We start from the raw sequence: 70,955 nt of genomic DNA on the forward strand, positions 1-70,955 counted from the left end.
TCATCAATAGCAAGGCTCTTCTTAGCAATGGAGAGGCTAGATTGAAGTGATCTCATTTGTTTCAGCCACAAGTCTTCCATGGATTTCATCTTCAACTCATATTCAGACCATCTGTTCTCATATTGTTGGATACGTTGGTTAAGGATGTCATTTTCCTCATCTTTCTCTCTCAGAGCAGCTTCAGCCTTAAGTACCCGGCGCTGCAATTCGGCCAGGAAAGATGACTTGACCAGTATCTCATCCGACCCTGTTGTCTTTTGGAGTTCATGATTGTTAGTACCACAAAGATGAAGCTTCTAAAAGCAGAATATAAGAAATTTCTTATTGTACAAAAGAAGGATGGGATATTGATATTATATAGTTTCTGAACGGAAGAATACCTTCATGTCCCCGTGTTTCAAAAATCCAACCATCCCCGAATGACTGCAAAGATTAGCTCAAATAAAGTTATGAAAATTTACCAACAGTATCATTGAAAGACAGGCGTCCACAACATTCCGACAATATAATTTTGAATGCAAAACAGTTGGTACAACACCTATGCTAACTCCTCTCAAAAAAACAAAAAACAAAAACCTATGTTAACTTGTTTACATCTATCATTTGCACATTTAGGTAGGAATACAATTTTTTCTGTTTAAAGAAGTCACAGATAAGATCAAATTAACTTTTTTTTTCTCAAAAGAAGGTGACCAGCTACTCTTCACATCTCACATACATACTTTATATTGAATGTTGAAACTCTCGCTCATTAATTGTAACAAATGCAACTTATATCCCCATTTTCTCATTTATATATGTAATATGTTCATTACAACAGATGCAATTCATATCACATTTCTTCACCAATATTCAAACTTCCATCACTTTTTCTGTTTATCTATCATTTCACAGAACTGTGGTAGTAGCAAAACAAGTATGATTACATTACGGATCCTCATTGTGTATCCTGCGTTTTCTGTTTCAACACAATTGAACACACTGATCATCTTTTCTTTCTTTGTCCCATGGAGCAAAAGGTTTGGACATGGTGTGACACCAACGGAATATTGACACCAACGACTTGATATTAGTTTAGGAAAACACAACAAAGCGTGGTGGCTTCAATCCTATTATCTTTAGCAATGGCTGAAAAACAAAATAACGTGCTGAACAAGAACTATGGTGTGAATCAAGATGATGCATCTCTAGTGTGTGAATTAATCTCTAATGATTTGCATCAAAGACATCTTCGTAATGAGTCTTCTTTATCAGAAGTTGCAAAAGGTATAGTCTATATTCGTTTAGCTAATTTATTGCGTGTTCTTAAAGAATGAATAAGTGTTAGATATATATACTTGACAAAAAATGGAACTCTGAGGGAATCTATATAGTGAATGATCTACGTCAATTATCATTTCAAGGTTCGTGGCTTGATTCAATAGAAAAGTTATTTGCTAATAATCTACATAATGATGCTAAAAAAGTACGTGTGAAGTAAAAAGTAAAAACTAATACCTAACAAATGCTACAAAAGAGTTCTCCTCAACATTAAAGTGAATGATGATTCAATATGCTAGTCTCATGTACAAACAAAATTCATTTGTTAGGTTAATTCAATAATTGGTATATTTAGTCTATATTTTTGTGAAAAACAATATTTAGTCTATATTATAGACTAGATATATCATATGTTCTAATCTTTGTATGAATCATGAAGCTGTTCAAGCTGCCCAAGAAGCTACTAAGGAACTTGTTGAGAAATCAGAAGAATTTGATATAAGGAGAAGTCCCATATCAAATGCTGCAGCAGTTATATACATCATTATTCAGCTTTCAGATGATAAAAAACCTCTCAAAGATATATCAGTTGCCATAGGATTTTCAGAAGTAACCATTAGAAACTCATACAAAGATCTCTATCCCCCCATGTTTCAAAGATAATACCAACCTGGTATGGAAAGGAAGAGGATCTCAACAACCTTTGCAGTCCTGAGGAACCATTACAAACTCGCCAAAGATCTTTTAGGAATTTGAGATTAGTTTAATGTTATGGTTCACAAGTACTTTTTTGTTTTCTTTTTTATATCCTTTCTGTTTTAAACTGTGATTTCTGCTTTTTGTTGTTAGGATTGCCAGCCAAGTCAATATGAAATCTAGAGTTCTATGCTTTTTTTCTTCTATGAATCTGTTATAATAGAGGAGGAAAATCCACCAACTCGTAAAAGGAAATGTGTTTCATTGATTATATTTCATAATTACAGATTTTTACGAGATTATATTTGAATGACATGATTTTGAAAATTCAAAAGGAATCGCCTGTTTAATCTATCCTGATGTGATGTGAGATTAAGAACAACAAATACCACTAAGTCAAAATCTCTGTTCCCAATCCGGACTCTGTAGCTTTGCCTTAATTAAAATCTTTGTTTTCAGTTGTAATTGAGATAGGAATTGGTCATGATAAAAAATAATCAAAGAGCATTAGGACCGTTCATCAGAAATGAGCAATCTGAAAAAGAGAGCTTCCAACATAAAAATTTCGATTGTTCAGAAAGTTTTATATTCCATGACCGGAATAGGGGTGGATACTTGTACACCACAACCTACATGTCATTTAACTTTCGTTTAGGCCATGGCAGCCAGTGCTCCTAAAATCATAAAAGCAATGCTGCAGAAACAGAGTAAGAGTGCGTTGCTATCAATGTCTGAGCAAAAGGGGAAAATATTGTGTCACCAATTTTGTGTGTGTTTGGTTCTGAGGTGTGTAGAATTGATTCTGACAGAATTGATTTTGACAGAATTGATTCTGACAGAATTGATTTATGTTTGATGCAATAATGCAGAATTGATTAAACAGAATGATTGTTGTTTGGATAGTTTTGATCAAAATTACTTTTGAATGTATAATTACCAAAATAGACATAGTTAAATAAAAATAAATAGAAATTACTAAATTAAGATAATTAAGTGCAATATAGTCCTAAAATATAAGGTATTACAATACTAACATCATGAAAATAAAAATTACAAATAGATAATAGAATTTAAAGTACAATAGAGTATTAAAATATTATTACAAAACTAACATAATGTGTATTATAGTACTAAAATATTGATATAATAATTTAAAGTACAATACTAATTATTTTGCCTGTGCTCAATAATTTCATTGCGGATTATGTTTCGAACGCGATCCATCTCTGACGACAGAAAATAAATGTTATTCTCTTCACCAACATTTATTTTGAAAGAAAAATTCGGTTGGAGAAGGGTTAGAAAAATTAATGAGGGCAGGGATGGAATTAATAGAATTGAGGGTGTAGAATTGATTCTAGGAAAGTAAGAAGCTAGGAATTGTAGCTTCAACTAGAATTGCTTTTGGAGGATAAAAGCTATTTTGAAAAGCCAAACCAAACATGTTAAATATTGCAGAATTGCTTTTGAAATGCTCCAGAATTGATTCTGGCTTTGCAAAAGCCAAACCAAACAGAGGCTTTGCCAATGACGAGAATCTAATAAAAGACAAACACATTGACAAGAATTAATTGGGTAAATAATATCATATGAAATATAAGATTCTTTGCATTTTCTGGATATTTACTAGGTAGGATGACCGAGTATAAAATATGAAATATGAGATTCTATGGTATTTTCAAATATGTTATGGTAAAGGAGGAAACCTTCTACTAAAATAGAATTCTATGAGATGGTTTGTTTCATATTGTCATATCTTAATTCTAATTCTAAACTACGCACATTCAACAACAAAGGACAATGCGTTGGTAATTTGTAATCAATAACACGTGAAAAGAATCTTAAAAACACATCATAACCCTAATCAACATAGCATAAATAGAAAATGTTCAGCGATAGAACAAACTACCACACACACGCATCACAAATTGAATTGAGAGATAGAAACCGCAGTCGCATCATCAAAAATCATAACGAATTCAGAAAGCAATGGAGATATAAGAAAAATAGTTGCAAAGACTTCAATTGTAATTGACCAATTACATCATAAACTTGTCCTCAAAAAACTAATCATCATCCAAAATATGTCTGTTGTTAAAGATTGAACATTATAGGTTCAGAACTATACAACGCATAAAAGAAACTCAAATTCATAAAACCCTAAAATCCTTCCCAAATACTAATCCACCATAACCCTAAGCACCTTGACCATCCTAAGCACGTTCACCACGAATGCGACGAGCAAGCTGAATATCCTTTGGCATAATTGTCACCCTCTTAGCATGAATTGCACACAGATTGGTGTCCTCAAACAATCCAACCAGGTAAGCCTCAGCTGCTTCCTGAAGTGCAAGAACTGCATGGCTCTGGAATCTCAGATCCGTCTATAACAACAAGAATAGCAATATTAATCAGAAAAATATCAACATAAACAAATACTAGTGATTAAATAAACCAAAGAGGAACAAGATTTCACACAAAATCGTTTATGAAGGTAAGTAACAAAATTTACCTTGAAATCTTGAGCAATTTCACGGACAAGACGCTGAAATGGAAGCTTGCGGATCAAAAGCTCAGTACTCTTCTGGTACTTACGGATCTCACTGTAAATCATATCAATCGAAAATTAACAACAACGAAAACCTAAATTCATAAACCGAAATTTCAAAACTCCAAATTCCTATAAATTATTAATCCAAAATTCGAATTCAAAGTTTGAAAACATCAAATTCATCAATCGAATATTCAAAACAAAACGAAAACCTAAAGAAATCAATAATAGAAACTGCAAAACTCCGAAAACCTAAAAATTAGGGGAAAAGGAAATTACCGAAGAGCAACGGTTCCAGGGCGGTAACGGTGAGGTTTCTTTACTCCACCTGTAGTAGGAGCAGATTTCCTAGCAGCCTGAACGAAAAAAGCGATGAAATCAATCGAAAAATTCGAATCGAAGAAAACAAAACTCTATAATCGAGAAAACAAAAAACAAAACTGTTACGGCGGTGAACGGTGGTTACCTTGGTGGCGAGCTGCTTCCTTGGAGCCTTACCACCGGTAGACTTGCGAGCGGTTTGCTTGGTACGAGCCATGGAATCGGAGAGAGAAAGCTTAATTAGATTTAGCGAAAGCGAAGAAAGTGTAATGAGATGAGGGTTGTTGAAGAGAAGCGTGTTTATATATGCGAGGGTTAATTGTGATTAAGGAAGGTTAATTGGGGTAAAGAGAGATCGTGGACTTTGAATGCTTCAACGGTAATGATGAGTTTTTTAAGTGAAAATATTAAGTGCGATCCGTGTGGTTGTTTATTATTGGTTGGTTTATGAAGTTGCGGATTGCCAGCGTGGACAATTTGTGTTTCTTTTGTGAGTGTAAACGTTTCAGCTTATTCTCGCCTTTAACACGTCTTTCATTTTTCATTCTTTTTGACAGGAAAAATTGAAGTTCTTTTTTTTTTTTTTTGAAGAAGAAGAAGAAAATATATTGAAGTTCTTCTAATAGCGCATTTTTTGACAAAATTATTTTCTTTTTTATAATCCATATTCTTATTAAAGTTCGAATATGTATTGGACTTCTAGAATTAAGACAACATTGGACTTCATGTAGGTAATGGAAGTACATTGCAGTACTTAGGTACATCATATTACTAACATATTGCCAACTCCTCTTCTCATTGAAGATAGTGCAACTAACTAGAAAGAGCAAATAAGTTTTGATACATCATATTATTCTATGACAATCTTTAACGAACTTCATCCCTTGTTATTTCTCAAACTCAATGTCTTTGTTCAGATTATGGTGGAAAATTTCTTCAATCCATTTTTATGTCTACATTAGGGCTGGAAATAAGTCAAATCGAATCGAATCTGTCTGAGCTCAACTCGACTCGTTAAGAATTAGCTCGGTTCGAACCTCGGTTCGAGTTTGACACGAGCTTTTTTTTCAGCTCAAGTTCGGCTCGTTTAAAGTTCACGGACAATTTGGTTCGGCTCATTAGGTTCAATTCATTTGTTCAAAGCGCATAACTTTCAGTATGAAAATGAGTAAAGCCACTTAAACACGAAACTCAAAAGTCAAAAAATTTAAATTTTTGACACATAAATATAATATATTGGAATTTATATCAATTTTTAATGGACTCCATGAGGCTATTATTACACTTAGTAATTAACTTTGGTATGCAACCACCAAATCCAGTTTGCCTTCTTGTGTCATGTGTTTATCTTATTATAGATAATTGTATCCTCCAATTTTCATGCATGTTCCATAGCGGGACTATCTTAGTTTTGAAATCCTTAAAAACTACACCAACATGTTGTCTATTTATTTTAATGTAGCTCATTTCTATCCTATTATTACTAAGTATTTGTCTTAGTTTTTAAAGTATTATATATATAATTAATTATCTAATTGTGTATTTATCAATTATATATATATATATATATATATATATATATATATAATCGAGTCATCTCATGAATCAAACGAGTCGAACTACATATAGTTCAAGTTCAGCTCAATTAGTTAGCGAACTTAATTTTCAGCTCAAGTTCGGCTCATTTGGTTCATAAACCAAGTTCGACGAATCAATTATCGAATCAAATTACGAACTCTAATCGAGTTGGTTCGGTTCATTGGAACCCCTAGTCTACACCGAGGAACTTATTCATCAATTCACTAACTTCATGACTTTATCTTTAGGCCTTCGTGGAAAATGGTTAAACAATTTATCGTTGATAGGCAAGTGCAACAGTCAATGAACATCATTTAGAGCCATCTTACTACTTGTAAGATGAAATCTTTTGGTCTCCTTATGCCACATTCCTCTAAATGTTATGCATAGGCAATGATTATCTTGTACCTCTTTCACATCCTCAATGGAGTTGGCTCGCTTGTCGCTGAAGTCTTCTTAGGGATCCAAATCAACCACACTCCAAGATTCATGCTGTCTCGTTCTGATTATGGAGTCAACTAACCCTTTTTTTCTTATTCGGTCACGAAGATATCCTGATAAAAGGCCTTGCGACTTACTAATGTCCTTTCAATACTTCTACTTTCTTGTTGTTAAGGGGATACTATAATGAGATGTGTAAAGTGATAAGGTCAATGTCGCACCATGAATGTTGAACGTCAGCCGCTCTATGATGATGTTGTAGGATGAGAAAGGGGCGCTTATTATCAAGTATCCGGCGTTTATCATCTTTGTGTTTTATTATGTACCAAAAATGGTTTTAGGGTAGTGTACCAGTTAACCTCGACTTGTTATCGTGAGAAACCCCCCAGAGTGCGATTATACGGTTGAAGTTGCTTGAACGTTAGTTGTAAACATTTGAAGGCTTTGCTATATGGGATATTTTGAGCTTCCTGGACCTATTGATCCTCTCTTCACATCTGAGTTAAAAATATAGACCTATCTTACGAAGGGATCATCATCGTGCGAAGCAAGTTCTTCTTGGTCTTTGGTAAAAATTAAAATTAGGGTTTTGGGAGAGCCAAGTTTTCCATCATATGTTGAATTTGATTAATTTGTCATCAATACTTTGTGCGTAGCGTATCTTTGCCGAACTAGACTCTCATTCTCTCGAGAATCCACTAAATATTGTATTAAAGGTGTGCATGATTACCTCATTATTCTTTCGGGGACTTTTATTATTTTCTTAGGGGAGGCGGGTTAAGGAGATCTTTACATGTCATATTCTTATCAATTTATCAGTCACCGTCTTCGACCTGAAGCAATCATTTGTATTATGCCCATTTGTGCTTTCTCCTTTAGTGGATAACCTATCAACCTCATTTGCATCGCTTCCTATAAAATTTGGCTTCTTTTGATTTTCAGCTGAGTGTTTGAGATTATAACGACCTCGGTCATATCCACATCTAGTTGGATTATTTTGTTGGTACCATATGACATTTGGGTCAATAATGGTCCCTTCGCTTCAGACCTCGTTCTTTCGTATACTGGTTCCTTTTTATTTGCATTACCTTCTTCCCCTTTTATGTAGCATTTGACATGCTTCATAATATCCTTCACAATAGTAGTTGGTTTTTAGGTCAAAGATTCGTTGAAGTGTTCTACTTTCAAATTGTTTTGAAATATCCAACGAACATCTTCTGGTGTCGGTTCGAAACTCAAATAACTTTCTTTGTTAAGCAAGTTAGGTACTCCTTGAGGGGCTTTGAATGGCCTTGAAGGATGTTGAAGAGGTTGGTTGCCATAACGTTACATGTTTACTTCAAATGACAAATGAATTGGTGGATCATATTGTGGTTGAAATTATGTATCTTGCGGGGGTATCCGTGGAGGTGTATACCATCATCATAGTATATCGTATTTTAAAGTTATAGACAATAACTTGCACTTTAGGGGTTCGACCGCACCAATTATTGTCATTTGAATTCTTATGACTATCAAGGGTTTATCAAGTGTTTCAAGGGAGCCATCCTCCCATCAAACGTCGCTAGGTGAAGGAGCATAAAGTTTTCATGGACGGGAGACCCCATGTCTCTTAACACAAAAGTTGGGAGTCGTACAACTCTCCGTTATAGAGTTTATTTGTCACACTTTTTTACCGTATTAGATTCGAGTTTGCAAATTTTCATTTTAGTCACACAATTCATCTTCAATGGCTTGAATTGTGCTTTGTGACTCATTATCCTTGAGGGGATAAGTGCCTCACACCATCTTTGTCAGTTGATCTTGTGTGCCCGAGAGTTTTCTTTAGGCTTAATTGCACTTTTGGACCCATATCTTTCCAAAAGTTGCGGTTATGGACCCCTAACTAATTTAAATACAAAACAACCCCCTATGTTTTGATTCTTTGGCAGTTTTGGACCCCCAAGGCAAAAAAAAAAAAAAAAAACACGTGGCACCTCACTTAGGGTGCCACGTCAGCGTTGACCAGGTCAACAATGGACTGGGGGTCCAAAACTGCCAAAGAATCAAAACATAGGGGGCTGTTTTGTATTTAAATTAGTTATGGGTCCATAACCGCAACTTTTGAAAAGATAGGGGTCCAAAAATGCAATTAAGCCTTTTCTTTATCGCGGCCCCACTACGAGTGCTAAAGGTTTTTGTTAGAATACATTAAGGGCACCTTGTCGATAATCTACAACGGACAAGGTATCATAATGACTATTTTTAGGGTAAAAAAAGGGATGGATTCTAACTTGCTTAAGGTCGCCTTTATATAGAGAAGGTAGGTATGGAGATATATCCATTATGGTCACTATTGTAGTCGATGATCTCGGAGGCATGCAGCTGGTACTCATTTTGCCCATTTTTGTGGTGTGGCTACGTGATTGAGTAACGATAACACATATGTCGTGCTGATGTGACTTAGTATTTTGTAAGAAAACGAGCACATTCGAGTATTGAGTCATGATTTTGACAACGAGTCTGTTAATCTCGGTATTGAACCTGGACATCAGGATTATGTAAGGGTCGAATAGGTGTATAAAGAACATACCGATCCAATTTCATAATCTCATTACATAAATACATAAAAAAAAAATAAAAATAAAGAAACAATGTTTTGATAGAAAATATATAATTTAAATAAAAAAAACTGAAAATATTTGTTTATACAAAAAGAATATTCCCATTGGTGGATGTCTCTATATATATATATATATATTGGTAGATAGACGAAATGACAAAGCTATTATAAACTCACAGACACAAGTGGAGATATCAGGGTTTGAATCCCAATCATGACATCTGGCTTAACAATTTCACCATTTTACCGATTGAGCTAGAACTTGTAAATTATTTATCTTTATTTCTACTCAAAATAATAAAATTAGTGTAAATCACACACACAACTCATGAAAGTCACACAAAGTCACAACCATACCCAAGTGAGAAACAAGACAAGAAAACAACTACAGAGGTTAAAAAAAAGCGGAAAAACAAAAACTACCAAACCCAACAACATTATTAATTTTTCTGCTGCGAAGAATTAGGGTTTTCAATCTTCTTCTTCGTTTCACTTCTCGTAAGCTTCATCTCATTCATTCTACTATCTTTCTTATTGCTAACTTCAATTATTCTCTTTCGCTTGCATTTTTTTGTTTTAGCTTACTAGTTCTAATTTTGTACAATGATTGTTCAAATTTCATCGTTTGTTTTTTATATATTTTTTGCTATTTTTGTTTTTGATTGATTTCGAAAATTGGGGTTTTGACTGTGTTTGAGATCCGTGTGTTTTTGTTGTTGTCGAAATTGAGAAAATTGCGGAAATGTGTTCTCTATTCGTTGACCTTCGTACTTCGTAGTTGAAAGTACACAGAGAGAGTGTGTGTAAGATAGTACTTTGAATTTTCAATTTTTATTTTTTAATTTTTAGAATTGCTCTTTTTAGTTTTTTTTTTTTTTTGGTCTTAACCCTCTAGTTCAAAGGGAAGGGGAGCTGGTAATCCGAACTTCGGCTGCGAGGTTAGTCAAGGCTAATCAGAAATTGTTACAGCCATAATTCGAACTCGGGTTCCACTGAATTATTGCTCTCTGTAGTTATGTAAGGTTTTAAATTTACAGAAAATAGTGTTTTGTTCAAATTCTGCTACACAATAGTGCTATAGCGCCACTATAGCAACAATTTCACAGTAATTTGTACTAAGCGTATCGTGGAACAATAAAGATTTGTTAAAATTCCATTATGCAATAGCGCCACTATTGCCACTAGTTAACAACATTGGTTTGGGTGTTTAGATGTTTTTGAGATTAGCTCGTTGTTATGTACTTCATTATTGCCACAATTTGTTGGTTGATGTTTATGAGACGAAGTTTGTTGTTTTTGGTCCTTCGTTGTGCGTAAAACTTTCTAATTGCTAAGACTAGGTCAACTATCACTGACTGACTCTTAAGCTAGTTAACTTATTGACCTTGGATGGAAACCGGTAATAAGCTGCAAAATAATGTACTCGACTGTTGAAAAGAATCTCAGTCATAAAGTTGTTTATTCTCCTCATTTATTTATGCAATGTTTTGCTGGCCATTTTATGCTATCCTAATCATTTTTGGATCAAACAAGGATCCCCTTGACCTGCTAGCGCGATTGCTTTTTCTAGTATACTGTTATGCTTTCTTTCTCCCCTCTTCCTTATTGTTTGAACAGAACTTTTTGCATAGATGTTTGAATAGTCAAGATATTGTTGTGAACTCTATTTGTCTCTGTCATTGTGGGGGCAGTGCTGCAATCATGGAAAATAGCGATTTGTTCAAATTTTGATATGCTTTAGCACCGCTATTGGATAACACTTTGTATTTAATAGCCTATCACGCTTTGTTCAGATTCAGCTATGCTATATCGATATAGTGCCTCTAATCTATAGCCGATATTTGACCATACTGCTAACTGCGTCACTTTTGTGCTCCAACAAAAGTGATTGATTCTCGACAATAATTAGTAATTTTCCCTGATTTTCAAACTGCCTTTGTCTCCGTGCACAGTTAGTGGTTATCTCTTTATTTCCTTTTTGATCCATGTAGCCGACCCCAGTGGGATAAGGCTTGGTTGTTGTTGTTGTTTCTTTCATTTAAGATAGTCATTAAGCTTTTAGATTCGAGTTTTTATCATAGCTGGCATTATTTGTAATTTTAGAACATTGTTGACCAACTCGAATCAAATTTTTCTGCAGGGATTATTTTTTGAAGAGTTGATTTGGATTCAGTCACTGGGTGCATAGCCTCTATGTACAAGCATGGTATGCACCATAACCTTTTCCACCTCTATTCTTTGTTAAAGTCGTTGGTAGAAAAATTTCATCTACCCTCCAGGCCTCAAGGAACACAGGAGGAAAGTGATTCTCTATTAAGTTAATATAAAATATAATTAGTTCTTTAATTGATATTCAGGACTTTTAGCGAATTATTGCTTGATTAACCAAGTTGGATGCGGGCTTAAGAGGCTTATAGAAAATCTTTAGCTTTACTACCATTTGTTAATTCTGATGGACGACCGTGAAAATGGAAGGCACAAAGCAGATCAATATAAATCTGCTCAAGGACAGGTATGTAGAAATACGCCTCTGCTCAGAAATAAATTGAAGTTTTTTTTTGGGTTGATGAAATAAATTTCAGGTTGCATGAACATAACAGTCAATAAAAGTGCTGCATATTAAACCTAAGAAGGGTGTTTTCTCTACTAATATTGTTCTCAAAATTGCTATTGCAGTGGTTGATGCAACAACATCAGCATCAACATCCTTCCATGAAGCAGATTATGTCAATCATGGCCGAACGAGATGCAGCCATTCAAGAAAGAAATCTGGCCCTCTCTGAGAAAAAAGCAGCACTTGCAGAACGTGACATGGCATTCCTGCAGCGAGATACTGCAATTGCGGAACGGAATAATGCACTTATGGAAAGAGATAATGCAATAGCAACCCTTCAGTTTCGAGAAAATGCTTTGGCCAATGGTGGTATGTCATCATGCCCTCCAGGATGTCAAATCTCACGGGGAGTTAAGCATATACATCACCTTCCGCAACAGGTAAACCATTTGCCTAATATGGGTGATTCTTCTTACGGCACACGTGAATTGCACACAACTGATGCCCTCCCAGCAGCCCCCGTTTCTTTAGAGGTTGGGAAACCACCTAGGCGTGCCAAACGACCAAAGGAAAGCAAGTCTGATTCACCTAACAAGAAGACTCCAAAATCTAGAAAAGTCAAGAAAGAGGGTGACGATTTAAACAAGACAATGTTTGCCAACAACAAAGAACTTGAATGGAAGAGTAGTGAGGAAATTATAAATGGAGATGATGATCTTAACAAGCAGTTAGCAATCTCAAAGGCTGATTGGAAACCTCAGGACTTGGCATTGAACCAAGTTGCATACGATGATTCAACCATGCCAGCACCAGCATGCTCTTGTACTGGTGTTCTAAGACAGTGCTACAAATGGGGTAATGGAGGTTGGCAATCTGCTTGCTGTACAACCACTTTATCGGTATATCCACTTCCTGCAGTGCCAAACAAAAGGCATGCTCGAGTAGGCGGTAGAAAAATGAGTGGAAGTGCTTTCAATAAACTACTTAGCCGGCTTGCAGCCGAAGGGCATGATCTCTCACACCCAGTTGACCTTAAAGACCATTGGGCCAAACATGGTACAAATCGATACATCACAATAAAGTAGACAACAGGGCATTTTTCTCCGGATGGGCAATACATGATCAATGGTCAGTTATGTATTCTAAAGTTGAACAAGGAGGAAAATAAGGTAATGTAAATGGCATCTGTGAAAGATTATTAATGCGTCATTCCTATAATTAGGATCCAAGTAAATGGCAATGTAAAACATATTTCTGTCACTGGTAACCATTTTGACCTGAAAAAATGGTCTGTGGTGGTGGCAATCACATTTAATAGGCTTGGTTAATGCATCTTGTGGTGGTTAAGACTAAATAATTGTAGAGCCTTGTACTTTGGTTGAATCTTGCTATAAAATGAACTATCTGATTCATATGTAGAATTGATACATGTATGTACATTTTCTTCTCTCGCGTGCAGTACTACTGTTTTTAGTTGACTAAATAAATAGTTTCTTTAAGATAAAAAAATATTTAGCTATTAATAGTTAAAGAAAAAAAAACTTTAATTTTTATCGTTTAAAAATATCTTAAATTTTAATTATTACAAGTCAAAGTGATCCTCTGCCCTCCCAAGTGGTAAGAAACTTCACTTTTTAGTCCCTACAAAATTTTCCGTTAGTGTTTTTAGTCCCTATTAAATTAAAATTTGTTTAATTATGCTTAAAATTTTAAATTTTTTAATGATTTTTTACATACTTGTTTAAAACATTATAAATGGTTCCGCTACAATAAATTAATTCAAAATTTTATTTTTAGGTCCAAATTTTTGTTAGTTTTATCTTGAATTTTTAGCGATTTAAAAAAATTATATTTAATTCATTATATGTTAAAAAATTCTAATTTTTTATAAAAGAGATAATTATAATGTTCTTAACATGTATGTTAAAAATCATTTAAAAATATAAAATTTTAAGTATAATTAAACAAATTTCAATTTAACAGGGACCAACGCATATTTTTAGTCCTGGTAAAATTAGAATTTGCTTAATTGTGCTTAAATTTTTAAATTTGTAACATATATTTTCACATACTTACTTAGAATATTATACAAAGTTCCTCGGCAAAAAAGTAACTTAAAATTTTATTATTAGGTCCAAATTTTTATTAATATAATCTTGAAAATTTGGCTTTTAGAAAAATTCATATTTAATTCATTACATGTTAAAAAACTAAATTTTTTTACAAAAGAGTGTCTTACGATGTTATGAACATGTATGTAAAAAATCTTTTAAAAATTTAGAAGTTTAAGCATAATTAAACAAATTTTAATTTAACAAGGACTAAAAACACTATAAAAAAAAATTGTAGGGACTAAAAAGTGTGATTTATTTTTATAGGGACTAAAAACAAAACTGCAGATATTTATAGGGACCAAAAACTTAATTAATCCTTAAAATAATTAAGCTCACTTCAATTTGCTCAGAATGGTTGCCATGTTTTGGAAAAGAAAATTTTAGGCGAGTTGAATTTTAATTTAGTCACGAGGTTTAAAAATTCTTACAAAAAAACTTACTATTACTTCATCCGTTTTAATATTTTTAGATTACCATGTTTTTAGATTATTATAAATTTTTAGATAAGTTAAAAGCAACGGGGTGGAATGGATTTTGAACGAAGTAAAATAGAATGGAATAAATAAATATTCAATTCCATTATATTGATATGTTACGATGGAATGAAACTAATTCTTTATTCCATGAAAAATAGATGGAATGGAATGAGATATTTTTTTATTCCAATTTTATCTTTCGTTTATAAAAGCATCAATATATTGAATTATGAATTCAATTTGATCGATATGTCATCGTTATTTTGAATCTATAGGGATTATGAATTCGGTTTCCTTCTCTTAAATATGCACCATGTAAGAGTATAAGACTACTAGAACTTTTACCCGTGCTACCGCCCGGATCATAAACAATGGAGAAGCTAATATATTTATAATAATTTCTTATGCCTACAAATTTTGGAAAATTTCTTTAAACACTATGATTTTAATATTTCTACAATAAGAAAAATTGTTTAAACTTTTTAACTTAACATTAAATAAAATTATTATATTGTAAACAAAAAAAAAGATAGTTGCAATTTTGGTCTCCCTAAAAGGCAAGACATAAAAAACAATTGCGGATAAAGCCAATAAGGCAAAATACAAATAAGGTGTCGTATATAGTGGATCACCGGACAAAAGCGAACAAACCTTCCAACACCCCAAAGAAAAAGCTGCCAAAAAATTCAAGCAAAACAGCAACCCAGCCAAAGACAAAATAACATGATGTTGAGGTATAAATGAGAACAAAAGGCCAAACATGACAACAACTATATAGTCATCAAAACAATAGCAAACCCACGAATACTCCTGCATCACAGCCAGCACTATAACAGAAAGGACATGGAGGCATAGCAGAACCGATAGGGAGATCTCACCACCAAAAGGAAAGCAAAAGGAAGCCACCACAGCCGCTGAAACTGCAGCAGCACCTAAACCCAAACATGTCAACCAACAACACCCACCAATCCACATACACAATAGCCTCTCTTAAAATATTATTCTGTCTAAAAAAGAGGTTTGAATACTCCATTTCCTATAGGTGTGACTAATCTAGTTCACAGACCAAATTGTGGGGCAGTCCTCACATGCATGTATGACATTGTTATTAGATGCTTCCAAACTTGATAGACAATCCTTCAAAGAACCTTCGTTGTTTGCAAAAATTAGTCCACTCTCCAAAAATTGTGCAAGTCATCTTTGAATCATGGAGAAACTTCAATACACATTTCCAGCTATAGCCAAAGTAATCCACCAAAATCAGTTAGGTGTCATTATTTAGCAGAGCAGTTCGACAAAATCCAAACCAAGTCTAAGTTTATTTTCATATGAATTAAAAGCAAGTGTTAGAACATATGACAATTTACAAATTTAAAAAAAAAATTTTGAAACTAAGTGCATACCAGAATTCTAGAAGTTACATCAATCATCAGATGCAGTCAATTAGTTGTTGGTAACTTTATGAGTCATCTTATAGTACTCACTCAAGTCATGCCATGTCAATCATCATTGAAGTATAACTTACCATTATTCTTTTTGACCATCAATTAGGAAGTTTCAATTTCATTTTAATCCGCAATGTTACATATGTAGCATAAGCAATTTACAACCGAAACTCTCTTGCAGAGCATGCCGATAACTTTGCTTTTCTCTGTTTATAAGTTAAACAAAAAAGTTTTACCGCCAGATCGCATAGCATACATTAATTTTTAGCATTACCATATATTTCAGAGTGCACAACACAATTTGTAGCAGTCTACAGTAACATGAAAAGACAATGCAAAAACATCGGTATACGGACACTTGTTAGTCTCCACGTAATATTGAAATTTTAAATGTGGAAAGAAAATGACATACAACCTGCCTTTTTTATTCCTTTGATTTGCTAATCAAACCACAATTCACGTCACATGTAGAATTAGAAACTTTCTCAACCGCTGTTCAAATGATTACCAAATTTGCATGTTCAAGTAATGTGTATTGTACCATATTACATATATCGAAATCTTCAAATAGAAAACCCAAAAATCAGAAATTGAACAAAAAAGAAACAATGTCAAAGCTTGTGCAAAATAAAACCTTTGTCTGATGGTTGCCTAATAGATTGATCATCTCAGATCCAGAATTTAATGTTGCATGATGCCTTTCACATAAAAAGCTTGGTCCATGAATCTGAACAATAACAAAAAAAAAACAGTGTCTTCATTTGAAGTTTCACAAATCCTATTAAACCATGTAAATGACCAACTGATCAACAGTTAAGAAAGAGGTAAGATGTATACATGTGAAAACAACTCTAATATGTACTACTGTCAACATAATTTCCAGCGTGCTTATTTTATCATCTGATTTGAGTTATTTCCTACTACTCAAAAACTGAAATGAAGTTCTAAATAATTTAAAATATATATATATATATATATATATATATATATATATATATATATATATATATATATTGACACATCAAAAACAATAATCAGGCACAAAAAGTCTTCATAAGAAGTTTCAAAATCCTATTTATTTTCCAGTGACTTCATTCTTCCTTTAAGTGAAATATGATATATGGAATGAAGTCTTAGTTTCTTATTAAAATACCCATTTCAATAGGAGTAGTCATAGCCTCTTTTATCTCATTCTTAATAAAAAAAAAAAAAACATACTTTAACTCATACCAGGAACATTATCATATTTCCATAGCAGTCATCCTTCGTTCAAGGTTCTACCCTTGTCACTTTGTATTAGTTCCATATATGAAACATATAGAAGATGATAAACAAACAAAGATTACTATTATAACTTAATGTCTACCATAGCAACGACATGTATAGGTAGTTTAAAACTAACCACACTATGAGTTGTGACATATCACAAATTCAATTTGACCAGATGAATTTAATCAATCATCTCCAGGCATGTATGTCTCAATAAATCTATACCAAAGCAAGTAAGCAACGATGAAGATGCCCAAGTTCTTAAATAGAGAAGTAAAACTCATTGTAATTAAGTATATCATGTTATAGAATGAAAAAAAAATTACAAAACTTTTTCAAAGTAACCATATTAGCATATGTATCAGTATAGTATGAAATTTTTGTAAGAGAAACAAAAACACTTCATATTCATTCCTATAAATCAGATGTCAATTAAATGACTTCAAATTTCAAAACTGCACATTTCTTACCAAAGGAAAGCTCTAACGTAGAATCTATTTTGATAGAACCATCTAGTAAGATAAATTATGACCTAATAGAAGAGGTATTGAAGATTCAATTGAGAGAAAAAGAAAAATGTTTTGCAAAGATAAAGTGGTGGTAGAGATTTCTAAACCTTAACAAATTGATAGAAATTAGAGAAAAATAGTGAGAGGGAGAAGAAGAGGGAAGCATGGGGCACTGTAGAGTTTGCATGGGTATTGAACAATAATGGAGAGGTGTGATAATAACAGCAGTTTTCCGACACGGTGGTCAACGATGATGCATTTACTTTAGAGGGTCGAAATGAAGGCAAAAGAAGAAGAAAGGATTTTGTGTGTTTTTGAAGAAGATGAGGAATCGTAGAGAGATGGAGAGAAAGGAGGGTTATTGGAAACCAATAACATTAATTATTTGTCATTTACAATACACTGTAAACTTGAACTTGAATTGTGATTTGTGTCAGCCAATTAATTTGACGGCATCAGTTGGAAAGTTGAATACAATTAATTTTGTCACGTAAGAAAGGAGGAAAAAATGGCAAACAGATTAGATCCAAGGGCTGAGGTTTGTTGGCGCCTAAAACAGGAGAAAAAGGAGGAAAAAATTGCAAACAGATTAGATCCAAGGGCTGAGATTTGTTGGCGCCTAAAACAGGAGAATTAGGGTTGGGAGTGTTATTTGGAGTTTTAACTAGGATTAGGAATAAGTTAGATAGATATGCAAACATTATCGCCAACAACAAATTTTCATCAATATTCAACAAGTAAGCTAATACTAGCTTGTTTGGAAGCAGCTTTCTCCCATCCCAAGGTATCCCAAGGCAAAAATTGATGTGATTTGGAAAAGCTACTATATGTAGCTTCACAGCAAACGTGGTTCTTACCGTGATTTTGCCTTGATGTGAAAATGGTACCGCACAACCAAACAAATACTACACAATATTAAAGGTCAAATGTATCTAAAAGTCTTTTAAGTTTTTCGTTTTTTTCAAAGTGGTCTTTAAATTTCAAAAATCCCAAACAAGTCCTTTTAGTTTTTGAATCGTTTCAAACAAGTCCTATTATAGATAGCATAGTTGATAATTGCTTCTTTGAACTCATCTTTTGTACCAAATCTGCCTCCTAACACCCACTTAAAATTAGTCATGTTTTTAGGCATGACAAATGGTGGATAATGCTCTTTGTTGCTATCATCTGAATCATCACCATTATCCTCTAAAAAGACTTGTTTGAAACGATTCAAAAACTAAAAGGACTTGTTTGGGACTGTTGAAACTTAAAGGACTTGTTTGGGACTTTTGAAACTTAAAGGATTACTTTAGAAAAAACGAAAAACTTAAAGGACCTTTAAATACATTTGACCTGATATCAAACAATAAATTTTGATGTCCAGCCTAATAACTATAAGCATCACGATCAATTTGGGAATTTTTTAAATTGAAAACTTTTTCTATAATAATAATAACAAGAATCAAAGCAAGGCAAGGCAAAGTAACACATGTAGCCGTGTAAGTTAGGAGCAAGAAGAAATAAGAAACAGTAAAGAGGAACAAAAGCGAGAATGAAGTGCTGCTAATAAAATAGAAAATGTAGGGATATAGTTGTAATTGTATTATTAATTGTTCCCTTTCATTCGATACACTCTAAATTAGGGGAATGAAAATATACTAAATGAGTGGTGTTGGATGAAATGAGTTCTATCACACTTCATTCTATTCCATTCACTACATTTCATGTTCCACTAGATCTCAAATCCATTTTCTTTATAGGGTATTGTATACAGTTTTTTCTTCAAGACTGAAAAGAGGTAGGGACAAAATTGTGAGTGAAAATCTATAAATATTCTCAATTTTATTTTTGCCAAATCTATTTCGTTAATTAAATCCAACAGTGTTTTTTTTTTTTTCACTAATTAATTGAGTCATCACACAGAAGTCAGTAGTCACCAAATTCTATATACCTTTTGAAAATTAGGTTTTAATATGTGTTAAATCTCTACAAGTAGTTTTGATTTAGATCTCTATAACTTTCTCTATAATTTATTTTATGGGCTCCATAGCATTAACCTCCATTAAAAAAAAACACGCCAAATATGCTAAGTAGACGTTGGATTAACACTTCCTAGCAAAGTTTTTTAATTAAAGATGACTAAAGCTCAAAGAAGAGACTACGAACTAATCAAATCAATAGAAACGCCAAATATGCACGAGTTGAACAATGCTCTGATAACAAAATAAATGAAAACCTCAATCGCAACCGAATTCTTCAACACATCCGCACAATGATTTTCTACATACAACCGCTGCAACACTAATGTTTGTGATTTCACTCGCATTTTGAATGAAGGATACCCAAATCTCTCAATCCAACCTAAGTATATCCCTACAATGTGTTAGATAAATCTACTTTCATATATTATATATATTTTTTTTGTAGTGTCAGGATTTGAACCCCAGACCTTGCATATATTATGCATCGTCCTTACGCTGAGCTCACGGAAACGTTATTTGATTTGTTTAATTATTATTATTTATTAGTCATAGTGTTTAAACATGATTAAAAGTAAAAAACAAACGATACATAACTCAAAAATCTCGTTGGTTCTTTATCCAAGCCTTATTTCAATAGTGATTAAGAGTAAAAAACAGTGCACTTGGTCCTAATATGAATTATAAATCCTATGAATGTTAGCAAAAATCAAGAGTTGCATATTTGGTGTTTTATGACGGGTTAATAGTGTTTTTCACCCCTGTAATATAGGTCATTTCCGGTTTTCGCCCTTATAAAATTTTCGGTTTGATTTATGTCCTTATAAATTTTTTTTTTTCCGGAATACCCCCCTCCTCCCTCCAACTCAGCAAATCAGCCTATGTGGCACTGACAAGGAATTTATTTTTCTTTTTTCTTTTTTTTTTTCACTTGCCACGTGTATAATTCGTTTTTTTTTTTTTAAATTGTGAAATTTTAATTTTAAAAAACTAAATTTTTGTTTTAATTGTTTTATTTTTTAAAATATTTGAAAATTAATTTAAAAAAAAAAATTCAGATTTTTTTCCAAAAATTTAAAAATATTAAAAATATGATTTTTTAGAATTTTTAAAATTTTAGAAAATGATTTTTTTTTAGTTTTAATTTCAAAAATGATTTTATAAAAATCTAGAATAAAATTTTCGAAAATAAAATCTGAATTTTTAAAAAAATCTGTATCCAGATTATTAAAAATAAAATATTTTCCATAAAAAAAAAATATGACTTTTTTTTTTAAATTTCGAATTTGTTTCTTCTAATTTAACTTTTTTTAAATTTTGAAAATTAAACTCCAGAATCTTTAAAAAAAATTAATTTCGAAAAAAAATCGAATATTTTTTCTAATTTTTTCTTTTTAAATTTTTTGGAAAAAAATCTGAATATTTTTTTTATTTTTGAAAATTAATTTTCAAATATTTTAAAAAATAAAATCTGATGTAGATAATTAAAAAAAAAATTGAGTTTTTTAAAATTAAAATTAAAAAGCGAAATTAAAATTTCACAATTAAAAAAAAAACGAATTATACATGTGGCAAGTGAAAAAAAAAAAGAAGAAAAAAAAAAAAATTTCATGTCAGCGCCACATAGGCTGATTTGCTGAGTTGGAGGGAGGAGGGGGGTATTCCGGAAAAAAAAAATTTACAAGGACAGAAATCAAACCGAAAATTTAATAAGGGCGAAAACCAGAAATGACCTATATTACAGGGGTGAAAAACACTATTAACCCTTTTATGACTGAGCACAACCTACATTTCGTTGATTCAATTTCACAAATGGACTTAATCCTATATTGGATAATAAAATTCAGTGTACATATTACAGACCCCTTCTTTGATCCAATGCCATCGAAACCCTTTGGATAGTATAAATACGGTCATCGGAGTCTTAGAGCTAGGTTGAATTGTCTACAATCCTAAGAAGCATTTAATGAAGACTCCGGTGACAACTACTTATACTGTCCTAAGGTTTTTCTATTTCACATCGCTGACAATTATACAATCTCCTTTCCTCCAATAGTACAAACAATGTCATCAAAACCCTTGGATAGTAGAAGCTGGTCGGATGAGTTTTGACAAGCATTTTGTGACTCCTCCAACCAGCTTTAACTATCCAGTATTTCGATGAAGGAACAAAAATGTATCGACTGCTCAAATGCGCCAAATGTCTGATTGCAAATAACCCAATTTCTCAAAAGATTTTGTTTGTTTGGTCACTAAAAAAGATACATATGCATGCTTAAAAGTTTCCATTTTAATGCTTACTTCCACATATTATTATTTATCATTTGTGTTCCTAGAAGCTTAGAATATTCCTAATTGACTTTTGTCAAACCTGCTAGAAACATAAATGTTTCAAGTTTGGTTTTGTTATGAATCCTAAAAGAGGTGAAATTCTTCTCAACCCTTCGAATCTGAAGAGCTTGTAGACTACAAGACTTGGTCACCATTAAGTTTAGATCAGCTACCAAAAAGCCATATGTTTTGGTCACACCTCTCTAGTGGCTTTTCTTGAAACTGTTCTAAACTTATTAAACTTATTAGTGTCAAGTTTTCAACATATGGAGCAGGGGGAAGGGAGAAACGAAGGTTGGGAATTAGGGTTTTGCAGGGTTGATGAAGATTCATGACAAGATTCATGATGTCTCAACAAATCTTGGAAAGAATCCACTTCTAACACTCTTGCTTCATGTTTCTCTCTCTAGAAATGCCCTCTCTCTCTCTAAAAATCGGAAAAATAACAAAAAGAATGAAGAAGATCCTCCAAAAATGAGAGCAAAGATATTTGTATGGCTGAAGCTGTCAGTGCACGCTTAAGCGTGCGGCTGGAAAATCTTCCGTTGGCCATTGAGAAGCTGCCACATGTTCCTTATCCATTGCAGATGAAGAACTGTGCTTAAGCGTGCTGGAAGCGTGGAAGGGCTCTGGCTACTGGAACTTGCACGCTTAAGCGTGCGGGAGGTTGCTTAAGCGTGCAGACTTTGGTTCATGAACTTCTTTCTTAATCCTTGCTTGTATTTTCCTGCACAAAAAGGGCTGAGTAAGGCATACAAAGCATGAATGGTATTAATGCACATAATTGAAGCTTTTCCATCAATAACTTGTAAAACAAACCACCAAAATGCCTAAACTAACACATGAATTAGATCACTTTTGAGTACTTATCAGTAGCCTTGCAAAATTGGAAGAAATAAGTGGAAAGCATAACAAGATTGTGATTTCTCAATGAACCTTGATGAATCCACACTCTCACACTCTTGTTTTGTGTTTCTCTCTTCAATTCGTCCATCCCTCTCTCTAAAAAACATAAGATATCTTTGATGGAAATGAGTGAATGACTTTTATACTTCTTATCGTAAGTGTGCTCGTTGATCGATGGGAGGCTTGCCATGGCGAGCAAAGCTTTATTCGCTAGTGGGTTTCTGCCATGTTAGCAAAGTGACTAGAAACCACCTTTGTTCGTCATGGCGAGGGCCATGCTCGCCATGGTGGATTCCATGTCTCTCCGACTTGGTACGCTTCAAGCTCGTTGTGGGATGGCCTCGCTTGGCCACACATATAACTTCTAAAAATGGGTGCTCTCTAACTTGCCTCGCCTTGTGCTCGCTTCAAACTCGTTATGGCAAGCTTTGTTGCCATTACCTCGCCATGGGATCACTATGACGAGCCTTTGATAAACTTGAATTTGGTGCTCTATGACTTGGCTCGCTTCTTTCTCGCCCCAGGCTCGCCACGGTGAGCCTATATTTGCACTTCTTTTTGTTTCCTTGCTTTCTAAGTGTCTTGGCAAACATTTTCCTACACAAAAGGTTGTTATCAGGTATAAAAAACATAAATTGACAATTCTTCATTATTTTCGGGTTTTTCATTAGATAACTTATAAAACAAGTAATTAAAGTGTCTAAAACATAATAGATATTTAACTACCTTATGACACTTATCAACCATCGGAATCACGAATGCACATTCATATACCAACTTTATTTTAATCAGGAAAGAAAGAGACATCAACATTACATTTATATTTTGTTAGAAAAAAATATATATTTACGCATTTTTTTCAAAATATATTTATACAAGCTAATAAGATAAAAATATTCCTTAAAAAAAAGTAAAATATATTAGCGTCCCTCTAGATCCGAGGCCTATACGGTCGCTTATCCCAACAATGGTCAAAGGGATATATTAAATACATGTTTTTTTTTTGTTAATTTTTATAAATACCAGCAATCTTCGTTCAAAAATAAATACTAGCGTTATGCGGTTTCATTTTTTTACAATACTAACGTGTGTAAATTACAAGCAATGTTTTTTATAAAATTTTAATTTTGATTAAAATTATAAGTGTAGATGTCTGGATTTTTAAATAGTAACAAACTATGTCTATATTTTACCAAAAATATATTAAATTTTTTTTTTCTTTTCAATAACATCAACAATATAGCTAGCATTTTTAAAAACAAATTTGTTTAAAGATACAACTTGAATACTGAGAAATCAAACAAAAAAAAATCATGTATTCCCTTTGTATATTGTTATAGAGGTTAATCCTTGAGTTATAATTTCTAAGAAAATGTCTTCAATTTTTTTTTCCTAAGAAAATGTTTATGGACAAAAAACATGTTTATGGAAACAGTTGTACCATTAAAGTTTTTCTTTCTTTCTTTCTATTTTTCCCTAATTTTTTCGATTCTATTATGATATTAATTTTCCTTCAAAAAAATCCTATTTATTTGTTAATATATTAATGAATATCGGATTTTATCATATATATACAGAAATATACTAATGGATATACTAATAATAAAACAATGAAAAAAATTTCCTTAAATATATAATTTTTTTAATCATCCTTAAACATATTTTATGTTTCTCTATTTTGACTAAAATTAATTTTTGCTTCACCCTTTTCTAAAATTAGGGTTTTGGACCCTTTATAACTTTTGGGACCTTCTCCCTTTTTTTTTAATGACGTGGTAGTATTGTGGCAAATTCGAATAAGATAAAATTGGTCCATGTCATTAGAGATGTTTAAATATAAACTGATTCAAAATAAAACCTTAAATCTGATTAAAAAATAGTAAACTATACATAGTAAAATTCATTGGATATATTTTTTTTAAGGAATTCATTGGATGTTTTTGAAAGTATACTTTTTGTAACAATCATTAGATCAGATCATATTGTGCTTTTCATTTTCAAAAGAAAATCAAACCAAATTGAACCGCACGTAAACATTTTTTATTTTATTTTATTTTATTTTATTAGTGTAATATATTAGATTAATCTATTATTTGTTAATGTTTTAATATTAATTAGTTTTTTTTTACTAAACCACATAAAATTATTAAATTTGGATTGTATCATAATCAATTTTTTATTTTAGTCTAAATTGATATATTTTTTTTAATTATGATACAACCCAAAAAACAATTCAAACTAAACCACGTAAAATTGGATTGTATTATAATCAATTTTTTTGGAAGTAATCCAAAATAAATTGAATTGTCAATATTTAATTTTTTAGGTCAAATGATTCATCCAAATCAAACACTCATACATGCCATTGAATAATATTCGTGCTGTTATTTTTGTAATTTTTTTTAAGTTTATTATTTATTTTATGTCTAAATTCTCTCAAAAAAATTTTATTTTATGTCTAAATATGTTTATGGTCCTTATACATATATCATCTTTTCATTTTAGTATCCCTAAAATTTTCCTTTGACCTATGGTCACAACAAAATTTTCAACCACCATTTTATGTCCCTATTTTTAAGCCAACTCATACGTAGCCTTTATATTTTTTAATGATATTGGGCAAAAATCTGTAGAATATTATAAAAGTCCCTAAAAAAAAATTATAATTTCTAATAAAACTGAAATTGAATAAGGATTTTTAACCGCAAAAAATATAAAAATTCATATTTGATTTATGTTTGTTCAAAAATTCTAATTATTTTTGTTAGAGATTATTACAATATTATAAACTTTTATGCAAAGTTTTATTCAAAATTATGAATTTTACGTACGAGTTTACTTAAAAGGAAAGACTAAAAGTAAAGATGAAAAACATTTGAGACTAAAATTTGAAGAATTTTTTTTATAGGGACTAAAACAAAATTTGATATATCTATAGGGATCAAAAATATATTTAACCCTTTATTTTAATTATTTAATATTAATATTTTTTTTTCTATAAAACGATAGATTTGTAACCCTAAATTCCGATTACCTCAAATCATCGAGATCTCGATTATCTTCTTTATCCTTCGTGCAAGCTTCGACATATTTTATTTCGCCATCACTGTCCTTTGCCTACACACACTGTCGTCCCGTCCTAATTGGCACACACACATTCATTTTCATTTTGTGCAATCTGTTCGCAATCCATCCTCCATATAGGAAGATTGCGCAAAATGAAAACGAGCTATGCGCGATCATCTATTCCAATCATGCCTACCGCCACATGTTCATTTTGTTTTTTTGCGAAATAATTTTTTTATAAACATATTAATTTACAAATCACCATTTCTTTTTGTTTTTATGAATTCTCATGATATTGTTTTCGTTTATCATGTTGTAGGTATGAAATTTTCGCCATTTAACTAGGATTAATCTTTTTCGGATAATCTGATGGGCACATACGGTGGTTTTTCCTCTTCCGACCAATTTTTTTTTTCATACGAAAGAGTTAAAGATCGATCTCATTCCTCTTGCTAAAGGTTCAATTCTTTTACTACTTAGTAAAAAAAAATCTTTTACCACTTGAATTAATCTACTGTTGATATGAGTCATCATTTTTATCAAAATGTTTATATGGAAATAATTTGACTAATAAATTTTTTACATTTTGTCATAAATTTTGCGATTCTATTATGTTATTTATGTTAACATATTTATGAATTTCAGATTTCATTTCATTTTTTGACTAAATATTTTATTTTATTATCTTTTTGAAAGGAAATATTTTATTTTATTATATATTCATAAATAAATAAATAGGTAGAATTGTATTTAATATTTTATTTTATTATATATTTCATTTCGTACATTTTTTTTTTGTGATGGTCGGGTTCGAACCCCGGATCTTGTATATTTTATGTATTGTCTCTACCAACTGAGCTAAGCTCCCGATGACTCGTACATATTTATTTATGAATAGATAATAAAATAAAATATTTTCTTTTAAAAATATTAATAAAGTAAAATATTTAGTCAAAAATGAAATGAAATCTGATATTCATAAAGATATTAACATAAATATCATAATAGAATCGTAAAATTTATTACAAAATGGAACAACTTTACTAGTCAAATTATTATTATTATTTTTTTTTTGAAAGGAAATATTTTATTTTATTATATATTCGTAACTAAATATATATGAATCAATGAATACATTCATGTAAATCACGTGAATCGGTGATAGAGAAGTGATTCCATGGAGGCGTGACGTGTGAAAACGCGTTTACCTACTACCGTGAAAATGCAATAGTCAAACTTATTTGACTTCTCATTATGGGTGTTCAAACAAATAAAGTACTTATAATCTAGAGCATCAAATTAAATTAAAAAATTAAAACAAAGAAAAAGAAAACAAGGCGCAAAATAAGGAAAATAAAAAATTGTATCCCTATCCTAATGAAGCTGACACGCTAAAGTTCTTTATTTATAAAATCCCCAATTTACCCCTATAGCATTTTTCCTTATGAATTTACGAATAAACAAAAAGACTCTGATTTTAAACAACGTGAGACAATTTATTCTCTACATTAAGTTGTAAGGACTATATTGGTTATAAGCGATATAATTCATGAACTAATTTGCTAGTAAATAATATAATTTATGAACTAATTTATCGTCAAATGATATAATTCAAATACTTGCTGTTAAGTTATGAAAATGATTAAATTGTTCGATGTAGTTAATACGAGGGTCAAATTTGCATATTCACAAATTTTAGTACTATTTTTTTGTTATTGAAAAATGTTTAGGTGAATTGAGTCACAAAAGTTTACTAGTTCCAAAACACGCTTTAAGGCTCGTAGAACTATAAGGGCGAATAAGTGATTTGCTTTCCCTAGTATATTCCACCATCCGGATGGTGAAAATTGGTTCCCGACGACTCATGAATGATTTAACTCCTTATCAACGAAGTAATCTCAAAGGTAAATTTCCAAACCTAGGGGCAAAAAAGTGATTTAATCCCCTCTATATATATCACCATCCAGACACAGTTCGACACTTTTTCAACCACTGATGATGTTCTTCTTCTTCCATTCTCTTCTTCACCACCGTTGGATTTTTCTGCTGATGTAAGCTACAAAACTCTCTCTCTCTCTCTCTCTCTCTCTCTCTCTCTCTCACGCTTCCTCTACAAGATTAATTAGTGACAAGTCTTTATCATTTTGCAAGATAGGGTTTTCAATTTTCTTTAACCTTTTAATCATTTTTCAACTCTTAACTATGACCAGGTGCATAATCTACTGTAATTAGTGCAGCCCATCATCAATAATTTGCAGTTTGAGGTTTGATTCATATTTATTCTTGATTATTTGCTTAATTATTGTGGTTTTGAGCTGAAAGATTAGTGCTTGTTAAGTGTTTGAATTAATGCATGAACGAATGGAGCGTTTTGATCAGAAAAAAGTTCATGCATTTGGTTCTCCAAAACCCCCAATTCAATTGAATCCTATGCCTATTAATCAAATTAATCAAATGGGTTTTCCTGAAAATCACAAAAGTTCTGGTTTTGGTATTCCACCTTCATACCCTAACCCTAATACCAGTTTATCACCTAAACCATCATCTCCTTATCCCCAATTTATGCCTCCACAATCTCAAACTCATTCCAGGTCTTTGTCACAACCTACTTTTTTATCTCTTGATTCCTTTTCTTTGCCACCATTGAGTCCTTCCCCTTCCCCTTCCCCTTATCATTTAAGTTCTAACCCCTTTTCGGAATCGGGTTCGAAAGATGTTTCTATGGAGGATGGCTTGGGTTTTGGTGCCCATCATGTACCTTCGCCTAACCGCGGTCATGCTGTTCAACATGGTCATTGTCTTCCGCCTCGTAAAGGGCATAGGCGGTCTAGCAGTGATTCTCCTTTAGGGATATCAGAATTTGTTAACTCTGAGCCTCAGCTGGTGACACCTCAGCTGGTGAGTGTCAGTGATCGTCGGAATTTGGTGTCTGGAGGAGAGAAACCTGGTTATGAGAAGCCGATTCAGTTGGTGTTGAAGGATAGGGACTGTGTTGATGGGTTTAGAGGAGAGAGTTTCGATGGGAGGAAAGAGAATGTTGGAGCTGAAATGGATGATTTGTTTAGTGCTTACATGAATTTGGAGAATATGCACAATATGAGTTTTTCGGGTATGGAAGATAGCAGAACCAGTGGTTCGAAGACGGTTGAAAGCAGTGATAATGAAGCTGAGAGTCGTGTAAATGTGAAAGGAATAGGTGCTAAGGGTGCGAGTTCAAGCTGTTCGGATGAGAGAAGGGAAGGAGTCAAGAGGAGTTCTAATGGAGATATTGCTCCCAGTGGTCGACATAGGAGAAGTTACTCATTGGATAGTTCCATTGAAAATTTTAATATTGAAGATCATAAGCTTCCTCCTTTACAAGGTCGACCTGGTCAACACTCGCCTAGCAATTCAATGGATGGTAGTAAAACACCAGAAATCAGCATGGAGTTTGGAAATGGTGAATTCAGCTCACAGGAGATGAAGAAAATAATGGAAAATGATAAACTTGCTGAAATTGCTGCGGCTGATCCCAAGCGTGCAAAGAGGTAAGAATTGTCTGTTCATTTCCCATATTTCCGTGTCTTTCTTTTGGAAAAAACATGAAAAAGTAAAACTTTAATAATGACTTATCATAAATGTTGAATTCTCTTCTAGGATTTTGGCTAATCGTCAATCAGCTGCTCGCTCAAAGGAGCGGAAGATGAAATACATTTCTGAATTGGAGCAGAAGGTCCAAACTCTTCAGACCGAAACTACTACATTGTCTACTCAGTTTACGAAATTACAGGTGCGTATCATCTTAGTTGAAATGATGTTCCTTTTTCATAAGTTTGCGAATTATATTTGATTTCCATATATCATGTATGCTGCTATTAATTCCTTCATTCTTTACTTTTTTATTGCACTTGTCTACAGATGGATCATCAAGAGGCTAAAAGTGAGAATAAAGAGTACAAATTGAGGCTTCAATCCTTGGAACAACAGTCCCAACTGAAAGATGGTATGCATGTGCTTATTCCTTTTACTTTATGTTCTAGTTAGCTGATATCTGTTTTAACTTATTCCTATGCGAAGTGCAAACTATTTTTTTTGGAATTGATAATTGTTATTTTTTTTTTTTGTATAGAAATAACTTGCATATATGATCGTGCTCAAAGATATCTGATTTTCTATATTTAGATGGATTTCATGTGGAATAACACTATTTAGCATATACTGTATGACAAATTTTGGTGTTTGAATATAGTAATTCAAATTTTGGTTTTTGATCCAATCTTGTTCAATGATCTCTGCGCAACTGCACCTTTTAAATCTTCCTGCCTGACATAGTACTTTTGGTTTTTGGAACCCAAGTACCGTATTGTTCTGAATCTCTTGGTTGCATGTTATAACCTCTTTAAAACTGCATATACAAACTGTTTGAATGTAATATGGTTTTAGACTTATGTCGTGTACAATAGCAACAACAATAACCAAGCCTTAGTCTACCTTTTGGGATCAGCTTTATAGATCAAATGACATCATAATTCTCCATTTAGTATCATGTATTTATTAAGTTCAGTGATAAACTTTACCTTCAGTGTTGTCAATTGCAGCGGAAAGTAGTGGGTTGTCCAATTCCGCTATGCTACAGTGCTACTATAGCTGCTGTTTGACAGGAGAATATGCTAAATAGCGTATGACAGAACAATAACAAACTAAAACAATTTATTTAAATTCTGCTATGCTATAGTGTAGGTATTTGACAACATTGTTTACCTTTAAGTTGCATTATACACCATCCCTTCTTCAGAAGCTCTTTATCAGCATTTTTCATCACTAGATTTCATTATCAATGCATTATACACTTTAAGTTGCATCATTCTAAGACACTAGTAACATATTTTTTGATCTTGTTTCTATATATCTTCATGCCACCACCATCCCTTCTTCAGAAGCACTGTAATTCCTTGATTTTGTGCTGCAATTGATTATCTTCACTGGGCCAAATATTTAGCTATGTATTCATTTGTGTTCCTATTTTCGCAGCTTTGAATGAGACTTTGAATGCTGAAGTCCGGCGCTTAAGACGCACTGTAGCAGATCTAGGCGGAGAGTCTACCCTCTCAGGTCTCATGGTTCGACAGCTTGCTATTAACCAACAGATGTTCCAGCCGCAGCATCAGCAGCCAAACCAGCTTAGAAATTTCCAGCCGCAAAACAGCGTATCTCAGGAAGAAACACAGACTCAGTCGCAGCAGCATATTCAACGCAATCATGAATTCCAATCGAAGCATCAGAATGGCAAAACCACTGCCTAATGTTTGCTCTTGATTCAAGTTCTTGACTAAATATATTCTTTGAATTGGAGCTGGTGGCTTATAATCAGTTGTATGTATATAAGCAGTGAACTACATACATCAGTTTGCCTATATAGGGCTGTTCATTATCTTTAGACTTTAGTTAAAAAAATAATTCGTTCTAAATACTTCATTCTCCCATGTGTCCTGGGAAGGATTTTTTTCATGTTAGTCTACCTTTTGGTCATTGGTCATATTATGAACACAACCTCGGTGTTGTCATACTGAAGTTTTAAACATTTTTAAGTATTGGTCCATGGTGTACCATTTATGAAGGTGTTGTCATATTAGAATTTGACATAAAATCCCGTTTCATATTGCATGCCCCCACATCTGTTTCTACAAGGCCCCTCAAGTTGTATCGGAAGTAAACTTCGATGCATGTTTTCTTCCTGTCAATACCCGACTGGAATCCAACTTCCGGCAGTGCTTATTTTTTAATGACTGTATGACTTTTGATAGCATTATTAAAACCCCTATTTGTCGATGCTACGTCTAGATGGCTTAGAGGTTTATGTTTTTGGCAGTTTGTGTTTTTTAAAGGTCAGAATGTATATTAAAGAAGACACCTTCTGTACCAAAAAAAGAGAACATCTTCAATAACAAACTTTTTAGTAGGTTTGTAGACTGTAGTAATAAAAGTCTAGGTGTTGTTAATAATCTCAACTTTTGGTTTTGACCCAATTTGATTATAACGTGCAAAGTGGATTTGGTGTGCATGATAGAGACGAAAAATATTTCAATAGCACAAATTTGAAGGATTTGCCAAAATATTGCAAGACCATTAGACTCCGTCAATACAAAGTTAACATTTTATGTGTGTAAACTAGATATACTCTGCAACTCGTGTGCAGCTAATCTCTCGAACCAGATAGAATTGTAGTAACAGGTGGCAAAATTCTTCCGAATACATATAAGATGAAGCATATTAGTTATTACAAGTCTCTTTTAATCACAGTATATACCTTCCCAAATTACTAATGAACCCATTATCAATTGATCTAGAAATACAAACTTTGAGGCATGCAAATAACATAACTAACTGTCAATAGTACACATCCTATGTTTTTCTTTTCATAGGAACAAGGTGAAGATCAATTTTCTTATGCATAGTTATTCCTGGTTTAACTTGTGTATCCAGCACTTGTTCCTTGTCAAAACCATGAGGCAGATTCCAATCAAAAGATTGAAGAAGATTAGCAAGTGTAAGCTCAACAGTGACCACTCCCATGTTCATTGCAGGACACATTCTTCTTCCACTTCCAAATGGAATCAACTCAAAATTCTTCCCTTTAAAATCCACTGAACTTATAATGAACCTTTCAGGATAAAACTCTTCAGGGTCATTCCAATTCTCAGGATCCCTTGCTATGGCCCATGCATTAACATAGACTAGAGTTTTTGGTTTAATCTCATAACCATCTATGTTACAACTTTCTATTGTTTCTCTTGGCAATAGTAATGGTGATGGAGGGAATAATCTTAATGTCTCTTTCACTACTGATTTAAGATAAGGAAGCTTTTCAATATCATCTTCATTTATAAAATCTTTGTCTTCATATAAGTTTCTGATTTCCATTTGAACCTTGTTCATCACTCTTGGATTGTTCATCAATGCTGTCATAGCCCAAACCACTACTGCTGAACTTGTGTCTGTTCCTGCAATAAAGATGTTCTGCATATAATATATAATATATGCATATGTTTAGTTAACATCATAAACTTAACTATTGATCATCTTGTTTAATAAAGCATCAAAAGTTTCATTCATCATACCATAAGCACAGCTTTGACGTGGTCAAGAGTAAGATCAAAAGAGAGTGAGTTATCATTCATCATCTGCAAAAATATATCAATGATATCTGCAACTTCTTGCTCCTTGGTTTTAGGCTTTGTTGAATTATCCATGTGGTCATCAATGACTTGTTGGTATATCAAATCCAACTCCTTGAACTTTTTATCAAGCCTCCCAAGAGTTCCTTTGATTCTATCAACCCAACCTAACAATGGAAAATGATCAGAAAAGTAAAACTCAGTTAACAAAGCCTGTGCTTCATTAAGCAAAACTTGCAATCTACTTCTTCTTTCTCCACTTCCCAATTCAACTTCTTCCTCATAATCAAAAACATATTTTTTCCCAAAAGCTATCTTACATATAATTGCATTTGTGAAAGATATCAATATTTCACTCAAGTTTACACCTTTTTCATCACCATCATACTGTGACAGCTTTTGAATCAATTCAGCCACTTCATTTTCTCTAATAGGCCTAAAAGAATGTAGACTTTTAGGGCTAAAGAGGTGAAGAGCACAAAGCTTTTTCATATCTCTCCAATAAGAGCTATAAGGTGCAAAACCCAAATCTAAACCATTGTAAGACAATTTTCTTAGTCCAAGAAAAGATGGTCTACTTGCAAATTTAAGGTCGTGAGTTTTCAACACTTGTTCTGCCATTTTTGCTGAGGAAACAACTAAGGTTGGTATGTATCCAAGTTTCAAAGACATGATAGGTCCATAGTGTTTGGAGAGTTGCCATAAGGAGTGATGTGGGGATGAAGGGTCAAGCTGGTGTAAATTTCCAATTAGAGGAAGTGGTTTTGGACCTGGTGGAGTTGATGATGCTCTTCTAGTATTCTTTATTTTGTGGATGTGTATAATGAATAGAATTAAGATTGGCAAGAGAGAAAGAAGCACAAGATCAATCTCCATGACTCTCAAAATGATTCTACAAAGACTCTCAAAAATATAAAGAAAACAAGTGTAGGCATGGGGGCCCATTGTGAGCATAATGAGAATGAAAGATTCCATTGTCATAAATTTTTACACGTAACGTAACACACACCTTTAATAGAAAAATAGACACCTCAATTTCGCTCGTGTTCGGGTCGTACTCTCGATCGCTTGTTTTACCGAGTAACATCTGATTGAGACGTAATTTCGGATCAACTTTTTTCAGTCAAGTGAACAATTTTAAGATGTCTATTGAACAACCATCACTTAACGATCGATTGTCTCTTACGTTTCATTCACCCATCTTTATTATTTCTCTTCTCTTTCTAGCAAACATCAATGAATCAATGATATATCTTACCTTCAGTGTTGTTCAAATTTCACCATGCAATAATGCTGCTATTTGACAACATTGTTTACGTATAAATCTCTGTGGTTTGACCATCTTTCGGTTTGTCAATCTCCCTTAATGTTCTTACGACAATTTTTTGTTGCCTCCTAGCCTTTATCACCAGTTTTCATCACTAGGTTTGGTCATATTATCATTGATATTTTAAACTTGTTTTTAATGTATGGTCCACGGTGGACCATTTATGAACACATTGTCATATTAGAATTTGCCATCCCCCCATACTGTGGCTTAAACAACAAACACGTTTTTATCACCCATGCTTCTCAAATCCTACTGGAAACTTCCGGTAGCGCTTTTTACATGTTTTGAGTGATGCAGGGGGGACATGATTTCCATGTTTATATTTAGTTTGCCTAAAATAGTTTAAATATACCCGAGAGCGTTTAAATGAGATGGAACAAGTCTTTCTAGCTTAACCAAGATTATGGGTTCAAATCCAGCCTTGGACATGCAACAGTCTGAAAACTCGTAGGAGAGCTTGCCACCTATTTACCCGATTTAAAAAAAAAAAAAGGTTTAAATATCTATTTGCCCCCTTACCCTTACTTTATTTTAAAAGTTTAATTTGGTTTTCAACTTTAAAACGGGTAAATCGGTCTCTTAATTTATTTTAAAAAGTTAAGTTTTCTTTAACTTAAAATTGATCAATTTGATAATTTCAAAACGAGTCAATTCAGTTTCGGGTAAACAACCATTTTGGTCTTTCACCTTGCACCTCACTGTTAATAGTCGACTCAGATACAATGTAAAATAGTCCCTCAATGTTTATATCCATTAGCCAGTTTAATCATTGACGTTAAAATTGGCCGTTAAATGCTGACAAGGATGTGTAACATGGATCTGGAGACCAAAATGAAAATAAACTGTTTGAAATTAACACAAATAAATCTCTAAATTCTGAATTCCCACCATCTTTTGTTACTTAATGTTGTCCATTATTTTTACTCAAACTTGGAGCTAATTAAGAGACATGGTCTGGTCATGATTTTGATTTTCTGAGATTTTGAAATTGTGCAGAGAATGAGAAATGAAACAGAACAGACTCAAAGTGTGGAAATGTGTTTTTTTTAGGTAGTAGAGTTGTAGTTGGTTATGTTCTATGTCGTGTTTTCTTTGATCTTGTTGTTTCAGATTTTTTTCTAAGAAAAACTATTTTAAAAAAAATATCATTTTTGTCATTTTTAAGTGTTTGTTTAAGATTTTTGAAAAAATTATTTTAGCTCTAAATTGAAAAGTTATTAGGATTAACTTTTCTCAAAATCTATTTTTTTCCAAAAACAAGAAGGCAGGACATTTACAAGTTAAAACTCATTTTTTTTAAAGTGATTTTTTTTTTGGCAAGTTTTAAAAGTGATTTTTATGGATAGTAAACAAACAAAAATATCTTCAGATTTTTATAAAACCTATAAAAAAATCTCTAAATCCTTTTAATATAAAATGTATTTTTTTTAAGCCGAAACAAACCTTTTTTTTTTATATATATACATATACAGTGAGTTCTAGTCAATAAACTACTTGACAAAAAATAAAGATGGGAACCGTGAAATATTCTTTTGCTTTCTTCCTTTTCTGTAATTGGATCTCTTTGCTTTGTTATTCTCTTTGGGTTTCACATGCTCCTTTTGTAACCTATCTTTCCATTCTGCTTCTTCATTTAGGGATTATGTGTGTTAATTTGGTATTGGTTTGGAATTTGGGAGTATGCTCCTCCTTCGATGATCTCTGGTGTCAATTTACGTGGACTAATTTATCTTTTTCAAAAAAAATAAAAAATAGTTCACTTTTATTTTGGTCCTTAGATCCATGTCACATATCCTTGACTGTCAAATTTAAACGTCAAGGATTAAATTGGTTAACAGAAGTATACATCCAAAAACTATTTTACATTTTATCCTGAGTCAATGACCATAATGACAATGAGATATTAAATCAGAGATCAAAATGGTTGTTTCCTCCATTTATTTTCTTAACTCAACTTGGTTTCTTAATAAATGGATATCATAATATATTTTCGAGTAAACCATCAAACTATTCATTGGCTTAATAGAAAACTATCGAACATATCCATGAAATTATGAATATCTTAAAAACGTCCCCAACTCTATTAAATAGTCAAATTGATTTCTATATATTATAAATTATCAATTAGGTCCTTATATTTTAAACCCTTATTATCAATTTGGTCCAAGTATTTAACCACTTGCTCTTAATTTAGTTCCCTCTAACTCAAAAATGAGTAAAATTTAATAGAGTCAAATACTTTTAAATTATTTACAATTTTAAGGACCTATTTGATAGCATCCTATATTGGGTCAAAGTTTGACCCAATTTGATCATAATGTACAAAGTGGATTTTGGTTGTGCATAATAGAGATGAAAAAGATTTCAATGACACAAATTTCTCCACTTAAAGCAAATCTTTATTTCATAACAGAAATAATTGTCAATACTCAATACTAGTACAATAAACTATGGTTTTCTTTTCTTAGGAACAAGGTAAAGATCAATTTTCTTATGCATAGTTATTCCTGGTTTAACTTGTGTATCCAACACTTGTTCCTTGTCAAAACCATGAGGCAGCTTCCAGTCAAAAGAGTGAAGAAGATTAGCAAGTGTAAGCTCAACAGTGACCACTCCCATGTTCATTGCAGGACACATTCTTCTTCCACTTCCAAATGGAATCAACTCAAAATTCTTCCCTTTAAAATCCACTGAACTTATAATGAACCTTTCAGGATAAAACTCTTCAGGGTCATTCCAATTCTCAGGATCCCTTGCTATGGCCCATGCATTAACATAGACTAGAGTTTTTGGTTTAATCTCATAACCATCTATGTTACAACTTTCTATTGTTTCTCTTGGCAATAGTAATGGTGATGGAGGGAATAATCTTAATGTCTCTTTCACTACTGATTTAAGATAAGGAAGCTTTTCAATATCATCTTCATTTATAAAATCTTTGTCTTCATATAAGTTTCTGATTTCCATTTGAACCTTGTTCATCACTCTTGGATTGTTCATCAATGCTGTCATAGCCCAAACCACTGCTGCTGAACTTGTGTCTGTTCCTGCAATAAAGATGTTCTGCATACATAATATGCATGTGTTTAATTAAATGCATAAACTTTTATTTATGTCATCTTGTTTTTTGGTACGTTATGCATTATATCATCTCATTTAACAAAATAAAAGATGAATTGAAATTGAGTATATGTGATTCATTATATCATCATCTTTCCTACCCATTTTTTCCACATACAAAACAATAGAAACTCACACACATACAAATGCGAGGTCCTAAATTTCAATAAGAGTGAAAGTGTCCATACTTACTACATCGACATTGTCAACTGAACCAACGGTCACAATGACATGACTTATCTCTTCTAAGAACTCAAATTATTATTTCTCAAATCTCTTAAATTAATGGCCCTACATAGGGGTTTATGAATAGACTAGACCGAGTTAGAATTTACTATGTCTAAACTTGACTTAGTCAAAAAGGTTCAAGATTTAGACCTAACCTACAACGTGCAATAGGCTTAATTAGTATATGATCTTTTTAAAAGCTTGATATGATATCATAGCCTACTTAAAAACTATTTAATATGAATGTATTTAAGTAAGTAATATGATCTATTTTTATATAGACTAAGAAGCTAATATAACACCCCCTCTTTTAAAAAAAAAAAAAAAACTAATATACCACGTCTCTAAGAAAAAAGAGAACAAACTAATATACCACTAATATTGAGCTCCATTGTGATATTTAGCATGGCATTTGAGGGATTTAACTATATATGATATCATATTTCAATTCTACTTTACAATAATATAATTTCCTTTTTAAAAACTAATGTAGACTTTTTTGTAGACTTATAAGCTCATATTATTGAAAATATTAACAAATTAAAATTTAAACCAAATTACATAATCTATCATAATATTAGTATTTCATTCATTTTTTTTAACTAGATTAGTCTAATACGCCTAAAATGTCTTTTTATGATCCAATAGACTAGATCAAGTTAGAATTTACGATGTTTAAACTTGACTTAGTCAAAAAGGTTCAAGATTTAGACCTAGCCTACAACGTGCAATAGACTTAATTAATATACGATCTTTTAAAATGTTTGATATGATATGATAGTCTACTTAAAAGCTATTTAATAAGAACGTATTTAAATAAGTAATATGATATATTTTTATATAGACTAAGAAGCTAATATAACACTCCTTCTTTAAAAAAAAAAAAACCAATATACCATTTCTCTAAAAAAAAATAGAAAAAGAAGAAGCTAATATACCACTAATATTAAGCTTCATTTTGATATTTAGCATGACATTTTAGAGATCTGACTATATATGATATGATATCATATTTCAATTCTACTTTACAATAATACAATTAAATATGTGAAAAACTAATGTAGACTTATAAGCTCATATTAGTGAAAATGTTAACAAAATTAAAATTTAAACCAAATTACATAATCTATTATAATATTAGTAATAAAGAATATCATTCATTTTCTTAACTAGGTTAGTATGGAGTTCATGTATGCTCAAACATACATGATCTCGTTAGTTTGATATGCCTAAAATGTTTTTTTTTTATGATCCTTAGTCTACCTTTTTAGCTAATCAAATTTCTAGAAAATCTTAGTCTTCTCTAATTTTTTCTTTTGCCTAATGCAAGATAGACCCTAGACTTCTGTCGGCCGATCTAACTTATTCTCATCTTTAACTTTACAAGAGCGCAAAATGATATCAATCGGACTTAGGTCTAATGGTTATGGCAAACTAAAGTTCGAATTTTAGAACGATGTCCATATTTAATGCTAACGAACAAGATTAACTTGGGTGGAGCAAACTTGTGGGAAACAAAAATAAACACAGAATCAAAGGTGAAGATTTCAATAAAATAAGGACGAGTCCATACCATAAGCACAGCTTTGATGTGGTCGAGAGTGAGATCAAAAGAGAGTGAATGATCATTCATCATTTGTAATAAGATATCAATAATATCATCTACTTCTTGTTCCTTAGTTTTAGGCCTTGCTGAATAATCCATGTGGTCATCAATAACTCTTTGGTATATCAAATCCAACTCCTTGAACGTTTTATCAAGCCTCCCAAGTGTTCCTTTGACTCTATCAATCCAACCAAACAATGGAAAATTATCTGAAAAGTAAAATTCAGCCAACAAAGCTTGAGCTTCATTAAGCAAAACTTGCAATCTACTTCTCCTTTGTCCACTTCCCAATTCAACTCCTTCTTCATAATCACAAACATATGTTTTCCCAAAAGCTATCTTACATATAATTGTATTTGTGAGAGACATCAATATTTCACTCAAGTTCGCACCTTTTTCATCACCACCATATTGCGACAACTTTTGAATCAATTGGGCCACTTCATTTTCTCTAACGGGCCTAAAAGAATGGGCACGTTGAGAGCTAAAGAGGTGATGAACACAAAGTTTTCTCATCTCTCTCCAATAAGGACTATAAGGTGCACAAGCCAGATCTAAACCATTGTAAGACAATTTTCTAAATCCAAGAAAAGATGGTCTACTTGCAAATTTAAGGTCGTGAGTTTTCAACACTTGTTCTGCCATTTTTGCTGAGGAAACAACTAAGGTTGGTATGTAACCAAGTTTCAAAGACATGATAGGTCCATAGTGTTTGGAAAGTTGCCATAGGGAGTGATGTGGGGATGAAGGGTCAAGTTGGTGTAGATTTCCAATTAGAGGAAATGGTTTTGGACCTGGTGGAGTTGATGATGCTCTTCTAGTACTCTTTGTTTTGTGTATGTGGATAATTAATATAATAAGGATTGGTAATAGATAAACAAGGAATAGAACTTCCATGATGAAACCTTACAAATTGGATATATATTTGTATCTTCAAAATTAATAATATGTTAGTCATAGTAAGCACAACGTATTTAGAGGCTTAAAACGAACATGAAAATGAGGTATTTTATATGGAAAAAAATACATTAAATGTCATCAATTAAATTTGAAATTGCAACTCCAAGCTACATCAATCAACAGCCGCACCTAATAAGCTAAGCTACGTGGATATCAAGTAAAGTATCAATTTAATAGTGCTTTTCTGTTTTGAGGCTAAAGACCTTCAGAAAAATATTCTTTTTTTAGGCCTAAATTAAAGGTGGTATTTACTATGCACACTACACAAATTTGTGCACCATGCACAAATTTATGTATTGATGCCAGTCTGTTAGAAACCTGCTGAATTAAAAAAACAAAAAAATTTAAAAAATATTTTAATTGCAAATAATGGTTAGCTGCTAACTCACCTCTCGTTTGTGGTGAAAGAGAAATACACCTCCTTTCAATTCATTTGTTTCACTCAACAATGCAAGATTCAAGTTCTATGAAATTTTCTTATCTGGATCTATTTTCAGCTATACACTCAAAGCTAGGTTTGAAACAAAACTCTATGAAATTCACCCAAAATTTTCTGCTGGAGTTTCAAGCTTTATATTCAGTAACACTCAAAGGCCAAAGCTCTACGAGATTTTCTACTTCAATAATACTCAATAGCCGCAAATTCGTCATGAATATGTCGTACTCTTAACAACTTCAATGCGCCGTTCTGCCGGTAGCGTCATCGTATAAATATCGCGCAGATCTAATTCTCAAAACTCAAAACCAATTGAAGTTGCTAAACGCATCATCAAGAAGCTTCAAAAGATCCATTGATTTTGCTTCAATCATAATCAATCGATTAATTCTGTGTGTGAACTTAACAAACTATATTCTTTTTTTATTTTTATTTTAAATATGTTTTGGATTTGGACAAAGGTTTGAAGTTTTTTCTTTGTATGATTTATGGGTTTTAATTTTTTGAATAAAATGTTTGTGTTTCTGGGCAACAAGTTCATCTTCATGAAGATGAAAAAGTAAACTAAGTTAATGAAAATGTTTCTGGGCAAAACATCGGCACACATTCTAACATTAGAACCCAACAAAAATATTATAAATTAATGTTATTGTGGGGTAATGTCTCGGTTTCTGTGTTTAAAGGAAAAAGAATCTAGCAGGTTGCCAGTCAAACATCCTGACCGTCTAATTAGATTTAATATATATCAATGGCTGGTATTGATTCATGACAATCTTTGTGAATCATGCACAAATTTGTGCAGTGTGCATAGTAAATGCCACCTAAATTAAAAGGTTTAGATCACCTTATGTTTGGATTCATCTTAATTTTAACCGGTGCATATTCATATGTTTTTTCACGTGTGTTAGTGCGTCTCGTTGTAGAATCACATAAGAAAGTTAAAAAAAATAAATTTGGAAAAAATAGTTTTAATTCATGATTTTATTAAATTCAACGATTAAGAATTTTCACATCCATAAAAAATCAAGTCTACTCAAAATCAATTTTATTTATCAATAAGATTTTGCCATTTATTCAAACACAAGAAGTGTTTTCAAGTCTATTGAACTTTGTTTTTTCTGTCGGAATCATTTTATAACGCACAAAAATCTAAATGTAATCGTGAGTGTATAATTATTTGTGCGATAATGGAAACCAAAAATACCAATGACACACTCGTTTAGAAATTCCTTCAAAAATTGTACCCAGAACAAATTACTTAAAAAAAAAAAAATCATTTTTTAGAAATAGTCAATAATATAATTATTTGTTAGGTTAATAAATTTTCACCTTTATAAACCTTAAATCAAGCGTACCCGTGAGCTTAACTTAGTTGACAATGACAGTACATAATATTTTTGCAGAGTAAAGGTTCGAACCCCAAACATCTCACTTATTCATCTTAAAGTTGAATTTCTAACTGCTAGATGACTTGACAAAAGAAAATCTCAAATGAGACAAACTATCAAACCTAATAATATTCATAGCTCATATATCCAAATTCTACGTGAACAAATAAACAATATATTAATTTCTTCCTATTTAAAACAAATAAATAAATAAATACTATAACTCTTTCCTCCGACGACGACGACGATTTTATTTTTGGATTCAATCTCCTTGACGATCTTTTCGTTAAAATCATTTTAACTTTTGTGCAGTCTACTATAAAAATGCTTCACGATCTTTAATTTGGGTTTTCGATTAACTAATAAAGATTAAATCATTATTAAAGATATATTAAATTCCAAACCATACAATATCAAAATTTGCGAGAAAAAAAATTTGAATTTGAATTTTTTTTTTTTGGTGAAAGATCTTTGAATTTTATTGTATGAATTAAAAACAAATGTTTATATATATATATGGTGGTGTTGGCTTGAGAATCTGGATAACGTTCTTCACAAAGTCACAGTTCAATTCTCCTAATGTTAATTTTGGTGGACTAATTTAACTTAAAAAAAACGTTTGTATATATGTATTGATGGAAAACAAATTATTTTTTTGGTACAAGGAAAACAATATTTAATCCTTAATAAAATGGATGAATTGATCAATATACCAAATATAATATCTTAAATTTATTCATATATTTGGTATAGATGAAAGAGAGGATAGATAAGATGCAAAAGAATAAAGTTTTTCTAATTTGATTCGAGGATAACTGGATAAGAGAGACAAAAAAAAAATGGGTACCACTATTCTTATAATCTTCCCTCCCGTGACGAAATATGAGAGAAAATGACTTGTGTGGAAAAAATCTTATGTGGTAGTCACTTATCTCACCCTATATATATATATATATATATATATATATATATCACTTATTGTATGTTTGGATCACTCTTTATACACCTTAGAACATTTTTTTACACGTAATGTAACTCACAACTTTAAATTAACTTTCTGCGTAAATAATCTTAATGGTAGTTAGTGTAGTTACTTTCTACGCAAGTAATCTTAATGAAAGGAGATTTTTTTTTTGTTCTTCAGTTTTATGTCTTTCAATATTCTCGCACAAGCTGGAGCATGATAGATGTTTATCATGCCCAACTTGGACACAAAAGAATGAAACTTGGGTGATGCTAGCTGTTTAGTGAGGAAACGTGCAATTTTCTCATTTGTTGAGATTGGTAGTAATCAAAGTATTCTTTTTTGAATATTTATGCTAACCAAGCGACAATCGATTTTTAAATGCTCAGTTCTTTCATGGAACACTGAATTTGAAGCTATATGTATTGCACTCTGACTTTCACAATAGAGAACCGGTGGTCGTGCACAAGCAACATCAAATCATGCAACAAGTATAAAAGTCATTGTAGCTCACATGTGACTAATGATAATGCTCTATATTTTGCTTCCGAAGAAAAGAGAGATATAGTTTGATGTTTCTTAGCACGCCAAGAGATCAATGATGATCCTAAGAAGAATATAAGTAAGCATTTTTTGTATGCGAAACAGATATCTTCCGCAGCTCGTGTACAATTGTAGATAGTAAACTCTTGAGTCGGATAAAATCACAATGGGTACATAACTCCCCCAAATACAAGTTAACATTATAAGATGAAAACATATTACAAGTCTCTTTTAATCACTTCCCAAATTACAAATGAAACCATTATCAATTGATCTAGAAATAATACAAACTTTGAGGCATGCAAATAACATAACTAATTGTCAATAGTACATATATCCTATGGTTTTCTTTTCCTAGGAAAAAGGCAAAGATCAATTTTCTTATGCATAGTTATTCCTGGTTTCACTTTTGTATCCAACACTTGTTCCTTGTCAAAACCATGAGGCAACTTCCAATCAAAAGAGTGAAGAAGATTAGCAAGTGTAAGCTCAACAGTGACCACTCCCATGTTCATTGCAGGACACATTCTTCTTCCACTTCCAAATGGAATTAGCTCAAAATTTTTCCCTTTAAAGTCCACTGAACTCATAATGAACCTTTCAGGATAAAACTCTTCAGGGTCTTTCCAATTCTCAGGATCCCTTCCTATGGCCCATGCATTAACATACACTAAAGTTTTTGGTTTAATCTCATAACCATCTATGTTACAATTTTCTATTGTTTCTCTTGGTACTAGTAATGGTGATGGTGGAAATAATCTCATTGTCTCTTTCACCACTGCTTTAAGATAAGGTAGCTTTTCAATATCATCTTCATTTATAAAATATTTGTCTTCATATAAGTTTCTGATTTCCATTTGAACCTTGTTCATCACTCTAGGATTGTTCATCAATGTTGTCATAGCCCAAACCACTATTGCTGAACTTGTGTCTGTTCCTGCTATAAAAATGTTCTGCATATATAATATGCATGTCGTTAATTAACCACATAAACTTAAATATTAATCACAATATTATCTTGTTTAATGAAATAGAAGATGAAGAAGGATGAATTAAAATTATCCATAAATTTTTCAATTATTTTCTAATTGAGTATTACAAATATACAACAAAGCATATAAAGATAGTTTTGCTTGGTGATGACACTTTGTCATTACATAATTTTTAGTGTAAAGGCATGATATTTTGAGTTCACAAGTAAGCTTAAACAACAAGAAAAACTGAAGAAAGTGATGAAAGTGAAATCGTGACACGGTTGCTGAAAAACGCGTCACGATTTAGAGCACAGAATGAGGTGCATTCGACATTGCTGGAATCGGGACAAGATAGCATAAACATGTCACGATTTGAAGAGTAAAAATCTGACCCATGGGCTTAGTAAGAAGGAATCGGGACACGATTAGGCACGTCCTTGTGCCTATTCAAGCTTAAGCTAGTGCAGAAAATAAGGGTTGCGAATTATGGAGAGAGAAAGTGCAATTTGCAGACCTGAAGACTGAAGAAAGGGGCGATTTCCTTCGTTCTTTACTAGTTTATGTATGTTTTAATTCTTTCATTGATTATGCTATTTGTAAACTCAATTATGAGTAGTTAAATCTCTTAGAGATTAGGTGTGAGATGATTCTGATGTAACCCTAATTTAAACATGTTGATGTGAAACTCTATTTCTTATGAATATCAATCTAGTTTTATTCAATTCAATTGTTCTTAGTGCTTTTTATATGCTGATCACATATATACATGAATTCGTGAGAATGAATGACTATTGATCATAACTTTCAACTTAGACCTGATTGAATTGTTCAAATAAACAGGGTCAGTCTAGGAATAGATAATCGTTTATTTGTAATAAGAGGTTAACGTTCTTAAAACCTTCAAAGAATATTAGATCACCTAAGGAATTATGGACTGTAATCTGAGAAGAGGGTCCTAAGTCAAGGTATTGATTAGGGTTATTTTAGTTAATCATCGTGAAACTAGAGAAATATTCATAGGAAGTAGGTGCAGTGTACCAATTATGGGAATTTAGAGAATTCGAAAGACCTAGTCTAATCTCTCTCTATCTTTTCTAAACAACTTTATTTTCTGATATTTACTTTTTATGCACAACAAACCTACCACCTCGGGTACTAAAATAAATTTACACATCCTATTTCATAACACTATTGTTTAATTGAGATTAACACGGTCCTTGTAGAAACAAACTTTATTATATTACTTTGATAGTTTTTAGTACACTTGCTAAATTTCTATCACTTGGTATCGATAGCCAACCACCTAAGAATTTACCAAAACATAATACTAATAAGCTAATCAACTATTTTTGAAGTATTCTATTTTTGAAACATGTCGTTCATCCTTGTGCAAGAAATCAAAGGAGGGTTAAAAAAACCTAAATTTCATGGATGATTTAGTTAAAAAATTTAGGAACAAAAATACCAATAAGGATGAGTCAATACCATAAGCACAGCTTTGATGTGGTCAAGAGTGAGATCAAAAGAGAGTGAGTGATCATTCATCATCTGCAATAAGATATCAATAATATCATCTACTTCTTGTTCCTTAGTTTTAGGCCTTGCTGAATTATCCATGTGGTCATCAATAACTCTTTGGTATATCAAATCCAACTCCTTGAATGTTTTATCAAGCCTCCCAAGAGTTCCTTTGACTCTATCAATCCAACCCAACAATGGAAAATTATCTGAAAAGTAAAATTCAGCCAACAAAGCTTGAGCTTCATTAAGCAAAACTTGCAATCTACTTCTCTTTTGTCCACTTCCCAATTCAACTTCTTCTTCATAATCACAAACATATGTTTTTCCAAAAGCTATCTTACATATAATTGTATTTGTGAGAGACATCAATATTTCACTCAAGTTCGCACCTTTTTCATCACCACCATATTGCGACAACTTTTGAATCAATTGGGCCACTTCATTTTCTCTAACGGGCCTAAAAGAATGGACACGTTGAGAGCTAAAGAGATGTTGAACACAAAGTTTTCTCATCTCTCTCCAATAAGGACTATAAGGTGCAAAAGCAAGATCTAAACCATTGTAAGACAATTTTCTTAGTCCTAGGAAAGATGGTCTACTTGCAAATTTAAGGTCATGGGTTTTCAACACTTGTTCTGCCATTTTTGCTGAGGAAACAATTAAGGTTGGTATGTAACCAAGTTGCAAAGACATGATAGGTCCATAGTGTTTGGAAAGTTTCCATAAGGAGTGATGTGGGGATGAAGGGTCAAGCTGGTGTAGATTTCCAATTAGAGGAAGTGGTTTTGGACCTGGTGGAGTTGATGATGCTCTACTAGTACTCCTTATTTTGTAGATGTGTATAATGAATAGAATTAAGATTGGCAAGAGAGAAAGAAGCACAAGAAACCCCATGATGAAATCTTACAAATTACATTTGTATATTCAAAATTAATAGTGTTAGTCAAAATCAACGCAACTTATTCCGAGGCTTAAAACAAATATGAAAATGAGGTGTTTTATGTAAAAGAAAAACATCTTCGAATCTCATCAATTAAATTTGAACTTGCAACCCGAGACACATCAATCAAGAGTTGCGTCCGGTGAGCTAAGCTATGTGGATATTCGACAACCACATTGACCGATACCCATTGACTGTTTCATTCAGGTAAATGTACAATTTTAACATTTATTATTCATTAGCAAAAGTATGCAAAAGTTGATATTTTGCAAATTTCCATCAAGACAAATTCAACATCTTATATATTAATATCTATGAAATCACGTATATCTTTTAACACATTTTAACGCATCTTATTGTGGAATCACAAAAACCATGATTTGTGGTTAAAAAAATGAATTTTGAATAAATAGTTTTAAAAAATGATTTGTGCTTGATAATATATTTTTTTTGAACAAATCAAAATGGGATATATTGCTCAAAAGAAAGGTGATTCACCCCGCACAAGGTGTGCTAAAGTGAGAAAACACCCAACGTCTGTTACAAACAAAAGCACCTAGAACCGATGCCAAAAAAGTTGAAAGTTAAAAGAGATTACATGATACCCATACAAAACCGTGGATATCGCCGCCAATCATGAAAACCAAACGGAAAACTAGCCACATTGGACGAAAGCCAAAGAAAAGACAACAGCTTCACTTTTTGAACAATGTTAAGAGGATTGCTAACCAAATTATTGAAGACACAGTTATTTCTCTCCTTCCAGATTGCCCAAACACAAGCCAACCAAATAACCTTCAAAAAATCATGAGAAGCACGCGTCATCCCTGCCATCTGACTAAACTGAAAAAAGTGTTGTTTTACCGAACCCTGAAAAACGCAAGGGATACCAAGCCAATGACACACAAGATACCAGACCTTCCCAAAGGAAGTACACTGAACAAAAAGATGATCCGCTGTCTCAGGATAGCCACATCCACCAACACACAAAATATCAGCAACTTGTAACATACGACGACGCACCAAATTTGCGGGAGTAGCAACTCTATCTTGAAGAAGACGCCAAGCAAATACAGACACCTTGGAAGGAACACAATTATGCCACACATCAAGAGCTGCATCACCAGTTACCTGAACCTCCATAATGGTTAAGAAACAATAAGTCCCCTTAACCGTATAACCATGAATAGGATCAAGTAACCACCTCCACTGGTCATGAATATTATCCTGCAAAACAATGTTACGTAACAAATTGACACAATCCCTCACTCCATCCTCCTCCCAAGCAAATAAACGATGCCTCCACACCCAACCACCTCCACCAGCGGCCCACCCCGCTCTCACCATATCCTCCACCGAACACTCCTTATTAACAGCTAAATCAAAAAGACAACTAAACTGAATTTTTAACGGAACATCACCCAACCAATTATCGGACCTAAAAAAAGTGTCATATATTTTAAAAGTCGATTAATGATTTTATTAAATTAAATTCAACAATTAATAATAGTTTTAAATTCTACCTATTACAAAATCAATTTTATTTACCATGAAGATATTGCCATATTCATTCAAACACAAAGTGTTTTCGAATCTATTGAACTTTGTTTTTTATGTCAGAATCATTCCACAACACACAAAAATCTAAATGCAATTGTGCGTATCTAACGTAACGTAACCTGCAACGTTAAACTAACGTTAATGTCTCTTTCACACAATTTTGTTTGACATCACCCACTCTTATTAGAGTGTATTGGCACAAAAATATAAAGTTGGGATCGCTATCAATAATTTTTAATAAATTCCTATTTTTTCCTTTTTAAAAATTCAATATTAATAATTTTTTTGGCACACATCAAAGACCTTCCAACATCTTAATACCCCTATTTAGATCATAAACTTGCGTTACCAAACTCGATAATATTAATAATTAGTTGTTTGGTTTATATTTTTTCTCGTTTGTCCAATTTTAAACAAAGATCTCCAACTCATTCAACCCATTCCTCAAACCAGTCAAACAATCAAACCCTATAATATATAATATCTGCATTAATTAAAGTGGTCCCTTATCCATGAAATAGATAAACAATACTTCTCTTTCCTCCTCCTGCTCTGACTTTGATTAAACAATACAAACTCAAATTCCCCACGGCTTCTCTCCTTGACGATCTTTTGTTAAAAGCATTTTAACTTTTGTGTGGTCTACTATAAAAATGCTTCACAATCTTTCATCTGAGTTTTGGATGAACTAATAAAGATTAATTTGTTAAATTATCAAGTTAATGATTTATTAAGATGTCAAACCATGCAATATGGAAGTATGTAGTAACCAAAAATTTGATTTTTTTTGTTGTATGAATTAAAAGTAAATGTTTGTATATGTATAGAAGGAAAACCATATTTATTTATTTTGGGAAAAAAGGAAAACCATATTTAATCGTTAGTGAATTGATCAATAGACCAATTATAATATGTTAAATTTATTGATATGTTTGGTAAATATGAAAGATAGGAGAGACATGTCGTTAAGGGATAGATTTAACAGGTTGTATATATAACTTGTCTATGTTGAAGGGGGAGTCGGTGTACGTTATGAGTACTTTAGGGTGGGGGGTAGAAGAGGAGGCGTGGGTTTGGAGGCGTAGGTTGTTTTCTTGGAAGGAGGAGGATGTAGGGGAGCTTACGCATTTACTCCAAAGCGTAACTTTACAGGGTCTTAGGGAGGATAGATGGAATTGGAGTTTGGAACCTACTAATATTTATACTGTCCGTAGTGCATACAATTTTTTGAATGATCAGGTTTCTGTTAATGACGCGGCGCCTGTACCTTCTCTTTGGCATAAGGATGTTCCTTTGAAGGTGGTGTTGTTCGCTTGGCGCTTGTTTCGAGATCGCCTTCCTACCAAGGACAACTTGTATCGCCGTAACGTTCTAGCTTCTGATACTCAAATTTGTGCTGGAGGATGCGGGTTGTCTGAAACAACATCTCATTTATTTTTACATTGTAATTTTTTTGGTTTGGTTTGGAACCACATTTTGCGGTGGCTTGGTGTAGTTGCGGTTTTACCTATGGAGGCAACATGTCATTTTTATCAATTCAGTTTTTTAGGTGGCGCTGCGTGTAACAGCCGATTTTTTAGCTCGATTTATTTTAATTACTTTTATTATGTGTTTGTGTGTGATTATTTGTGCTTGTGTGTATTTAATTGTCATCGGGTGCATTTACGTGGATTACCGTATTAGAAGGGTATTTTAGTCATTTGACGGGTAAGGGTAAAATGGTAATTTTTGTGAGAATTATTTTAATAATTAGTGAGAACCCTTATTTTACTAAGTTACTAGTGTAGTGATTAGTTTTTACCGTTAGTGACCGTTGATTACATTTTACCGTTATTAATTAAAATATCGTTTGGAGTGTAGTAATATTTTTGATTTGAATAGAAATGGGTTGAGCCCACTAGAAACTAAGTTAAGCCCATTAGTGGAGATAACACTAGGTTGTGTTAGAAGAACCAATTCATTCATTTCACAAACATTTCTAGAGAGAGGTAGAGAGAGAAAGAGGTGAAGAGAAGAGCAAAAGGGTTTTGGAGAGAAGAACTTGAAGAATCCAATTGGGTAAGCTTAGGAGCTAAATTGAAGCAAGAGTTTGGGTTAATCTTCTTCTAAGGTAAGGGGGTTAGTTATTATCATAATCAATTTCAAATTTTACATCTTTTCATGTTGTATGAAAATGGGTTGATGAACAATTCATGTCAAATTCGTGCTCTTGTTATGTTGCTGTTTCTTATACTTGAATTGATGATTATGGTATGTTTGTGGATGAAATTACATGGTTCAATGTATGTATAAATGTCAAGTTGTGAAATTTTGCCTAATTAATGATTTGTGATAAGTTGTGTTGAATTGAGGTGAGAAACAAGTTTCAATGGATGTTGTTGTTGACAAAACATGTTGTTGTGAGTGAATTATAACTTGGGTGTACTTAATTATGGATTGATGATGAAAAATGAGATGTTGTTGTTGTTTTGAGAAAATGGGTCAAATGGTGATTTTGTTTAAAATGATGTTTAATTCAAGTTTGTATATGGATTTGAGTATCTCTTTATGTCTAAAAACATTTGGGTAAACCTTTGGAATCAATTTGGGTATTGGGAGGTCAAAAATTGGGATTTTGGGGTGAAAATGGATTTTTCACGAAAACAGAATTTTCTGCAAACTGTCATCACTCGCGAGGCGAGCTGGAGGCGAGTTGGTGGCGAGTAGCCACTGGAATTGCTCGCCATGGCGAGTAACCTTACTCGCGAGGCGAGCAGCCCAGTGACAGTTTCCCCTGTTTCGCGCTCTTGCATCGTTTTCGCATATTTCTATTTTGATTTGGACTTTTTGGTAAACATGAAAGTTGTAGACAATTATGTTAGATATCTTTTGGTTTTGGTTTGACGTCCAAATGATTTTTAGAACTTGAGATATGATTAAATTACTACACATGGGTCATGTGGATTTTTGTGAAAACTTATCATAACTTTTTCTATGAGCCGTGAAACTTTTCCAAACTTGATTTTGGGGCTTAATGAAGTATTTAGAGTGAATAATTGAGTATGTAAATATGTAATTGGGATGTGATGATTATCATGAGATGTATTTTGCTATCTTACTTGGAATGTGAGAATGCTTGAATTGGTGAACTATATGTGATAGTTGATGTTGAATAACATTGTTGATTATTGATAATCATGTTGATGTGTGATGATGAATACTATGATTTATTTGTGTGGGTATGTTTTCTTGATAATACAATGTTGTGGAGATCATCAATATAATTGGGTGTTGTCCTATATATTGAGTTGAGATTGTGAATTGTTGTCGCATTATCGAGTCCTTATACATGTCCATGCATCATAGTCGTTGTTGCGGATGACTCTTTTACTTCGAGATTATTGTAAGGCAGGTGTGAGTCCTTACATTCGATGTGCAAGTGGCATCGAAAGGTGACGACCTTGTTGAGATTTGGTACCGCATGCATTTATGTGTCCATAAGTGCATATCATAGCATGAGTCTTATGTGAATTATGTGATTGGTGATGAATCGATATGAATGAATGTTGATAATGATTGTATATGATTGATGTTGTGAATGAATATTTATGATTGGACAATTATTCATGTGATTGATATATGTGGATACAAACTATCAAGTTGTGATATAAGTATTTATGCATGACTATTATTATTCAAGTACATGATATTATTGAATTGATTATTATCTGGATTATGATAATGTAATGCTTACCCCCAGTGGTTTTAACCGCCTACTTGCCTGTATGGGTGAGTAGACGTTGTGTAGGAGTAGTGCTCGGTGAGTCTTTGCGTGGGATATCGGGAGCTTTCTCCGATATCGGGTCGTGTCGGCTCTGATCTAGGCTTATCGTGTCGGTCTAGATTAGGTTGTTTGTATTTTCCGTTGGATTATGATTTTGTTGATGATTACCCGTATGTTTGGGTTTTGAGATTTATCTTTGAGACATGATTTATTTGCTCATGGCATGTATATATTTGATCACTCTGATTTGTATTCCGCTGTAACTGTTGAGATTTACATACATGTCTATCAGTTTTGAATTTTGAATGAGACGTAATATCTATTTCTTGAATAAATGTATTATTCGCATGTTTAATTGCTTAAATAGAAATAGGAGCGTTACACTGCGAGGTCACGGAGATCGATTTTACAGGTTATATGGTTTGCAACTGCGTGGGCAATATGGAAAGAACGAAATAATAGAATATTCAATGCAAAAGATTGCTCCATTTTACAAGTTGTGGACAAGATTAAGGCGGTAACTTACAGGTGGTTGAGGGTGAAATTTATCTCTCTTGCTTTTAATTACCGCGGTTGGTGGCTTAATCCGTTCACCATTATAGGCATTGGCTAAGATCTGGTGATTGTTGTTTACGTTTTATGGATACCGACATTAGCCTTGTAATTATTGTAATTATTGTACTTACCTTGTTTTGACTAAGGTGTTTCCTCTTTGGCGCATCTTGCGTTCGGAAGGCCCTTTTATGGTATATAATTTATTTTAACTTCTTAAAAAAAGATAGGAGAGATAAGATGAAAAAGAATCAAATTTCTCTAATTTGGTTTGAGGATAAATTGGCAAGAAAGACAAAACAAAATGTATGGGTACGACTATTCTTATGTGCCAAGAAATATGAGGGGGAAATGATGACTTAACTGATTACTTGTGTCTCAGTGACATTATTTGCACTCAATGTATAGAGAATTTCAAATATCACCATCTAAGAACTAATAATCTGAAATTTGTTACTTATTTTATACAACATGAATCACAAACTAGTCGTTATTATTTCCAATTTTACAAATTTGTGCCTATAAATTTAAAAATATTTTCAATGAATCCCCGTAAAATTCCAAAAAAAAAAATTGAAAATTGGACACTAGTTTTAATATATTGAATTGGTCCTCAACATTTTGAAATTTCATAAAAATAGTCCAGCAATGTTTAATAATGAAATTTTTTAACTTGTACCAAATTAAAAAAATGAAATTTTTTAACACTCAATACAAATAAAAATTTAGTTTTGAAGGAAATTCATTTGAAGAATTTGAAATGACCAACATTTTTTTTCTTGTTGTTGGATAAGGCAGGGGAATGACATAGTCATTTATTTTTCTTTTTTGAAAATAATATGGACCGTATAGGTCGACCGAATAAAGAACAAACTTCTACGCCTTAATAAACTTGTCGCTTGTGGGACTGTGGACTGTATAGATTGACCGGATAAAGAACAAACGTCTACGCCTTAACAAACTTGACGTTTGATGGACTGTGGACTGTATAGGTCGACCGAATAAAGAACAAACGTCTACGCCTTAACATGCTTGACGCTTGGTGGACTATGGATGAACCATACCATGTAACTTTTAATATTTTACTTGACTGTTCATGTCATGCCAACTTAGCTCATCTCCTCTCAGCACTAGTTTGACTGTTTAAGTCATGTCAGCTCAGCTCGTCTCCACTCAGCACTAGTTGACTGTTCAAGTCATGCGAGCTTAGCTCGTCTCCATTCAGCACTGGTTCGATTATTCAAGTGATATGAAGTATACTAAGCTCACCACAAAGTAAGTTGTGCAGATAAACTTATGGTCCCAACTCAAGAATATGCATGCTCTGATTTCGCATGTCTTGTACAAACGATCACTGTCTTTGAAAAGCGTGTCTTAACTTTACACGTTCTATACTGATGAGTTGCAGCCTAGATCAAGCGCGACCATTCTCGTACCAGACAACCAATGCGAGGCTCTGGATCACAAATTAATAGGTATGAGTGACCAAAGAAATGCTCATTAAATCAACAAATCCATGACTATATCAACAAATCCAGGACTATAAAAGGGGGCACTTAGGAGGCACCAAAGAAGGAATAGATAATCTTGAACGATGTATTTTCATCTATACCTTATTTGGACTGCTCTTAAAATTCTACCTCAAACATTTCATTGAACAACTCACATGTTGTAATTAACTTGTGTTTACATACGTGAATATAATAATATAGTCGTTCATTTTTAATTTGTCTTTTTTGAGTAATAATGATAGGGAGGATTGGTCCACCAACGATTTAAATCATACGAAAATATTTTGAATTTAGTCTTAACCTACCACCAAACTTGAACTTTCATATTATCGAGCAATCACGATACTAAAAAAGCATGAAACCGCAAAATGTTGCTGGATAAGCAATCACGTTTGTTGTTGAATAGGATATCTCTGCGGTTAAAAGGACTACAATTAGCAACTAAAAATTTGTGAGTCATATTTTTCATTATTTTTTTTGAATATGAATTAAAAACAAAAATTTATATATGTATAGAAGAAAAACCGTATTTAATTCTTAATAAAATGGATGAATTGATCAATAGACCAACATATAATATGTTAAATTTATTGATATGTTTGGTGTAGATGAAAAGGAGGAGAGACAAGATGCAAACGAGTCAAATATCTCTAATTTGATTTGAGGATAAATGGGCAAGAGAGACAAAAAAAAAAGTATGGATACAACTGTATTATATATATATATATATATATTTATAAAAAAGACACCGCTATTCTTATAATATTCTTCCCTAGTGCGAAGAAATATGAGACAAAATGACTTATGTGGAAAAAAATTACTACTACTACGTGGTACACTCATGTGAGTCGGTCTCATTCTATATAACTTATGAGTAGTGATATTTGAACATCCATTTGAGACAATTTTTTTAACAACTTCTTTTCTCTCTTTTCATTGGTCAAAAACAATGGAGATAAAAAAGGAAGAGAGAGAATAAATGTATAATATGAGTATGAGAGATAAAGTTGTCAAAAAGTTGTACAAAAATAGTTGTACAAATATCACTTATTTGATGATTTGTGTCTCTTGATGATTTGTGTCTCTTGATATTATTTGGACTCATGTATAGAGAATTTCAAATATCATTCAAAAATTTAAAATTTAAATTTTCTTCCTTATTTTATACAATAAATTAATCACAAACCAATCCTTATATTATCTCAAATTTGGGAAAATATTGCAAATCAATCCCTATAAATTTAAAAAATTGCAAATTGAACCCTAGTTTTAATATCTCAAGTTGGTCCCTCAACATTCTGAAATTTCATAAAATAATCCAACAAGTTTTAAGAATGAAGTTTTTTTTATTACTTTATTGAAATAAAAATATTTAAAAATGAAGGGAAGTCTTTTGAAGAATTTGAAAGATAAGACACTAGAAATACCTAACCAATTCAATACACAATTTGAAAAAAGAACAGTGAAAAATTTATGAGCATGCATGGCAATGTTGTTAGATAAGACACCAGAAGTTTTCATTGTTTTTTTTGAGTACCAAAATACTTTTCATGTGTTCATAACTTTGTATCAGAATTAAAGATAAGACATGACCATAAAGTTAAAATTTAATTATATAATCTTGAACACGAATTAGAGTATCACATTTTTCTTTCATACATTATTATCATCAGACTATTAGAGATAATTTTTCAAAAAAAAAAATTAGAGACATTGTTCTAAAACCCACTTTAGCCTTACCAAAAAAAAAAAACCCACTTTAGTTCACCAATAAATAATCATAATTTGTTGATAATATAAAACATTTTACACCGATAGTGTATCAAAATCAAACTTTAAACTTAATTGCAATTGTTAGAAATCATGGAAATTTGTAACTGAAATCAAATAAAACCATCATAAAGGAGAATGATTTTTATATATGGAGAACATGCAAAAACTTAATATTGTTATGTTAGTGTAGATATAGATAGTAAAAGCTATAAGGAGACAAACCCTCAATACCTTTGAATGCCTGGTTTTAGATCCTCTCCTCCGTTAATCATTTCTCGTTCATACACTATTTATCTTTGAATTTCGATTAATATTATGCACTTTTCCTCTTTTCTCAGCTGCACAATCATCTGGTTTAGATTTCTCTCTATTTTTATTTTTTACTCGAAATTAGATCACCGTCTTCATTTACATTAATTCATCATTTTTTTTTTTTTTTTTAAAATAATCAAGATAGTAAGATTAAGAGAGAAATAGAAAATAAAGTGAGAGTAAACGGCATGATCCTTTATCTCTTTTTCTCTTACTTTTTCTAGTTATCTCTCTTCAATTCAAAGGGTTTATCCATTTTACAATAACCCACTTGGTTTACAAATAAGAAGGGGGTGGGAATGACAAAAAACGGGTGGGAGTAACAAGAGCCCAAAATAGGAAACATAATCATTTGAACCTTTAAGACCATGTCATATTATTCCACGAAGCCCATGACAGTATGTTTTGAATTATTTAATTAATTAATACACCTACTTGCTGGAAACAACAAAAAATTTCAAGACATTTTCCTCAAAAAAAATACTTATAGTATGTGATTCCAATTTCCAAATATGAGTAAGATTCAAAAGTTATGACCTGCGAGCCACCACCAACATTATTACTATCTCTCAACGATTTGTTAACCTCATTCAACCACTCCCAATGGTGGGATCTAAAATTAGTACCAAAGAGAAATTAAGTGATTATTATTGACTTTTTTGTTCTATGTGACACATTCATACCATCTAGTTATGACCCCATAACCTATAAATGAGAAAATGATATCATAGTCCAATATATTGTGGGCAAGATCTTGCTTCCATTTTTAATAATACAGGTAAAATTTTGTAGGGAAAGAATAATTATATGGCTGGTTTTAATTGGGTTCCCATGTGAGTTGTCACATGTGGCTCCACCATACACTAAAGACTTATTATTATTAAATTTGATTTAAATGGTTGGCTAGTCATGTGCCGTTGTACCTAAACGCCATTTGATTGCTTAACTCAAATAAATAAACAAGTGTAATTCTCCAAGGAGCAAAATAATATGAATATTTTTTGTTTTAACAAAAGTAAAATTTTGATCTTTAAATGTTGTGAGCCATTGTCATTAGTCGGTAAATATGTCGAAATTGCAAAAATATAGTTAAACGACTCTTTTGTTTCGTTGATCAATAATAATGATTAACTAAAGATAAAATTAGATATATTTTTATAAATATTGTGATAATCTAATAGCTGTTTATTCGAACCAAAAGTAGTAAGAAGTGGTTAGCAAATTCTACGTGCTTTTCTAATTATGATTGTGACGTTTTGCTTTCATTGAGATGCTAATGCTACCAAAAAGGAAATGAGGAATCCAATGTAAGATAAGATTACATTTAATTTACAAAGTCACTGAATTTTATAAGTTTTATTGAAATTATGTTTTGTACACACGTTTTCTCTTTTTAGAATTGATATCACTCCCCTAATCATTGGTATACTTTTTTCAGATGGTTTATTGGATTATCTTTAGTTTAAGGTTTATTCTTTTCTTTAAGAAAAATTGATTTGAAATGCATGAAGTGGGATCTTTTTATCTCAACTATGTTGCTATTGAAAAATCTAACTATTGTGTAAAAAACAAACTAATTACCGCAAGAATTTATGAGAAATGATATTTGTACAATTATTTTGTAACAATTTTTGACAACTATCTTTTTTACATCCACATTATGTTTTTATTTTCTCTCTTTCCTTTTCTCTCATCATTGTTTTTGATCAATAAAAAAAGAGAAAAAAAAAGTTGTCATGATAGTTATAAAAAAATGGTTGTTCAAATATCATTACTCTAATTTATTGATTAAAAAAAACAAACAAACATGGGACATAAACCAAAGTCCATGAAAAAAAAACATCAAGCAAACTTAAAGAAAGCAAGACTATGGACATAAGACAAAAATTCTTCAAAATAAAAATGAATGAAACATGATTAATTGTCATCATTAACTCATGACTAAATTTATCTGAACTTTATTTTTCATTAAAAAAATATATTTTTTCAGAACATGATGTTTATTTTATGGGTCATGTTAACTTGTGTCTTTAGATCACATGTTAAGCATTAACTTTTTGCCACTAATAGTAAGTATTAATTGAAAAAAATTAATTTTAGATTTTTTAAACAATAAATTAACGCAATTTCTGAAACATAATTTATATTAGTGGAATCCTTAACATATACTCTAAGAGCACAAGTTAACATTTTCTTTATTTTATATACTAGGTGCTTAAAGTTAAACCTTCCTTACAGGAAGTCAATAATTACAATCAAACAAACTAATTACAATCTAAGAATACACTACAATTTATTTTTGTCGAAGCATACTTCTAGATAACTATGGTCAAGTTAAGGGAATAACATGTTAGATTATTATTTTTGGAAGGCATAAATATGATAATCGTCAATGTAATTTAGGTCAGTTTTGATTTTGGTCTCTCTAAAAGAAAAATTTGAAATACATCTCTGTAAAAAAAAAATTTGTTTGAAAAAGGTCTCTGTCCCCACTTCATGTCTGACTTGACATGTTATTCGCCACGTGACAGTCTACGTAATTAAAAATTTTAAAATAAAAAACAATTATGAAAATTATTTTTTAAAATTTAAAAATAAAAAAAAATCTGAAAAAAAAACTTTGAAAATTAAAATTTTCGAGAACTTAATTTTTTTGACATAAAACTGTTAAAATTATAAATTTTGAAAAAAAAATGTGAAAATTAAATTTTCGAAAAAATAGATTTTTTTAATTTGCAAATTATATAATAAATTTTTTTTTCGAAAATAATGACAATTATATTTTCAAAATTTAAAATTTTTGAAAAAAAATCTAATTTCTTGTTCTTTTACGAAAATTTTAACTTTAAAAAAATAATTTTTTTCAAAAATTTCAGAATATATTTTATTAAAAAAATAAATCAGAAATTTATTTTAATATTTTAAAATTTATTTTCTGATTTTTAAATTGTTTTTAAAAAAATTTAAATTTATTTTCATATTTTTTAATTTTCAAAACAATTTTCAGAATTTTAATTTTTTTAAAAAAAATTAATATTATGGGGGCACGCCACGTGGTAAAAATTGCACAGTCAGCAACTGCCACGTGGCCAAAAGCATGGCAAATCAGCTGAATAGTGGGGCCAGAGATCTTTTTCAAACAAAATATTTTTTACAGGGATGTATTTCAAAGTTTTTTTTTTTACAAGAACGATTATGATATTTAAGCCTTTTTGGAAAACGCATGCTAGCTAGATTAATGTATGAGCAATGTATGTATTTAACATTTTTACAAGAATGAAAATTGTTATGCACTTATACTCTACGACATGGTATTGTTATACACTTATACTCTACGACATGCATATATGTCATTGTTTTTTTTAGAGAATGTGAAATTAAATAACTCGGGTAAGCTTAAGTTTTTTATGAAATGAAGCAATCAAACATGAAAAGAGGAGAATCATTCAATTTGCTACAATATAAGGAGGAATCAACTACTAATCTAATGTTTTTTGCTTCTTAAAAAACTTTTTTGTGGACTTAATGATCGTGTAAAAAATAATTTTTTTTTGGGTACAAGTGTAAAAAATAACTTTAAACATCAATAATCTGTTGAGTTCCCAACATAAGAAAGGGACATTTCACAACGTACGACATTAACTTATACTTTTTGGCTTGGTGGTGGGAGAATTCTTGCTCATTAAGATTGTAAAATTTGTTGTTTACATTTTTTTTACAATAAATGCGTTGTATACCTATAAACATAAGTATAACAAAAAATTGTGCTATATAGTTCAAACAACTTTTTTTCATAAAAATAAATCAACAAAATGGTTGATATAATCGTTATACACAAGTCTCAAAATTATTTAATTGCATGAATGAAAACATAGTTTAATACGATAACAATATCTATTGGGAAAAAACTCTCAAGTTCCAAAAGAATAAATATAGATGAATTTGTAAAAAAAGAGTCACTCCTCACTTTTTAATCCAATTTTATAAAGATTCCTTCAAAAAAATCCAATTTTATAAAGATGAATTATGTCCAATATAAAAATAAAAATGATAATAATATCATTAGATTTAGCACACAAATTAATTGATAACTAATAAATTAGCTCATTGTGGATGTGTTTATAGGGGATAAGCCAGCAAATTAGATTTGTAGTGTTTGACATAAACAAATATTTTCAATTAATATTAATTTATTTTTTAAAAAAATTGATAAAGGTAAAATTGACATAAAAAGTGATAAGCTACAAGTTAAACCACTACTTAAAATAGAATATAAGAATGTTATAAGTTTGTCAGAAAAATGTCAATTTATTCATATGAAGTTATAACTTACTACCTTAGCTCAAAATATAGGACCTTTTGATAAACCATGAGAATTAAAAAAATTGTGATATTAAATTTATTGACAATTTATATTGTCTTACCAATTTACCCTTAAATATAGAGAATATTTGACCTAAAAATGGAGAAAAAAACTTAAAAAGATCGTAATATCGTATAGTTAAGGACATGGAACAAAAAAAACCACATAAAAGAACGTGAGGATGGGGTTTAATAGATCAAATTTTGTGTTGCCTAATAAGCATCAACAAAAAAATAGTGCAGCATTTATCATTAACCTCAAACATGCTAATATGCTACAGAGACCATGTGCCAACCACGTTTCGAGGGGGATGAAGACAAAATAGGTGTCAGCAAATAGTTGATTGCTTGTGTGATTGATGGAAACATCTATAATGCCACAAGCTGAAGAACATGCATCAATGTTTTTTTCTTCTTTTTTCTAAACATAAAACTTCTATTCGTAGGGTTGATATACATAATAAGAAACTTTATGTATGATTTTTTTTTATCAAATGCATCTAAAGGTCCTTTAAGTTTTTCGTTTTTTCTAAAGTTGTTCTTTAAATTTCAAAAGTCTCAAACAAGTCCTTTTAGTTTTTGAATCGTTTCAAACAAGTCCTTATAGAGGATGATGGTGTGATGATTTAGATGATAGCAACAAAGAGCATTATCCACCATTTGTCATGCCTAAAAAGATGACTAATTTTAAGTGGGTGTTAGGAGCCAGATTTGGTACCAAAGATGAGTTCAATGAAGCAATTATCAACTATGCTATCTACAATATGACTTGTTTGAAACGATTCAAAAACTAAAAGGACTTGTTTGGGACTTTTGAAACTTAAAGGACGACTTTGGGAAAAATGAAAAACTTAAAGGACCTTTAGATGCATTTGACCATCTTTTTTTATTTAATGATGTTGTAAAACTATTTTAGACGTTATTGCATATCGGCTAAACTTAAAAATCAAATGAGAACATCTTACCTCAATCATTAAAAATGTCTTATGATTTTTTTTATGGTCCGGTAGTTTAATACGGAGAAGTGGAGAATTTGAAATTTAAACTCTAATCTCTGCATATTAATGTACTTAAAATTTTTAGCTTAGTTAGTTCAGTTGGTATGGACAATACATAATATATGTAAGGTCTGAAGTTCGAACCTCAGACACCAACTACGATTTCTAAGATGGTATCAAAGCCTCCACCATTTATCGAGCTTTTGTTATCGGGCCATCCACCGTTTATGTTCACGCTCAAGATGTCCAATCATTAGCTTCAGGAGGGTGTTAAGAGTCTTACATCGGATAAAAGATGGTCTGACAATGTGTTTATAAGTAGGGCAATCTTCACCTCATAAGCTAGTTTTTGTGGAATTGTATTAGATCCAACCACACTTTCTCTCAAAAATTACCAATTGAGTTGTATTTACACATGATCTCACGATGTTTTTTAACCTCATCTTCATCTACTTGTCAAAGAATGCAATTTTCTTTTGTTAGAAATTTCTTTAATGTCATATATTGACCGGGGCTTATCATCATGTAAGCTATATTGTCTTCGATTTAGTACAACCCAATTGATTTCTTCTAACATACTCAATGACGTTATCTTGGTGAACATGAGGCACATGTGATCCTTACTTAATTTTTCTCTCCTTAGCTTTTAAAAATCCTCACATGTTCTTGACTTGACGGTATAAATTGTCTGGATACTGGAAGTGTGTATTATTTTTTGGGAATGGAAGTGTGTATTTTTATATTGCAAAATTAACAGTTTTTATAAATACCAAAATAAAAACTAATCCAATTTGTTAAAGAAAGTTGCGTCCACATCGCACTTCAAAGGTAACTTGAGATTTGTCCAATATTATCATTTGATCCATTAACCTCCAACACAAAATATTGTACCTATTCATAAAAAAACAAAATATTGACAGAGTTCATCCAAATATAAGTGCATGTTATTTTCAACTACACTTTACAAAGGGCACATACACTCTAACAAGACAAACCCGCCATGGGTTTGCACAACTTTACAAATTAAGACCTTATTTTATTAAATATCTATCCACATAACATAATCCTTTTCAAAAATATATCTATCCAAATGATAAAAATATGATTAAATTTCTGTCCACGCGTTAAAAGTTTATCTATTTATTTTCGACAGAAAAACTAATAGGATTAAAGTATGTCTATTGTAATTAATGAGTCTCACACCAGATAAGAAATGACTGACAATTTGTTTAAAAGTGGGGCAATCCTCACCTCACAAGCTGGTCTTGTGGATTTGTGTTAGGCTCAATCACAATTTTTAAGATGATATCAGTGCTTCTTCAAGATCCAATAGGCCACTTACTATCCAGTTTCCACTATCGGGGCATCCACCATTTATGTACACGAACCAAACGCAATAGTGTTGGTCGTGAGGGAGTGTGTTAAGCGTCCCACATCGAATAAGAGATAGCCTCACGATTTGTTTATACGTGGGGGCAATCCTTACCTCAGAAGCTGATTTTGTGGGATTGTGTTAGGCCCAACCACAATTTCTAAGATATATATATTTCAAGTCAAAAAGAGTTTTTACTTTGTGTAAACCAGATATCCTGTGCAACTGCGGAGACTAATCTCTCAAGTATTTTGAAACTTAAATGGACCGTAAGCTATTCCTAAAAATTTGGCTTAAATATGTAAATCGTCCCTGTAATTTGGCGTATTTTTTGTTTTCGTCCCTGTATCTTTTTTTGTTCTAAAACAGCCCCTATAAGTTAATAACTTTTTGATTTTTGTCCCTCCCGTCAACTTCCATTACAAAAATGCACATGTGGCAAACGGAGGATGACGTGGTAGTGCCTAACGTGGCAGACGATGTTGACGTGGCAAACTTATTGATGAGTCACACAGTGAGAGGGACCAAAATCAAAAAACAAAATTTGTAAAAGGACCAAAGCCAAAAAAACAAAATTTGTAAAGGGACCAAAACCAAAAATCGAAATTTGTAGATGGACTTGACTATTTCCAGGACCAAAACCAAAAAACAAAATTTGTAGAGGGACCAAAACCAAAAAACAAGACGAAAAATTCAAATTTAATTACATTTCTTCATCTTCTTCCCACATTTTCTTCTTCATTACTATCATTGTCTTCATAAACTTCATCATCATCATCAAACAAACACAAAAATTCATCACTTCAAAATCCAAAAATCCATCAACTCAAAACAATAACAAACTCAATCCAACACCTTCAATTATACCTTCATGTGATAACTTCTCTTTTATTTCTTCTCACAAACAACAAAATCAAATTAAACCAATATACTCACTATTCAACGTGCAATCCAATTTCACACACTTTAAAATCATTTAAAATAAAACTTATCTCAATTCAACATTCCAACATATTTTTCAATTCTATTTATTATCCTTCTAAATATTCAAATGAAAAGGATATTCATATCAAACTTGAACCTTTCTCTTATAATCCAATTTCACACAATAATCTTCCAAATCAACCGGAAAAAAAAGAACACGACCCAAATGTTCGAAACAAAAATGATGAGATTAGAGTTCAAAGAATTGACAAAGAAAGCATTTGAAGTGACCAAGAAACAACAGAGATGCGAGATCAATGATGAGACGAGAGTTGGTAATGAAAAAAAAAATCATTCTTTAGGTTTTTCAATTTAAGAATTTTGTGAATTTTTCAATATTGGGAATTCGAGTATTCACAATGAGGATTTTGTTGTTATAATTTGATTTTGATATTATCAATAAAAGTTTAGCTGGGACTATGAACATTGTGGATTTTAGTGTTGAGATGTCAATCTGACCATTGTCAATGGGGATTTTGTTTGGGTTTGTGAAAAGTTGTCTATTGAGAGTGAGATGATGATTTTGAGTTTTTTTTATCTCTTTTCTGAGTATTTTTTCCTGGGTTTTTTGATGAATTTATGAAGATGTAAAAGAGGTGGAAGGAAGAAGATGAAGAAAGCTATTTTTTTCTCGCCTTTTGGTTTTGGTCCCTTTATGAATTTTGTTTTTTGGCTTTGATCCCTCTACAAATTTCATTTTTTGGTTTTGGTCCCTCTCACTGTGTGACTCATCAATAAGTTTGCCACGTCAGCATCGTCTGCCATGTCAGGCACTGCCACGTCATCCTCTGTTTGCCACATGTGCGTTTTTGTAATGGAAGTTGACGGGAGGGACGAAAATCAAAAAGTTATTAACTTACAGGGGTTGTTTTAGAACAAAAAAAGATACAGGGACGAAAACCAAAAACACGCCAAATTACAGGAACGATTTACATATTTAAGCCTAAAAATTTTAACGATATTGGATGCTTACTCATTGATGCTATAGTCACTATAATAATTACCACTAAAATTCAGCATAAACATTTTAGATTTGTCTTCCACGCGACATGTTTTTGTTTTGTGCAGGCTCATTAATATATTTTGTCTTATATTTTGTTTTGTGCATACTCATTAATGTACTATTAATATATTTTTTCTTATAACAACTTAGTAATTGAAGAGCACCAAAGAGAAAAGAATATACAATTAAAGAAAGTTATTTTATTGCTGTATAACTTATTTTATTGTAAAATGGATAAAAATTAATTCTAAAATCAAAATTTGCAAATCCTAATTCAAGAAGAATCAATTCAAAAGACAAAGTCAATTCTACTCAAAAACAGTTAAACATGTCCAAATTTATCCTACAACTCCAAAATCAATTTTGGTAAAAGTAAAACCGAACATCCAGACTAAATCCAACAATATTAATATACTCTATTCATAATAAAATATAAACAAAAATGATAGTTTTTTTAGGAGAGACAGAAATAATACCACTAGTTAAAAAATTGATGTAGACACAGATACATCAACCTTTTAACTATCACTTTCGCTCCTTCAAAAAAAAAAAAACTATCGCTTTTGATTTCCTTAATTTTTTTTTTATCTTCAAGAAATTTAACTCAGTGTTTCTATCTTCTTTCTTACTATCTCTTTTATGTAAGAAAAGTGACTATTTTTTTTGTTAAGCAATATAATGACTACATCTCACACAATTTAATTATGAAGAAATAGGGTGATCGAGGTTCGAATCCTGACCCATATATATAATATGCGATATCGTACCAGTTGAACTAAGTTGACGAGGATAAAGTGACTATATTTAATGGAGTTAACATTAATTAATAGTTCTATTAAAAAAATGTATAGATAAAATAAGTTTGAATTTTGAAAAATACTTAAGGAAGTGTAGTCGGACTTGAAAGCAAAGATAGTAAGCTAAATTGAAGGAGCATTTTAAGGTCCGTGGTTTTTAAACTTACTTACCCTTTCTCACATTTTCCAACAATAACAACATCATAGTATTACGGTTACTTCATTACATAACACAACACACTGTTCTTGTTCTTGTTTTGTTCGCACATAAGAGAAGTGTGAACAAACTCACATCACATAGCTATGGTGAAATCTAGTTCTTGTTTAAGGTTAATCACATGCGGTGGTGGTAGTGATAAAGAAGATCACCATGTTGTTTCTGAGGTGAATCTCTCTCTCTCTCTCTCTCTTAGATAATTCCGAGGTTTAGTGTTTTTCACAATTTTTCTGAGTTTTATGTGTGTGTTTTTGTTTGATCCGAGGATGTTTCATGCAACCAACTTCGTTTCTTTTCTTGTTATGATGTTTCTTGCATTCATTAATTACTTAATTAATTTTCTGTTTAATGTTTTATTTTCTTTCTATTTTTGGATTTATATTCAAGATTTCGTTCATAATTGAATACTTATAAGGTGCTGTTTGGATAACATTGAATAGGAAAATTCATGTTTTTTTTTTTTCCTTTCTAATTTCCTAATTTTTTCTTTTGTGATCTTTGATCTCAAGATTAGTAATGAATATCATGTAGTTGATGATGCTCTCTGAAAATCATTTTCCTTGCTTGATTTTACTTCTTTACTAATTTTTCTTGTTTATTTTGAAAATCACCAGTATTTCACAATGCTAGAAAATGTAACTTGATCTGATTATTGTGAATTAATTACTATTATTTTTCACATAATAGTTAAAGTAAATTGAATTCATTAGCATGACTTAGAAACATCTTTAGGCCATTGAGCTGTGACTTTTGATGTTAGTTGTTTAAGTTAGGGGTGTTTTTCGTGCTTGGTTGATATGAACTTAGTTAGTTGCACGTTGGCGAGCCGAAATCCACGAGATCAAGTTTTTAAACTGTATTTTTAGTAGATTAAGTTTGTGCATCATATAAGTGAAACAGGATAATTGTGCATTGTACTGTAGTAAGTTTTATTGAATAAGGTGAAATTTTGATTGTGATTCAGGAATTTGATTGTGATTCAGGAAATATATGTTTTATGCATTCAAGTTTGTTTTCACAATTGATTTTTCTTTAATGATGTTCCAGGCCAAGGATTCAAATGATAAACGCGGTTGGAGTTTTCGGAAGAGATCTGCAAGGCATCGTGTACTTAGCAATACTGTGATAACAGCAGAGACCACATCTTCGGAAAATAAGGAGATTTCAGAATATCCAAGTATTAGTTTTCAATCCTCAGCTGAGCCTAATGTTGTTGAGAAGATTTGTACAACAGATTTCTCTAATGAAAAGCCGCAGTTATCCTCCGATGTCTGCTCGGAGATGCCAGAAACAATTGTCACCGAGACTGAGAATAAGGTGGATGTCAATCCACCGGAATCTGCTGTGATAATCATCCAGGCTTCAATTAGAGGATATTTGGTATGTTTCTTTTCTGAGGTTTTATGAATCAGAATCTTGTAAGGAGAAAACGGTCATTTTCCTTTTATAAATCTATTGTTCTGTTTCTTTTTAGGCTCGGAGAGCACTTCTAAAGAGTAAGAATGCAGTGAAGTTGCAAGCTGCTGTTCGTGGGCACTTGGTTAGAAGGCATGCTGTTGGAACATTGCGATGTGTTCAAGCTATTGCTAAAATGCAGCTCCTTGTACGATCACGACATGCTCAGAAGTCACATACCGATGGAAAAAATGATTACTCAAAAACTACGGTATATCTATCTGAATTTGTTTATTATCAAATATCATGAACGAGTGCAATCAATTCAACAGTTGGTTGCTTCGTAGCTACTAATTACATGATACCAAAATTTTATTCGTTTAATAGTTGTGGTTTAATTGAAGAGATATGTTATTACATTTACATTACTATCAGATAATATGTGCTGCAAGCCTTGCTCTCTAAGTATGTCGTTTTATTTTTTACCGTGGTTTAGGATAATGAGCATTACACTGCCGAATCAAATGTGAAGCACACTTCTGTGGAAAAGCTTCTCAGCAATAAGTTTGCTTGTCAGGTACAATTAATATATTGTTTGTTTTGCCTGTTTAACGTCGTCCGTTTGTTCATTCATACTAAATCTTCTGTTGTTTCCTTCCATTGAAGCTGTTGGAATCAACACCAAAAAACAAACCTATCCATGTCAAATGTGATCCTTCTAAAGGTGATTCTGCTTGGAAATGGTTGGAGAGATGGATGTTTGTTTCGGCAAAAGATTCTGCAGAAGATAAAAAGCCAATTTGTACGACAGAACAGTCGGACGAAACCAAAGATAGCACTCATGCATCTCAATCGGAAACAGATATTCCATCTCAAGTTATTCTTCAGTTGTCCGATTCACCTCTACCATCCGAGGATGAAGAGAAGACTGCCACTTACTATGATACCAACTCACACTTTCAAGCAAGCTTGTCTTCATCTTCTCTTATAAAAGATAACTTGGAAGAGTCTCCTCCCGAAAAGACGGTTACATATGATTCTAAAGTAACCTCCACTGAAATTGATTCTTTCCAAAATGAAATAATGGAATCAAATGCAAGTGTCGGACATGAGCCTAATTCTCCTCAGAATCAAGAAATTGGTGAACAGTACAAACTATCAACGAAAGCATTTGCCTCAGACCAACTAGAGACCGAGGGAAAGAAAATTACATTTGGATCAAGGAAGTTAAGCAATCCCTCATTTATTGCTGCTCAATCAAAATTTGAAGAGCTGAGTTCAAATTCAAATTCGGGTAGGCCGAGTGGTTTGCTTGACCAGGATGTATCGGTTGAGTCACAAGCAGATAGTGCATATATATCAAAAGAGTTCATTTCATCTGAGAATTCTACACCCTATCCTTCCAGAAATGCTGATCCTGAAAGTGGTACCGTACTATCTATTTCTTCAACTCTTGATTCACCTGACAGATCAGAGACTTTGGAAATCGAGCACGATGCCAAAGATTTAGTAGAAGGGATAGTTAATCCTGAAAACAAGACTGATCATGGTGTTGAAGCCAATACTCCGACTTCTAACTTACCTATCTCTGATTCGGATCAATTAGAAACTGTTAATGGTTCCCGTGGCAATGTTGTTGATTCAGTGATGCCTGAGAACTCCAAAGAGCATGCTGTTGAGCCTGAGAAAATTGCATCTGACTTGTTAAGAGAACAAACCGAGACTGTTCTGCAGGATTTCACGTATTCTCAACAAGCTTCACCGGGAAGCTATATGACAATTCCTGAATCTCAAGGAACACCTTCAAGTCAGGTTTCGGTGAAAACTAAAGAGAATAAAATCAACAAGACTGGATCAAGCAGTAGACGCAGGGTACTGTCTGTTGGTAACAAGTCTCCTGCTAATTCAAATCAAGATTCAGGCTCAAGAGTGTTTGTCGGTACCAAGTCTCCTGCGAATGCAAATCACGATTCAGGCTCAAGAGGTAGTAGAGAACAATTGCCTAAGGATCAGCTGAATGGAAAGAGACGCAATTCATTTGGCTCAATAAAACCTGAACACACTGATCAAGAACCTACCAAAGATAATAGTAGTAGCAATAATACTCTTCCCCGTTTCATGCAAGCTACACAATCTGCCAAGGCCAAGATAAATGCAAATTCCTCTCCAAGATCAAGTCCAGATGTGCATGACACTGACATTAACATCAAGAAGAGACATTCCTTACCTGGTGCAACTGGTAAGCAGGGTTCTCCGCGTGTCGAACAGTCATTATCTCCAGCTCCGCAGGGCACAAAGGGCAATGGTTCAACTGGTAAATTTCTACAGCATTCCTTTCTAAAGATTACTTGCTACTTTGGTTTTTTAAACTTTACCATACCTAACATTTTCTTATTTTTTAGAGTTGTCTTCTTATGATATGTGACATCACATTTGTCCCCTAGTTATATACCAAAAAATTGATCCCTATATAAAAGCAATGCCATTTTTCTTTCGTCAAGGACTGACATAATGTCATTATATAGACAGATTTTATGGCATAATGCGACATTTAAGGACTAATTTGTTATGATAATTACCTTTCTAGGATCAACGTTATGTTTTTATCGAATTATACTTCTAACCGAAGAATATAATGACATAATTATTCATGTGACAGAGCTTGAGATGATATTTCTTTTGATTCTATGAATGATTACTTAAGAATTTTTTATCTTTGAAAATGTCATTTTCAGCTTGTTTTAGGGTTTATTTTCTATTCCTAATATAATATAAGTTCTACATACACGGTAAGAAGAAAAAAAAATTGGAATTGTTCATATGGTTAGGGTTGTGTTGTGCGGGGATGGGGATGTGTTCTTAGATAGGACTGATAATTCCATGTTAATGTAATTAAAGTTGGAAGCTTACTTTGCACAAGATATTCTGCGACCGATAAGCACTTAATATTTTGTCTTTTCACCTTACCATTAATAGCCCTAAATATGGTTAGACATGACATGACTGATAATTCCATGTTAATGTAATCCCTATGATATACATGCTTTTTGTTTTGTTTTAGTCCGTATAGAAAAATTGTTGGTGTATCTCATTGTTTGGTTCTAGTTTTGAT

At 32.1% G+C, this 70,955-nt stretch overlaps 7 protein-coding genes and 2 long non-coding RNA genes across 14 annotated transcripts in view; 4 read left to right on the plus strand and 5 right to left on the minus strand.

Annotated features, from left to right (window-relative positions):
- Positions 1 to 3,952: 3,952 nt before the first annotated feature.
- Positions 3,953 to 5,140, minus strand: LOC11419237 (histone H3.3). Its single transcript, XM_003589336.4, has 4 exons — positions 4,974 to 5,140; positions 4,787 to 4,863; positions 4,469 to 4,559; positions 3,953 to 4,340 (listed from the first exon to the last, which is right to left on the minus strand). Exons 1-4 carry the CDS (start codon positions 5,043 to 5,045, stop codon positions 4,170 to 4,172), a joined length of 411 nt encoding a protein of 136 aa, XP_003589384.1. The 5' UTR covers positions 5,046 to 5,140; the 3' UTR covers positions 3,953 to 4,169.
- Positions 5,141 to 9,778: 4,638 nt separating this feature from the next.
- Positions 9,779 to 13,450, plus strand: LOC11428067 (protein BASIC PENTACYSTEINE6). Of its 2 annotated transcripts, XM_003589339.4 has the most exons (4): positions 9,779 to 9,947; positions 11,590 to 11,655; positions 11,807 to 11,961; positions 12,126 to 13,450. In XM_003589339.4, the coding sequence occupies exons 3-4, from the start codon at positions 11,902 to 11,904 to the stop codon at positions 13,086 to 13,088; spliced, it is 1,023 nt and encodes a 340-aa protein (XP_003589387.1). In that variant the 5' UTR covers positions 9,779 to 9,947; positions 11,590 to 11,655; positions 11,807 to 11,901; the 3' UTR covers positions 13,089 to 13,450. The 2 variants fall into 2 exon arrangements, with proteins under 2 accessions (XP_003589387.1, XP_039689203.1); XM_039833269.1 differs by having other exon boundaries at positions 11,590 to 11,961.
- Positions 13,451 to 15,249: 1,799 nt separating this feature from the next.
- Positions 15,250 to 17,613, minus strand: LOC112421294 (uncharacterized). 3 transcript variants are annotated; one of them, XR_003011537.2, is made up of 4 exons: positions 17,441 to 17,613; positions 16,673 to 16,765; positions 15,997 to 16,244; positions 15,250 to 15,828 (listed from the first exon to the last, which is right to left on the minus strand). It is a non-coding gene; the product is annotated as an uncharacterized lncRNA (long non-coding RNA). The 3 variants fall into 3 exon arrangements; XR_003011536.2 differs by lacking the exon at positions 17,441 to 17,613 and adding an exon at positions 17,269 to 17,369; XR_003011535.2 differs by lacking the exon at positions 17,441 to 17,613 and having other exon boundaries at positions 15,253 to 15,828; positions 16,673 to 17,000.
- Positions 17,614 to 27,989: 10,376 nt separating this feature from the next.
- LOC11428070 (bZIP transcription factor 29) lies at positions 27,990 to 31,706 on the plus strand. 2 transcript variants are annotated; one of them, XM_003589342.4, is made up of 5 exons: positions 27,990 to 28,131; positions 28,291 to 29,607; positions 29,717 to 29,849; positions 29,978 to 30,062; positions 31,091 to 31,706. In XM_003589342.4, exons 2-5 carry the CDS (start codon positions 28,430 to 28,432, stop codon positions 31,360 to 31,362), a joined length of 1,668 nt encoding a protein of 555 aa, XP_003589390.1. In that variant the 5' UTR covers positions 27,990 to 28,131; positions 28,291 to 28,429; the 3' UTR covers positions 31,363 to 31,706. The 2 variants fall into 2 exon arrangements, with proteins under 2 accessions (XP_003589390.1, XP_024631191.1); XM_024775423.2 differs by lacking the exon at positions 27,990 to 28,131 and having other exon boundaries at positions 28,146 to 29,607.
- Positions 31,707 to 32,284: 578 nt separating this feature from the next.
- On the minus strand, positions 32,285 to 34,136 carry LOC11414272 (cytochrome P450 71B36). 2 transcript variants are annotated; one of them, XM_039833280.1, is made up of 3 exons: positions 33,603 to 34,136; positions 33,178 to 33,401; positions 32,285 to 33,076 (listed from the first exon to the last, which is right to left on the minus strand). In XM_039833280.1, exons 1-3 carry the CDS (start codon positions 34,108 to 34,110, stop codon positions 32,462 to 32,464), a joined length of 1,347 nt encoding a protein of 448 aa, XP_039689214.1. In that variant the 5' UTR covers positions 34,111 to 34,136; the 3' UTR covers positions 32,285 to 32,461. The 2 variants fall into 2 exon arrangements, with proteins under 2 accessions (XP_039689214.1, XP_003589391.2); XM_003589343.4 differs by having other exon boundaries at positions 33,178 to 34,136.
- A 2,781-nt stretch (positions 34,137 to 36,917) lies between these two features.
- Positions 36,918 to 40,482, minus strand: LOC11414273 (cytochrome P450 71B37). The gene is made up of 2 exons (XM_003589345.4): positions 39,486 to 40,482; positions 36,918 to 37,627 (listed from the first exon to the last, which is right to left on the minus strand). The coding sequence occupies exons 1-2, from the start codon at positions 40,413 to 40,415 to the stop codon at positions 37,013 to 37,015; spliced, it is 1,545 nt and encodes a 514-aa protein (XP_003589393.1). The 5' UTR covers positions 40,416 to 40,482; the 3' UTR covers positions 36,918 to 37,012.
- A 3,483-nt stretch (positions 40,483 to 43,965) lies between these two features.
- Positions 43,966 to 47,414, minus strand: LOC11419239 (cytochrome P450 71B37). Its single transcript, XM_003589346.4, has 2 exons — positions 46,269 to 47,414; positions 43,966 to 44,762 (listed from the first exon to the last, which is right to left on the minus strand). The coding sequence occupies exons 1-2, from the start codon at positions 47,196 to 47,198 to the stop codon at positions 44,148 to 44,150; spliced, it is 1,545 nt and encodes a 514-aa protein (XP_003589394.2). The 5' UTR covers positions 47,199 to 47,414; the 3' UTR covers positions 43,966 to 44,147.
- A 3,443-nt stretch (positions 47,415 to 50,857) lies between these two features.
- On the plus strand, positions 50,858 to 53,267 carry LOC112418735 (uncharacterized). The gene is made up of 2 exons (XR_003008812.2): positions 50,858 to 50,914; positions 52,980 to 53,267. It is a non-coding gene; the product is annotated as an uncharacterized lncRNA (long non-coding RNA).
- Positions 53,268 to 66,404: 13,137 nt separating this feature from the next.
- The window catches only part of LOC11414567 (protein IQ-DOMAIN 32), a 5,239-nt gene continuing 688 nt past the window's right edge, over positions 66,405 to 70,955 (plus strand). The window contains exons 1-5 of the mRNA XM_003589348.4: positions 66,405 to 66,615; positions 67,496 to 67,828; positions 67,923 to 68,114; positions 68,340 to 68,420; positions 68,510 to 70,157. Coding sequence (XP_003589396.1) covers positions 66,535 to 66,615; positions 67,496 to 67,828; positions 67,923 to 68,114; positions 68,340 to 68,420; positions 68,510 to 70,157 — 2,335 coding nt within the window. The 5' untranslated portion in view covers positions 66,405 to 66,534. The remainder of the gene's footprint in view (positions 66,616 to 67,495; positions 67,829 to 67,922; positions 68,115 to 68,339; positions 68,421 to 68,509; positions 70,158 to 70,955) is intronic.

Source organism: Medicago truncatula, chromosome 1 (genome assembly GCF_003473485.1).
Source record: "Medicago truncatula cultivar Jemalong A17 chromosome 1, MtrunA17r5.0-ANR, whole genome shotgun sequence".
In the NCBI taxonomy this organism is placed as follows: Eukaryota; Viridiplantae; Streptophyta; class Magnoliopsida; order Fabales; family Fabaceae; genus Medicago; species Medicago truncatula.

Excerpts from the sequence above, each read along its gene's own strand:
- LOC11419237 (XM_003589336.4), bottom strand. The coding sequence starts at position 5,045 with ATGGCTCGTACCAAGCAAACCGCTCGCAAGTCTACCGGTGGTAAGGCT. Across the intron at positions 4,864-4,973 it reads GGAAGCAGCTCGCCACCAAG|GCTGCTAGGAAATCTGCTCC; the intron begins GTAACCACCGTT and ends TTTTTCGTTCAG. Across the intron at positions 4,341-4,468 it reads AAATTGCTCAAGATTTCAAG|ACGGATCTGAGATTCCAGAG; the intron begins GTAAATTTTGTT and ends TTGTTGTTATAG.
- LOC11428067 (XM_039833269.1), top strand. The coding sequence starts at position 11,902 with ATGGACGACCGTGAAAATGGAAGGCACAAAGCAGATCAATATAAATCT. Across the intron at positions 11,962-12,125 it reads ATAAATCTGCTCAAGGACAG|TGGTTGATGCAACAACATCA; the intron begins GTATGTAGAAAT and ends TTGCTATTGCAG.
- LOC11428070 (XM_003589342.4), top strand. The coding sequence starts at position 28,430 with ATGCATGAACGAATGGAGCGTTTTGATCAGAAAAAAGTTCATGCATTT. Across the intron at positions 29,608-29,716 it reads GATCCCAAGCGTGCAAAGAG|GATTTTGGCTAATCGTCAAT; the intron begins GTAAGAATTGTC and ends ATTCTCTTCTAG. Across the intron at positions 29,850-29,977 it reads CTCAGTTTACGAAATTACAG|ATGGATCATCAAGAGGCTAA; the intron begins GTGCGTATCATC and ends ACTTGTCTACAG.
- LOC11414272 (XM_003589343.4), bottom strand. The coding sequence starts at position 34,110 with ATGGAGATTGATCTTGTGCTTCTTTCTCTCTTGCCAATCTTAATTCTA. Across the intron at positions 33,077-33,177 it reads ACGTCAAAGCTGTGCTTATG|AACATCTTTATTGCAGGAAC; the intron begins GTATGATGAATG and ends TATTATATGCAG.
- LOC11414273 (XM_003589345.4), bottom strand. The coding sequence starts at position 40,415 with ATGGAAGTTCTATTCCTTGTTTATCTATTACCAATCCTTATTATATTA. Across the intron at positions 37,628-39,485 it reads ACATCAAAGCTGTGCTTATG|AACATCTTTATTGCAGGAAC; the intron begins GTATGGACTCGT and ends TTATGTATGCAG.
- LOC11419239 (XM_003589346.4), bottom strand. The coding sequence starts at position 47,198 with ATGGGGTTTCTTGTGCTTCTTTCTCTCTTGCCAATCTTAATTCTATTC. Across the intron at positions 44,763-46,268 it reads ACATCAAAGCTGTGCTTATG|AACATTTTTATAGCAGGAAC; the intron begins GTATTGACTCAT and ends TTATATATGCAG.